At 42.3% G+C, this 60,948-nt stretch overlaps 2 protein-coding genes across 4 annotated transcripts; one reads left to right on the forward strand and one right to left on the reverse strand.

The window, feature by feature from the left end:
- Positions 1-4,286: 4,286 nt before the first annotated feature.
- On the forward strand, positions 4,287-54,334 carry KIAA1210 (KIAA1210 ortholog). Of its 3 annotated transcripts, none has more exons than XM_012475896.3 (12): positions 4,287-4,322; positions 8,463-8,533; positions 14,801-14,969; positions 24,395-24,521; positions 25,161-25,295; positions 29,358-29,513; positions 37,835-38,041; positions 40,776-40,884; positions 43,882-47,385; positions 48,395-48,558; positions 50,768-50,873; positions 52,365-54,334. In XM_012475896.3, the coding sequence occupies exons 2-12, from the start codon at positions 8,473-8,475 to the stop codon at positions 52,556-52,558; spliced, it is 4,932 nt and encodes a 1,643-aa protein (XP_012331319.1). In that variant the 5' UTR covers positions 4,287-4,322; positions 8,463-8,472; the 3' UTR covers positions 52,559-54,334. The 3 variants fall into 3 exon arrangements, with proteins under 3 accessions (XP_012331319.1, XP_012331309.1, XP_012331329.1); XM_012475886.3 differs by lacking the exon at positions 4,287-4,322 and adding an exon at positions 4,465-4,538; XM_012475906.3 differs by lacking the exon at positions 4,287-4,322 and adding an exon at positions 4,465-4,538 and having other exon boundaries at positions 40,776-40,869.
- Positions 54,335-56,772: 2,438 nt separating this feature from the next.
- On the reverse strand, positions 56,773-60,243 carry CT47C1 (cancer/testis antigen family 47 member C1). The gene is made up of 5 exons (XM_064383840.1): positions 59,977-60,243; positions 59,404-59,844; positions 58,890-58,995; positions 57,908-58,055; positions 56,773-56,801 (listed from the first exon to the last, which is right to left on the reverse strand). Exons 1-4 carry the CDS (start codon positions 60,241-60,243, stop codon positions 57,940-57,942), a joined length of 930 nt encoding a protein of 309 aa, XP_064239910.1. The 3' UTR covers positions 56,773-56,801; positions 57,908-57,939.
- Between the last annotated feature and the right edge of the window lie 705 nt (positions 60,244-60,948).

Consider the following 60,948-nt stretch of genomic DNA (forward strand, 5'->3'; position numbering starts at 1 on the left):
GCCTCTAGGACTCTATTAGTCTTCTAATGCTGTGTTACAAATGATAAAAAAAAAAAATAGTGTCTTATGACAACACAAATTTACTGTCTCTCAGTTTCTGTGACCCAAGAGCCCAGACTGGGCTTAGCTGAGTCCTCTGCTCAGGGTCTCACAAGGCTCAATAACTGTCAGGGCTGAGGTCTCCTCTGAGGTACAGGGTTATCTTTTAAACTGAACTGTTGTTGGCAGAATTCAGTTTTTTGAGGCTGTAGGGTTGAGGTTCCTGGTTTCCTTTTTTTCCCCTCTGAGGCAGGGTCTCACTCTGGGTCACACAGGCTGGAGTGGAGCAATCTCGGCTCACTGCAGCCTCAACCTCATGGGCTCAATCAATCCTCCCATCTCAGCCTCAACTGGGACTATAGGCATGCGCCACCCTGCCTGGCTACATTTTGTATTTTTAGTAGAGACGGGGTCTCCCTATGTTGCCCAGGCTGGTGTCAAACTCCTGAGCTTAAGTGATCCTTCGCCTCAGCCTCCCAAAGAGCTGGCATTATAGGTGTGAGCCACTATACCCTGCCAGAGGTTCCTGGTTTCTTTATGGCTGTTAGCTAAGGGATTCTGTCAGCTACTAGAGGCCACATGTCATGCCCTGCCATGTGGCACTCCACAACATTTAGTTACTCCAAGGCCATCAGGACAGCATCTGCTGCAGCTTTGACTCTCTCTGGCTTCTGTTATCTGACCTCTAATCCCTCTTTTTATTTACTTATTTTCAAGTGTATTTTTTTAATTTTTTCAATTTTTATTTTAGGTTTGGGGATACATGGGCAGATTTGTTACATGGGTAAATTGCATTTACTGAGGTTTGTGGTACGATTGATTACATCACCCAGGAAGTGAGCATAGTACCCTATAGGTAGCTTTTCAACTCTGCTCCCTCCCACCCTCTCCCCTCTAGTAGTCCCCAGTGCCCAGTGTCTGTCGTTCCCATCTTTATGTCCATGTGCACTCAATGTTTAGCTCCCATGTGTAAATGAGAGCATGTGGCATTTGTAAACCCTCCTTTTTAGAGGCCCACCTGATTGGGTTAGGTCCACCCACGCTGAAGGAGAGGGGATTTACACGACATGCATACCAGGGGGTGGAAATCTTGTGGGTCATCTTAGAATTCTGTTTACCACAACCTCCATGAAATACATTTCATCCTATTACATTGTTTAAAGAAAACCAACAACATGAGGCCAGCTGCTTTCCATTAGCATTCTCCATTCTGGGAGGGCAACAGAGCTGTCAGGAAAAGTCTTCTGAATCCCTGAAGCTGAATCAGGCTGTGGTTTAAAAAATTCAACAACCTTGAAAGAAGGGCCTTTTTCCCTTTTTTTCCCTCTTTTTCCCCCAGAGCCCTTGTTGAACCCTCAAATGAGCCAGTTTGAGAAGGAAAAGGTAGCTTTGGGGTCTAAGCATCTGAGGTTGGCCTAGAGAAGAAAACAAAGCCCTTTATTTTTTCTTGTTTTGGGATGGAGTCTCGCTCTGTCGTCCAGGTAGGAGTGCAGTGGCGTCATCTCAGCTCACTGCATCCTCTGCCTCCCAGATTCAAGCGACCTCCTGCCTCAGGGCAGGACTACAGGTTCCTGCCACCGCGCCCGGCTAACTTTTGTATTTTTAGCAGAGATGGGATTTCGCCATATTGGCTAGGCTTGCTGGTCTCGAAGTCCTGACCTTGTGATCCACCCGCCTCGGCCTCCCAAAGTGCTGGCGTTACAGGCGAGACTCAATACTTCTGCTCGGCCAGGTTTCCTGATAACCATTATTACATGACTATGTATGGTCCTTGGAAGCGGTTCTGAAGGCCTCTCATCATTTACTGGATAAAAGCCTATATTCCTCTTTCCTTATTCGGTTTGCCAGCTTTTCCATGGGACTTCATGCAGAAGGGTCTTTTAAGGGTCTTTTACTGAGAGTGTGTCTCAATGTGTCCCCATATGTTTAAAAAAGGCCACTTTTCCCACTGACTTCCGTTTGCCACTGCAAGACCCTCTCTACACCCTACATCCATCCATCCATAAACACATGTAGTGAGCACCTTCTGCATGCCTGGCATTCCACTAGGTGCTAGTATTAGTCAGATAATTAATACATGGTTCCTGTTCTCAAGGTGATATCAGCTACGACAGAGATGTCTGCAAAGGGCTGAGAGCAAGGGGCATGGGTGACTGGTGCCTTTCAGCTAGGTCTTAAAGCATATGTGAGATCTCAAGGATTTGGGAATTAGAGGGATGATATTCCAAGCCAAGTGCACAACCTGTGCGGAACACACAGAAAGCAAAAGAACATGGTGATTCTGGGAGGTCAGAGCGTGGGAATGTGAGTCGGGGTGGGCTGCTGGGAGACTGGGCCCCCTCCAGCGGGCAGAGAACACCAGATTGCAGAGGGCCTTGAGTATTAAGAACTTGGCTTTTATCTCGCAGGCAGCAGGAAGCTGGTGGACAAGTTTCAGCAGGGGAGGCTCATGGTTACATTTCAGAGAGAACACTGTGCCTTTTTTGAGATTGTGAGGTGACTGTAGCTTTTTCTAAATATCATAAATAAAAGTATAGCTCAGAGGAGGCAGCCCCAAGGACACTACCAATAAATCATGGTACAATTAAGGAACAAACGTCTTTTAAATTTATATTAGCCATAATGAGGCACATGAAAGAATCATACAGTGATGTCTCTAAAAGGAGATATTTGGGAAGCAAAGCTTTGTTTAATAAGATCAGCTTGGGGGAGCAAAAGGACAGAAAAGGTGGTGGCTGGAAAGCAGGAAGAGGCAGCATTTCTTTTACTGAAACCTTTTTCTCCGTAAGAGTCCAGATCTAGCCCAGCTAAATGGGGCTCCACACTAAGGTTTCACGTGGCTAGGATATCTAGGGATGGGCTCTGTGTATCAAGAGAAAGAGGGGTCCAAGAGTGCTTGGTTCTGGACAAGTGAATAACCTAGGACTGAGAGGGAAGGCAGTTCTTGCATCAACGGGGTTCTTCTTCTAGGACAAGTCTTCCTCTGCCTCCTATAGCATGCCTCAGTGTCTGAAGAAATTTCGGACCACAAAGGTGGTTCTTATCAAAGAACCACCTTTTATTTTAATAACATATTTTATTTAACCCAATATACCCACCATATTATGATTATTTCAACATATACTCACTATAAAAATAATGATATATTTTATGTTCTTTTTGTTCACACTAAGCTTCCACATCAGCTGCATCGGCCCCCTGCTCCAAACCCCTCCGTGGCTTGCCATCAAGCTCAGAGTAAAATCCACAAAGGTGGATTTTGCTGAAATTTTTCAACAAAAAATTTAAAAAAAATTTTTTCTTTTATTGAATTTATGCATTCATTCAACAAACGTTTATTGAGTGCCTGCTATTCCCCTGACACAGATGTCCCCTGACATCTAATCCAATAGTAAATCCTTTGCCTCTTTCATTCTGGGTCCTGGGAGGTTCAGTGATGAACAAAATAGATAAGACACCTGACCTTACGGAATTTAAATTATAGTTGAGGAGACAGACAAGAAACTAGTAATTAAATTAACATAACATAATTTTATGTAGCGGTGAGGGCTATGAAGATGTTAATGAATTCTGGGATGGAGAGAGTGGGAGCATGTTAACTAGGCTGATCATGGACGTGTTCTCTGGGGGAAGTAACACTGGATGCTTGAATGCTGCAAGGAAGCCAGCCATGCAACTATCTGGGGAAAGAGGCTTCTAAGCAGAGAGAGCAGCAAATGCAAAGATTCTGGGATTGAAAGGGGGCATTTCCAGGAGGGCCAGTGAGGCCAGGTGAAGGGATGAAGTAGGCGGGTAGCAGGATTAGTGGTCAGTGGAGCATGGGGGTGGGCTTGCATCATGTAAAGCCCATGGTAAGGGGCTAGGATTTTACTCTGAGCTTGATGGCAAGCCACTGGGGGGTTTGGAGCAGGGGGCCGATGCAGCTGATGTGGAAGCTTAGTGTGAACAAAAGTAATACAAAATACATCGTTAATATTATTGTATAGGGATTATATGTTGAAATAATCATAATATGGTGGTTATATTGGGTTAAATAAAGCATATTATTAAATGCAGCTTCACCTGTTTCCTTTTTTTCTTGTTAAAAATGTAGCTACTAGAAAATTGAAAATATGTGGCTTGCAATTCTGCTCATGTTAACATTTCTGTTTAATGGTGAGGGTCTAGGAAGTGATTTTGGACCAAAGAAGAGCGCCAAGGTCAGAGCCCTGCAGTGCTACATTTCAAAATCAGGGACGGGGGAGAGATCCAGCAAAGGCGACCCAGAAGGAACAGCCAATAAGGTAGGAGGAAAATTAAGGGAGGGTGGTGTTCTGTTCTGGAAGGCAAGCGATAAAATTATTCAAAAAGAAGGGCGTGACCAATCACGTCAGATGCTGCTGAAAGTTAAAATAACTGGGAATTCAGCAAGCGCAGTGTTGGTGGAGTGGCTTGGAAGCAGTTCAGCTTGGAAGCCTGTTGGAGAGCTCATGAGAATAGAAAGTGAAGACATAGAGGCAGTAAGTATAGATAACTCTTTAAAGAGTTTTACTTTAAAGAGATGCAGAGGAATGGATGGTAACAGCAAGAGGATTTGAACTCAAGGGGAAATTGTGTGTTTTGCTGTAGTTGCTGGGTTGTTTAGGAGGGGAGATAGTTCCATATGTCCAGTTGGATTGCTGATGGTGGTGTTGTCAACAGAGTGCCTGCTGAAAGCCTCAGGGCTTTTAGGATTTGGTTGAGGAAATAAGGCAAATATGCTACAAAGAATTTCAGACAGGACGGTCTAAGCTCAAGGGTTAAATGCAATGATTCTATTAGTGCTCTAAAAGTTCAGATGCAGGCAAGATGCCCGCTTTCTTTGTTCTCCCTCTTCTTTCATATTTTTCTCTTTGGTGTTCTTTTTTTCCCTTTCTATCTTCTATCCCTGACAGTGGTTGGTCAAGGGCAATGTTAGCCTACCATGGCCTGACATTTTGGTTAATGTCTAAAAAGGCTTCTATAGTGGCAGGGGTGGGGGGGTGCTGCTGTGTTTATTAATATGGCCAGGAACTTAGCAGTGACATGAATTCCTCCTGTTCTCCCTCTGAATTTCCTAAAAGCTTTCAATTTTTTTTTTTTTTGAGACAGGTTCTCACCCTGTCACCCTGGCTGGAGTGCAGTGGCACGATCATGGCTCACTGCAGCCTCAACCTCCCAGGCTCAAGCAATCCTCCCACCTCAGCTTCCTGAGTAGCTGGGACTATAGGCATGCACCACCATGTCCGGCTAATTTGTTTTGTATTTTTTGTAGATACTGAGCTTTGCCATGTTGCCCAGGCTGGTCTCGAAGCCCTGGGCTCAAGCGATCCACCCACCTTGGCCTTCCAAAGTGTTGGGGTTACAGGTGTGAGCCACTGCACCCCCTCAGATGTTGAATTTTCCTACCTCTGCTCCTGCCAGATCTCCAGATCTTGGAAAACTAGCAGAGACAGGAATGCCAGAGGGAAAGCCATTCATTCTAGGACAATGCATTGGTGTATAAATGCGTTGATGTGGGCTCTCGAAAGGCAGCATGGTTATGGAGTGGAGAGGGTGTGTGTATGCATGTGTCCCTGTGTGTGTGTAGGGGGATAATTACTGATCACTGTGAGGGCCTGGGACTCAGTCGTCTTTAGGCAGAATTGTAATATTAACTCATAACGATCAAGTGACTTAAAGTATCAATATCTTCCAGCCAGGAACATACCTGTAGTTGAACATATTGGGTTTATTACTTGTGGCAGTGAGGGAGAATACACGTTGTGGGGAACCACAGGCATCTTGATAAGTGGGTCTGAAGCAATCTTGATAGCACAGCCTTGTCAGTTCTCATGGTGATTTGGAACCTTTTCTTCTCTGAGGCCTCAGTCAATCTGGCTATGTGAATTCTCAAGTTCTCCTGAGCCTTAGAGCCTGCGGTCACCACCCGCGCCCTCCCCCAACCTCTGGAGATGCATCAGGGGTTTACAGCTGGAAAGCAGGACAGGATGGGCCTGAAGCCCACCCATGAAACAGCAATGGTATCATAGCTATGTCTGGGAACAATGCAAATCTGGAGTGGGCAAGGGGGCTCTAGAATCTACTTAACCCCACTTTACAATAGTTCATTCAGTTACAGCAAGACCTCAAGGAGAGTAATCATAGGAGCAAAGTCTCTGCTTGCCTTTCTACAGCCTTCTGGCATGGATGAATATAGCACACTTTCTCTTTCTCTGGATTACGGTACTCATCGGATATCCCCTGTGCTCCCCCCCACCCACAAACTTTCATCAAGAATGTCAGCATTGGGCCAGGCACAGTGGCTCACGCCTGTAATCCCAGCACTTTGGTAGGCCAAGGCAGGAGGATCACTTGAGTCCAAGACTAGTCTGGGCACATAGTGAGACCCCAAATAAAAAATTAAAATAAAATAAAAAAATATTAGCTGGGCATGGGGGAGCATGCCTGTAGTCCCAGCTGCTATGGAGGCTGAGGTGGGAAGAATCGCTTCAGCCCAGGAGGTTGAGGCTTCAGTGAGCTATAATTGTCCCACTGCACTCCAACCTGGGCAAGAGAGAAAGGCCCTGTCTCTAAAAATAATGTCAGCATTGATTTCTAAAAGTTTGGTTATCAATCGTCATGCTTCCTTAGAAGCATGACATAGAGTCGTGGGAGAATTATCCTTTTCATGATCACTTTGGTTGTTTCACATTTTGAACTGTTTAAAACAATGCTGATACACATTTTTGTATGTACATTGTTCTGTGCAAGTGTGATTATATATCTATAAGGTAATGTTTGAGAATGATGTTCCTGGATCAAAAGGTATGTGCATTTTAAATTTTGATAGATACTACCAAATTGCTCTTTAGAGAGTTAGAACTATTCACTCCAGAGTGTATGAGAGTCCCTATTTTTCCCACCTTCGTCAACAATGTGATATCATCCAAATTAAGGTTTTTGACAATCTGATAAATGACAATATTCATTTGATATGTTGATTTCTATGTCTTTATTTATTAGAAGGATGGAGCCTGTTCATATGTGGTTATTTGTATTTCTTTTTCTGTTAACTGCTTCGTATTCTTTGTCCCTTTTAGACCAAGTTGTTTGTCTTTTATTGATTTATATGAGCTCTTTATAAATTAAAAAATTTGGCCCCTGTATCTGTCATGTTTGTTGCTAGTATTATTTCCTAGTTTGTCATTCTTTTATTGACTAATTTTTTGGCCATAAGTTTTACTTTTGTTTTTTTTTTTGAGACAGAGTCTAGCTCTGTTACTCAGACTGGAGTGCAATGTTGTGATCATGGCTGATTACAGCCTCAATCTCCTGGGTTCAAGTGATCCTCCCACTTCAGCCTCCCTAGTAGCTGGGACTACAGACACATGCCACCATTCCCAGCTATTAATTTTTTTTTTTTGTAGAAATGAGGTCTTGCTATGTTACCCAGCCTCAACTTAAACTCCTGGGCTCAAGTGATCCTCCTGCCTTTGCTCCCCAAAGAGCTGGGATTACAGGCATGAGCCACTGTACCTGGCCTGAAATTTTTATGCAGTCAGATGTTTCAGTCTTTTCTTTATGTCTCTGCATATTTGTCAAAACAATTTTGTCTCCCTGGGCACACCCATGAATAGTAATAGACATCCAAAGCTAATGGGACCCAACGCAAAACAATAGATCAGGTTTTTTTTGGTAGCAGCTTTACTGAGATAAAATTCACATACTATATAAGTCACCTGTTTAAGGTATACAATTCAATGCTTTTTAATGTAGTCACAAATTTGTGCAATCGTCACCACAATCAATTTTAGAACATTTTCATCATCTCAAAAAGAAACCCTATCAGGGCACAGTGGCTCATGCCTGTAATCCCAGGACTTTGGGAGACCAATGTGGCAGGATTGCATGGGCCCAGGAGTTCTAGTTCAACATAGCAAGACTCCATCTCTATTAAAAGTTCAAAAATTAGTTGGATATGGTGCCATGCGCCTGTTGTTTCAACTACTTGGGAGACTGAGGTGGGAGTTTCGCCTGAGCCTGGGAGGTCGAGGCTGCCGTAAGCTGTGATCACACCACTGCACTCCAGCCTGAGTAACAGAGCAAGACCCTGTCTCAAAAAAAAGAAAGAAAGAATAAAAGAAAGAAAAAAAACTTTGTACTCTTTACTACACACTCCCCTCAAATAAAAGCCATTCTCCCAGGCCTGAGCATGACATTTTTCTGTGTCTATGTATTTGCCTATTCTGGACATTTTATGTAAATGAAATCATTGTCTTTTTTAAAGGAAGGATAATTCTCTATAATGGCAATTCCATTTGTGTATGTTTTCTAGACTATTTTTAGAATATAACTGAAGGATAAGGGGTAGGGTGATAGGATTGCATTACACCCTGAATATCAAATGATGATCTTCTGCTTTTTTGCTTTGTATTATATTTTAGTCATCCCACCATGGCTGAATCACCCAGTGAAACTTCTGACAGTCTGGATGTTCTGGAGGCTGGTGATGAGGGTAAGTAACCCAATAAAACCTTGATAATCAGAACTAGATTTGTTGACTGTGTTTATTTAGCTCTTAGGACAAAGAAGCAAGACATAAGAAAACAAGCTCAGATCATTAGACTCAGTCACGTTTACTTTTCAGTTTTCTAATTTCTTCTTTGTCACTTCCAACTCCGATAGTCAAAGATTTGTCTGAGGTCCTGCAATCTTCCTTGAAAATGGCTACCAGGTTTTACTTACCAAGGCTTTTCCTGCTTCATCGGAAAAAAATACAATCAGAACACACCATGATCTGACAAATTCAACTGAGGTTTTACTGTGGATAATAATTCAGACCTAAGCAAGAGATTAATTTGTTGAGGAGTAAAAGGAGATAGAAACAAAAGATGCCACCACAGGCTTCTGTTAAATAGGATTCAATTTACAAAAATTCTCTTTGGCAAAACTTACTCATGTATCCATTGCCTAAATTATGGCACCATTTGTGAGTGATAGGTAATTATGAATGGAAAAATTAGAAAGGGAGGCAAATGTCACTAAACAATAAGCTTTACACACACACACACACACACACACTAAATAAATGAATAAATAAATAAGAAATCATAAGACGGAATGTGAGGCATTGAGTTTGAAGACAGAATTGAATTTAACAGTTAATTGGGTTGTTCTTCCATTCTTTTGCTGAGTTTTCTTTAGTGGTGTATGGTACAGAAAACTCTGGAAAAACAGAGGGGAACCTCCTTGTGGCTTCCTAGGGGCCTGACTTTACACATGATGTGGGGCAGGGGATGCTGAACACCTGATCATGGATTCTTAATGGCAGTGCTTGGGTCTTCTTTATCTCTGTGTTATCACTGTTGTGTGTGTGTGTGTGTGTGTGTGTGTGTGTGAGAGAGAGAGAGAGAGATTGAGATTAGGCACTCCAAAATATTTAATAAATGAATGAATAAATAAATGAGTGAAAGGCCTCCTCAGCAAGGCAGACCCAACTACTGAACCAGTTGACCTATCTTTCTGGATATGAACTAAGCAGATGCCTACAAAAGAAGGTGGCAGTGCAGTACATCTTGATGAAGAATGGTGGTAAGGAAATGCCTTTTCTCTGTTCTCAAGGTTTTTTTGTAAGACCGTATATTTGAGTACGGTTTTAGAACTAGTCAGGGCTGGCCAGAGAATAAAGTGGCTGTTGGGAGGTTAAAGGGAAGAAAGTTTAGTCAGAAATGTTTTCTTTCCAGCTGGGTGTGGTGGTTCACACCTGTAATCCCAGCACTTTGGGAGGCCGAGGTGGGTGGATCACTTGAGATCAGGAATTCGAGACCAGCCTGGCCAACATGGTGAATCCCTGCCTCTACTAAAAATATTTTTAAAAATTGGTTGAGTGTGGTGGCAGGCGCCTGCAGTTCCAGCTACTCGGGAGGCTGAGGCAAAACAATCACTTGAACCCGGGAGGTGGAGGTTGCAATGAGCTGAGATTGCACCACTGCACTCCAGCCTGGGTGACAGAGCAAGAGTCCATCTCAAAAAACAAAATGTTTTCTTTCCAAGCAGCAATGCAAGAGAACAAGGTCATCATTATGTGATGCATTTTAAAAGCTCATTCGGTTCATTTCAGATGGGCTGCCTGCATGCATGGTGGATAAGTAAATATACAACCCAGAGGCAAACATTTCTTCATTAGATTTAGCTGTATTTTCTTCTCTGGGGAAAAAACTGCTTCAATGAGCTGTTTTCTGGCACGTGACACACTGCAGACCCTGACTGGATGAGGATGTTGAAAGCTACTTGCTGTTTGGAAATGCATAGTCTTTAGGATTGGACAGGGAAATCAATAGCTTTGTTAAACGAGAAGTCCAGACAGCTGTCAGCTCACTGACTGCAACTGCTGTACCCTGTGGTGCCATAAGTTACCCAATGTATAGGTGACCTATATAAACATTGCTGGATACAAATGTGAGTTTTGACCCATACCTGCTGTCTAGATCTCTCTACCCTTTGTGCTTTTTGTAGCTTTTGAAAACCAGCCTGTGGAGGGCTCAGCTGCCGGCAATTTAAAGGTGCTCCCCCACTTTAAAAAAGAAAGCTTGAAAGCCAATTTATACACTTGAATATATGGGAACCATCTCAAGTTCCATTAGCGTTTCAAAAGTAACGCCGCATGTGGACAGTACCCAGCTTTGTATCTCATTCCCAGGGCTGAGACCAGGGCTTGTGTCCATACATGGGATAGTGGGGGCGATGGGGTGGGGGTGTCGGATGCAGTTGGGTTAGGGAGATCTCCTAATGGAAAGCTGGCTGAAGACATAGATGCTTGCTACTGACATTGTATGTCTGGCAGTGGGTTGTCACAAAGGTCGTATCCAGCTGACCTAGAGCAGTAGCAGCCAACCCACCATGTTTGGCAGTTAGCATCTCTTTGTGCCTCCCCAGCTCCCTGCTAACGAAGCTAACAAAGCACCACCACACTCAGAGCCACCCTACAGGATGGAACGGAAACATTCTTTTCCTTCTAGGGCCTATGGTTAAAAGAGACACGTGTTGCTTTAGCTATTTTTGAATCTGTGGGAAAATAATTGTTGATTCTGGCCAGAAAAGATTGGAAAATTGGGGAGAATTGGACCATATGCATATATGCATACTTAACTTTTAGCACCTGTTACAGTTCCAACATCACTAGTCATTTTGTTAATTTAGGAACATAAAAATGTGTTAATGTAGAATTTTCTGCTCATACAATGATTATGTTTGTTGAATTCATTATTACAGCCTAAAGAGTTTATTAGACATGTTTGTATGCAGTTATTCAGTGTTTATAGATTGTATCACAAATGGAGCTACTAGCTGCTGACTCTCTTCTCTGTCTTTGCTGGATTATGAGAAGCAGGTTTGCAACTCCAAATTCCCTAGCTGTGCTTTCCTTCCTTCCACTAAAGGATTTTGAAGCAAGAGAGGCAACAATTGCTGTGTTTCTAAATCTTCTGAGCATAAAGTTCTTCCCCTTTCAGAAGGCCAGAATGAGATCCACCGGTCAAGAATCAATAAACCGTCTGGGCACGGTAGCTCACACCTGTAATCCTAGCACTTTGGGAGGCAGAGGTGGAAGGATGTCGCTCTATTGCCCAGGTGGGAGTATTGTCATAGCTCACTACAGCTTCAACTTCCTGGGCTCGAGCAATCCCCCTGCCTCAGCCTCCTGAGTATCTGGGAGTTCAGGCACTCACCACCATCCCCAGCTAATTATTTTTTTAATTTTCAATAGAGATGAGGTCTGGCTATATTGATCAGGCTGGCCTCGAACTCATGAGCTCAAGCAATCCTCCTGCCTTGGCTTCCCAAAGTGCTGGGATTACAGATGTGAGCCACTGTGCTCAGCCTTAATTATTTTATTATTGTAGAAATTAAATTTTTTTCTGAAAAAATTTTAAAAGGGATCTTGGGGAAAAGATATGTTTCCTATTGCTTTTTCATTTTTTATTCTTTCTCTTTTTAGGTAGAATTGCCAAGTTTTCCCAACCATGCCCCTATACAGGTGCATTCTAGTAGATAAGAAATTGCCCAAGTCATCCAAAACAGAAGTTACTTAAGCAGCAATTATCAAGCAAACAGTCCTATGATCTTCCGTTGCTCTACTCCATGCTGGCTTCTGCCTCTGATTATGCATATTGTGCAGTTCACTATTCAGTTATAGATATGGGGCTGCTTCTGATGACCACAGATAGAATTGAATCCGGCCCTAATAAGCAAGTAATTATTGAATCCCTGACACTAGTTCACATTTATCGAGCACTTACTACATGCCAGGTCACATGCTAAGCTCTTTACCTATGTCATTTATAATTTGCATCAACCCCTATAAGGGCCAGTGTTTAAATTATAGGTTGCTGAAGGATGACTCTGCTCAGTGGTCTCAAGTCAAAGGAAGTGACAAGCTGTGTTGGTATTCTTCATCCCCCAGTGGACACAGCTGTTACTGCACACCTTGCACTGTGCTAGTTGCTAAGGGGGGATGCTAACAGGGTCCTGCTTACAGCCTTAAGGTGGGGGCAGTAGCTAAGACATAGGGAACTGTGTCTTAGTTGTTTCTCACTGATACCCAGAACACGATAAGTTCTTAACCTTCATAAATATTTGTTGAGTAGATGAATGAACAAATGAATGAGTGAGCAGGCTAAGAACATTCAGACATAAAACTTATGATGCCAACAGCCAAGTTTTAGTTGTTCAGAGAACAGAGAGAAGCATAAGTTGCATTGATTGGTGGGAAACTGGACTTAAGGCAGGTCTTGAAGTTTAGGAACTTTTACCCTGGCAGGCTCAGGATTAATCAGTGCACAAATAGGTCACAGCATTTCCGAGCTAAAGGAACTCTAGTTCAGCATTTCCCAAAGTGTGTTTGGCCAGACATTCTGCTTACACACATTGGGAGATAATATTGTTGCCTGGTTTCTTGGAACTTCACCATATACATACGCATTTTGAAGTTTCAGAAAAGTTTTGTTGGAAAGCAGACTACTGAAGTTTGTCTAATCCAGAATTTTCCAGATTGACTGGACTACAAATCCCTTTTTCATGCAACAAACCTTATGAGCATCCCTCTGAACACACTTTGGGAGATGCTGATCAGGTGCAATCCTCTCATTTTCCTGCTGAGTACCAGAGAGGCTGAGTGACCTACTCAAGGTCACAGAGCTAATTTATAGTGGATTGAAGCCTAGGGTTCCAGAATTTTCTGACTCTTGGGTGGTACTTTCCATTACCCCATCAAGCCTTTCATGATAGCTGCTGCACTGCCAACTCCCTTGTCTGGGCCCTTCATTGCCAGCACAGAATTGCTGTGCTGATGAGGCCTTCTGGAGATCAGACAGTTGAGACTTGGAGTGAGATACCTTAGTTGGTACTTATTGCATGTGAAATCACTAATTGCTAATTCCTTCCCTCTGAAGAATGTATCACAAGCCTTCTCCCCCTTCTCCCCTTTAGTTTCTTAATAAGCACAATAAAGACATATGTGCTTATTAAGAAACTAAAGAGGCCTGGCGTGGTGGCTCATGCCTGTAATCATAGCACTTTGGTAGGCCAAGGCGGGTGGATCACTTAAGGCCAAGAGTTCGAGTTTGAGACCAGTCTGGGCAACATGGTGAAGCCTCATCTCTACAAAAAATTGCAAAAACTAGCCAGGTGTGGTGGTTCATGCCTATAGTCCCAGCTACTGGGGATGCTGAGGTGCAAGGATCGCTTGAGCCCAGGAGATGGAAGTTGCAGTGCGCTGTGATCACACCATTGCACACCAGCCTGGGTGATAGAGTCAGGCTCTGTCTCAAAAAAAAAAAAAAAGAAAAGAAAAAGAAACTAAATCCCAAACAGACAGCACCTTAAGAGCATTTAAAGCTCACATTCCTCACTGCTGCCCTGGTGATTATTATAGATGGAGCAACTCACATTTAGCTGCATGTGCAAAAGGCAGCAGCCCTGTAGATAATCCAAACCAATTGGCAAGAGTTGAAGAACACAGAAAATGATCATCTCACACACACTCTCTCTCTCTCTCTCTCTCTCTCTCTCTCTCTCTCTCTCTCTCCTTGAAAAATTCTTTAGTATCTGATTTTGACATGCCTTTTACACAGGCAGCTTCTTTGCCTGGGTAGCCCTTTCTTTTTGATTCCCGGCCATCTCCTTTGCTCATAAATTCCTTCCTCAAGGAAGTGTTCCTGGACTGCACCAACCAACCGCACTCACTCTTTGGGTCTGCATCCTTTGAGCATGCAGGCTGGGAAGTATCAACTCCCACTTGGACTTTGATTTCTAAGGGTTCTGAAGTATTTTTCACCTGTGGAAGCTTGGCTCTCCTATTGGATTGCAATGACTCCAGCCACCGGAGTAAAATCAGGGGAGTACCAAGTGCTTTCATGGGCTGAATCATTGCTTCACATGAATGAACTTCTTAGGACAAAGAAAGAGGTGTGTATGTTAATAGCTGAAATTGAGAGGCAAATTAATTCCTAGTGAGTTTAGCCTGAATAGAGGCTGCCCAAAGATCGCAAGCTGTGGCCTAAGCTTCTGCTTTCACCAGTAACTCAGACACTTTGTTACTGAGTTACTAAGGGGACAACTAATTAAATGAATGTTGAATGGTGCTGTGAGCATTGGGGTTGAGGCCAAGCTCTGCAGGTCACCTGGGTGGGATCATGGTCCTTGTTCCTGTCATGAAGGCCCTGTTTCCTCTCTTGTCTTCCCTTCTACCATCACACTCTGACTCATTTTCACTTTTCACTTCCAGGAAAGAAGAAATCCAAATTTAAAGTCCTTAAGAGCTGTTTTGGTAAGAAAAAGAAAAAAGAGGCTGAAGATAGCCAGGAAGAAGAAATTCAAGAACCAAGTTTGTCCAGAAGCAACATTAACATCTCTTCTCTGGAGCCCGTTCAGGAAAATCAACCAACTGGGGCCAGGTAAGCTCAGATGGGGTAGAGAGTGATGGTGACAGGGGAAGAGGCAGACAGTTGGATCTAGGTCATCTTTTGGCAGCTAAATCACTGGGATCACCGAGAGTCCCCACCTATGGGGGCCAGGCTTGCAGTCATTGCCAATGCAGTCATGTCAGGGGTGGGAGGGGGGACAGTGCTATTCTCTGTGTGCATATGCATGTTTGTTGTCTGCGCTGCACAGCTCAGTGGGTTGGAGCATGGCAAATGCATACCCCATTTCCCAAGAGCACTGAGTGAGAGAGTACAGATATTCAGGGAAGCCTTTCCTGTCACAGCTAAAATAAGTTGAGATGTGGGGCCTGCAGCCATTGAGGAGCTGGAGGCCTGTTTGATCTGGTAAGATGGGCCTGCATCGTTCAAGAGATTGGTCTGGTTTGCTTGCCTGGCTCTCAGACTACAGATCTGGCCAAGATCTCATAATGAGTGATGAAAGCCTCATATAGTAAAGCTATCTAACTGGGAGTGGGTTGGTTTGTGAGCATGAAATCACTGTGTTGCTATAAAAACACACACTCAAGCAAATAACCCAAATCCCTTTCTCCCTCCATCCCAGGATACTAGGGGAAATGCTATAGTCACAGAGGGCATAGGAAAGACTGTTTCCAGCTACCACTGCCATCACTATTCAGATATTCATCTGCAGTGCCCAAATTTCCACATCCTATTGTGCTATCTGGACACCTAGGATCCCCAGCTGTCTCTGGATCTATCAGATCCCCCTCTATGGAGTTCTACTTAGGCCTGTTCTCCTGGCCTTAAACACCAGACTTACCTGGACTCCCCACAGAACTCACCAGTCCTGCTATCCATTCCAACCATGCAGTCTTAAGGGAATGGGGCAGTTAGCTGACATGTTATACTGTCCTCAATACCTCCCCCAATACATTCTATAACATAATGGCCTGATAGTTATCATATATGGCTCCTTAAGAACAACCTTCATGAGTGCATCCAGTGTGAGGAATTTCAGATCGTCTTGCTGGGAGTAGGGGAGATGGTTTTTGGAATAGGGGCTTATGCAGTACCTCACAGGAAATACTATTATAGCCCATCGCCTTATAGTGTTCAGTAAGACTAACCTGCTAAAAGCAGGCGGGAGTTCGGGGAGGGGCATTCAGGTTTACTATCTCTGCTAAAGTTCTACATTTCCCCCTCTTATTGTTCCTTCCTTTCCAGAAGCGTGTGCGCACCTGAACCTGAAAGAGAGACAGAGACAGAGACAGAGACAGAGAGAGAGAGGGAAGGGGGGGATTTTTTTTGTATGTAAGGAACATAAATTAACTCAAAGAATGTAACTTGGCTGGGTGCAGTGGCTCATGCCTGTAATCCCATCACTTTGGGAGGCTGAGGCGGGCGGATCACCTGGGTCAGGAGTTCGAGACAAGCCTGACCAACATGGTGAAACCCCATCTCTACTAAAAACACACCAAAAAAAGTAGCCAGGCGTGGTGGTGGGCACCTAAAATCCCAGCTACTCGGGAGGCTGAGGCAGGAGAATCGCTTGAACCCGGGAGGCGGAGGTTGCAGTGAGCCGAGATTGTGCCATTGCACTCCAGTCTGGGGGATAAGGGTGAAACTCTGTCTTAAAAAAAAAAAAAGAATATAACTTAGGGGGCCTGAAGATCGCCCCTGATCTCAGTCTTTTGCTTAATGTGCTAGGGGAAGAAACCCTGGAATATGTCACCCCGGAGAAGGGAGATCAGCTTTTTTCATTCACTGAAGCAATCAATCATAATGAAACTTATAACCAGCTTTCCCCTGGCCTGTACCACAGGACCAGCATCTACTTCCAAGACTGTATTAAGCTGTATCTGATGGAATGGACAAATCCCGTTCCTTCATTTGATTTCTTAATGAGTGCTGTTGTAATAATGTACTTCACTGTCCTATTTAAGGCTGAGATTTTGTTTGAGATTTTGGATTTTTTTTCTTTTCACCTCCAGGGAACAGATCAATGAGCACTAGATATGTTAAGTGGACAAGAGTTTTGATTTCTGACAAACTGGGTCACAACTGGTGCTAATGTAATCTTTTGATCAGGGAGGGCTTGGCACTATAGAGCCAATTCAACAGCTTCACTGGTTAATGCACAGCATGGAAGTGAGAGACATTCTTCAGCCCACTCATAGCCCAAGATTTCCTGTCAGTTTTTCTGCACACAAAGCAGGGGAGGCAAGGTAGTCACAGATGCTACACTGGTTCTGAACCTGATTTGAGTCAGTAGATCACAGAGCAGCAGAGTGAAAGTATATTATGTGTGCATACTGAGCATATGTGTGTATATAGAGATGTCCGGAAACATTACTCTCTCAATGTTGGGTCAATCATATATGCCCATTAAGTGTTTATCTAGAGAGTCACAGTAATTTTCTGCTGGACTGCTGTTTTATAAAGCAGACTACATTGCCTTCAACACCAGGGCCACCTGGATAGCAGAGTTTTATAGGGAAAAGGTAAGTAGGAGTTTAGTACAGAGTAGTAGACATCTCTCTCCTCTCCTCTCTTGCTGGCCCACAAGCCATCTGAGAGCAGGTTCTGTTTTAATCCCCATAACATGAGATTGTCCTTATGGTGTGTCATTATCAAATATGTCCATGTGATGGCCCCACAGGCTCATAATGACAAGGTGGGTGCTAGCCCCACAATGCTCAAGCTGCTACTCTATTACCATTTGAAGATTTTTTAAAGTGCCAACATATATGTATTGTTTTGTAATAAAGGTAATAAGTGCAAAAAGGGTATTTAAAGATTTTTAAATTTATTTTATCTATTTTTAAACATTTCTATTACTCTCTAAAAGAAACCATGTACCAATGAACAATTTTCCCCCTAAATAACCACTAATCTACTTTCTGCCTCTATAAATTTGCTTATTCTGGATATTTGATGTAAGTAGAATCATACAAAGGTTGTTTCACTTAGCATTTTTTCACTTAGCATGCTTGTTTCACTTAGCATGTTTTCAAGAGTCATCCATGTTGTAGCATGTATCAGCTTGCTTGCTTTTTTCCTTCTTTTCTTCCTTTCTTTTTTCATGTCTAATCTCATCTTTTATATACACATACACATTTTTTCCTACCTAAAGGGAATAACTTTATCATTTAAAATTTTTATGTTTCTCTATGACAGCTTTATTGAAATATAATTCACATACTACAAAATTCTACCTTTTAGGGTGTGCAGCTATCACTATTACTCAATTTTAGGACATTTCACCACCCTAAAAAGAAACCCTGCTCCCAGTAGCACTCATTCTCCATTTCCCCTCTCCTCTTTCAAACTACTGATCTGCTTTTTGCCTCTATGGATTTGCCTATTGTGAATATTTCACATGAATGCAATTATACAATATGTGGCTATTTTTCTTTTTTTTTTTTTTTTTTTTTTTTTTTTTTTTTTTTTTTTTTTTTTAGAGAGTAGGAAGGAGGAAAAAGGAAGAGAAAGAGAGAGAGAGAATGGGGAGGAGGGAGAAGGAAAAGAGGGAGAGAGAATGGGAGTATTGCTTTCTTGCTCAGGCTAGAATGCAATTTAGTAATGGGTATTGAAAAGCTCTTTTATACTGATAATTATACTTAATGATGTAGTCAGGAAGGAATAAGGGAAGAAGATAACAAACAAACAGCCAACCAATATTTAATTTAAACCTATGAAATGCTATGCGATTACTGAGGAGTGATTTACTTCCAATTATATAGTCACCTTTGGAATAGGTGTGAGGTGGTAATGTATGTTTTGTGTATTTGAAGTGGAGAGTTCTATAAATGTTTATTAAGTTTACTTGTTCTGGGTCTGAGTTCAAGTTCTGAATATCCTTGTTAATTTTCTATCTCGTTGATCTATAGAATCGTTAGCTCTTCTTGTTGCATTGATCCTTTTGCCATTATGTAATGTCATTCCTGGCCTCTTTTGATCTTTGTTGCTTTAAAGTCTACTTTATCAGAGGCGAGAATTGCATCTCCTGCTTTTTGTTTATTAGTTTATTTTTACTCTCTGTTTGATTGGTAAATCTTCCTCCTTCTCTCTGAGTCTTTGTGTATTGTTGCATGTAAGATGGGCCCGGATGCAGCATACCGATGGGTTTTGGCTTTTTATCCAATTAAAATATATATAAGTTTAATACCGGCGTTTGATGATAGCTGGCTGTTTTGCCCATTAGTTGATGTAAATTTTTTATTGTGTTAAAGTTCTTTGCTTTTTGATGTATTTTTGGAAAGGCTGATTTTGGTTGTTCCTTTATATGTATAGTGCTTCTTTCAGAAGCTCTTGTAAAGCAGGCCTGGTGGTGGTGAACTCTCTAAGTACTTGTTTGTTCGCAAAAGATTTAATTTTTCCTTCGCTCATAAAGCTTAGTTTGGCTGGATAGGAAATTCTGGGTTGAAAGTTCTTTTCTTTAAGGATGTTAAATATTGGTCCCCACTCTTTTCTGGCTTGTAGGGTTTCTGCTGAGAGATCTGCTGTAAGTCTGATAGGTTTCCCTTTATGGGTAACCTGACCTTTCTCTCTGGCTGCCCTTAGTATTTTCTCCTTCATTTCAACCCTAATAAATCTGGCGATTATGTGCCTTGGGGTTGGTCTTCTTGAAGAATATCTTTGTGGTGTTCTCTGTATTACCTGGAGTTGAATATTACCCTGCTTTGCCAGGTTGGGAAAATTTTCCTGAATAATATCCTGAAGAGTATTTTCCAACTTGGATTCATTCTCTTCGTCACATTCAGGTACACCTATCAAACGTAAATTAGGTCTTTTCACATAGTCCCATATTTCCTGGAGACTTTGCTCATTCCTTTTCATCCTTTTTTCTGCATTCTTGTCTTCTCGTTTCATTTCACTGAGCTGGTCCTTGACTTCTGATATCCTTCCTTCTGCTTGATCAATTCGACTGTTTAAACTTGTGCATGCTTCGCGAAGTTCTCGTGTTGTGTTTTTCAGCTCCATCAATTCACTTATATTCTTCTCTAAATTGTCCATTCTCGTTAACATTTCGTCAAACCTTTTTTCAAGGTTCTTAGTTTCTTTGCATTGGGTTAGAACAAGTTCTTTTAATTCACAGAAGTTTCTTATCACCCACGTTTTGAAACCTGCTTCTGTTATTGGAACACACGTGTAATCTATTAAGCCTTGTTCCGTTACTGATGAGGAATTGCAATCCCCTGTAGAGGGAGAGGCAGTCTGATTTTGAGTATTCTCTACCTTCTTACGCTGGTTTCTTCCCTTCATTATATATTTGTCCGTCTGTCGTCTTTATAATTACCGACTTTCTAACTGGGTCTCTGACGTCCAACTTGTTGATTCCCTGCGCCGAAATCTGAGCAATCCACTGAGCCGGCCAAAACAGCGGTGTTAAGATTGATGGTGCTTTTCTGCCCGGGAATCTCCGGACTCTGCACCAAGAACTGGCGTGCTAAGGCACCAGCAAAACCGCCACGCCGGCCACAAGAGTCGCCCTGGCGACCCGTGGAGCTCCTCCACTGGGAATCTCCTGGTCCGTGAGCAACTAATATTCGTCTGAAAGTGTGGCGTCCTCTCGTTCTTTGTGCTTTCACTGGGAGGTACGTGCCCGAGCTGCTAATCATCAGCCATCTTGGATCTCTCTCTATGTGGCTATTTTTGACTGGGTCTTTTACTTAGTATGTTTTCAAGGGTCATTCATTTAAAATCATGCATCAAGAACTTGATTTTTTTTTTTGTAGGTAGCTGTTTTATTGAGATATAATTCATATATTTTACAATTAAACCACTTAAATAGTAAAATTCAAATTTTTTTTGTAAATCCTCAGAGTTGCACAATCATCATCATAATAAATTTTAGAACTTTTTCATCACCTCAAAAAGAAACTCCTGTTCCCATTGACCAGTCCTCCCTATTCAACCTCCACCCCATGCCTGCCACGCCCTAGAAATCACTAATCTGCTTTCTGTCTCTGTGGATTTATCTATTCTGGACATTTCACATGAATGGAATGTGATCTTTTCTTACTGGCTTCTTGTACTCAGTATGTTTTCAAGGTTCATTCATGTTGTAGCATGTATCAGAATTTTATCCTTTTTGCAACTGAATAGTAGTCCATTGCATGACTATACCATATTTTATCTATTTATCAGTTAATGGATATTTGGGTTTCTTCCACCTTTTGGCTATTGTGAATAATACTGCTGTGAACATTTGTGTACAAGCTTTGGCCAGATATACGTTTTTATTTCTCTGGGGTATATACCTAGGAGTGAAATTGTTCAATCAAATGGCTGTTACATATTTAACCTTTTGAGGCACTGCTAGACTGTTTTCCAAAGTGGCTGCACCATTTTAACACCAGCAATGTATGGAGGCACTACCAGCAGTGTATGGGTGTTCCAATTTCTCCACAACCTTGCCAGTGCTTGTTATTATCTGAATTGAATTTTTGATTCTAGCCATTTTAATGGGTGTGAAATGGCATCTCATTATAGTTTTGATTTGTATTTCCTTGCCAGCTAGTGATGTTGAGGATCTTTTCATGTACTTGTTGGCCATTTGTATATCTTTGGAAAAGATATTTGTATAGCTTTCTTCTTTGGAGAAATGTCTATTCACATCCTTTTTTTCATTTTCTAATTGAGTTAACATTTTATTATTGAATTCCTTAAGAATTCAATAATAAGAATTCCTATTAGTGAGAGAGTTCTTTATATATTTCAGATCCGAGACTCTTATCAGATATATAATTTGCAAATATATTCTTCCATTATGTAGGTCATCTTTTCATTTTCTTGCTAGTAACCTTTGATGCACAAACATCTTTAATTTTGATGAAATCCATTTGTATTAGTCTGTTCTAACTGCTATAAAGAACTACCTGAGACTGGTTACTTTATAAAGAAAAGTGGTTTAATTGACTCACAGTTCAATCATGGCAGAGGGTAAAAGGAAACAAGGCACGTCTTACATGGTGCAGTAGAGACAGAGTGCAAGCAGGGAACTCCCACATGCTTTTAAGCTATCAGATCTCATGAAAACTCACTATCACAAGAATAGCATGGGGGAAACTGCCCCCATGATCCAATCACCTCCCACCAGGTCCCTCCCTCAACACGTGGGGATTACAATTTGACATGAAATTTAGGTGGGGACACAGAGCCATACCATATCCCCGTTTATCTATTTTTTTTCTTTTGTTGCTTGAGCTTTTGGTGTCATATCTAAAAATCCATTGCCAAATCCAAGATCACAAAGATTTACCCCTATGGTTTCTTCTAAGCATTTTATAGTTTTAGCTCTCATATTCAGGCATTTAATGCATTTTGAGTTAATTTTTTTAATCTGGTGTGAAATAAAGGTCCAACTTAATTCTTTTGCATGTGGTTACCCAGTTGCCCCAGCACCATCTGTTGAAGAGACTATTCTGTTTTCGTTGAATAGTCTTGGCACCCTTGCTGAAAATCAACCATAGATGTATAAGTTCATTTCTGAATTCTTAACTCTATTCCATTGATCTATATGTCTATCTTTATGCTAGTGCTACACTCTCCTGATTACTGTAGTTTTATAGTAAGTTTTAAAATTGAAGTATAAGTTATCCAACTTTGTACTTCTTGTTCAAGATTATTTTGGCTATTTGTGGTCCCTTGCATTTCACTATGAATTTTAAGAGCAATTTTATGGAAAAAAAAGCCAGCTGGAATTTCAATAGGGACTGCATTGAATGTGTAGATCATTTCGTGAAGTATTGACATCTTGACAAGTTCAAGTCTTCCAATGAATGAACATGAGGCTTCCTTTCATTTATTCAGGCCTTTGGCATTTTTCTCATCAGTGTCTTATGGTGTTCAGAGTATGAGCTTTGCACATCTTTTGTTAAATTTATTTTTAAGTTTTTATTCTTTTGTTGCTATTGTAAATGGAAGGGTTTTCATAATTTCATTTTCAGATTGTTCATTGTAAGTGTATAGAAATACAATTTTTATATATTGTTCTTGTATCTTTCAACTTTGATGAATTCATTTATTAGTTCTAGTCATTTTTAGTGGATTCATTAGGAGTTTTTATATACAGAATTATGTCATCTGTGAATAGAGATAATTTCACTTCTTCCTTTCCATTCTGGATGCCATTAATTTCATTTTCTTACCTAATTTCCCTATCTGTAACCTCCCATACACTGTTGAATAGAAATGATAAGGGCAGTCATTCTTGTCTTGTTCCCGATCTTAGGGGGAATACATCCAGCCTTTCACCATGATATTAGCTGTGGTTTGTCACAGATATCTTCTATCAAGGTTGAGTGCATTTATCATGGAGGGGTGTTGAATTTTACAAATCTTTTTTCTGCATCTTTTGAAATGGTCATATAGTTTTTGTTTTTATTCTATCAATATAGTATTTGACATTCATTGATTTTCATATGTTAAGCCAATCGTTCCTTGCAAATCCTACTTTGTCATGGTATATAATTCTCTTTATATGCTGCTGAATTGAGTTCATGAGTTTTTTATTGAGGATTTTTGCATCTATATTCATAAGAGATATTGGTCTGTAGTTTGCTCTTCCTGTGATGTCTTTGGTTGAATTTTTTTTAAGGTAAAATACATTACCACACTCCAAAAAGTCGTCTTTCATGTCTTTAGCCTTTCATTTGTTTCTGTCTTTCTTCTAAATTTTCTTAACACGTAATTGTCATCAACCTGGCACCATTCCCAATCAGAATGTATTCTCATCTGGATTTAGCAAGCTTGGGGAAGGGAGGGGCAGGTGGTACATAAGATGACTTTGAAAATAGGATAGATATATTGTAGGGCTCCTGTGTGAAAGAGGAAAGGATCTGATGAATGAAAGCCTCCCATATCTGAGAAGATCTTTGATACACTTGAAAAAAACACTAGAGAGAAATTTGGGTGTGAAAGATCTTTTATAATTCTCATTGTAATAATAGCAAAACTCATGGCTTTTCCTCCCATTCCCTAGAATTGCTACTATTGAATTACATACTTTAAATGGGTGAATTGTATGGTACGTAAACCATATCTCAGTAACACTGTTACATAAAAAGGATATATGCTCATAATGTAAAAATTAAAATTATACAGAAGGACAAAAAGTAGAAAATGAAAATTTCCTTCCTGTCCCTAGTACACCATTCCTCACAGAGAACCACCTCTAAAAATTTGTGGATATCCTTCTAGATTTTTCTCTTTGAGTGTGAACTATATATGTGTGTAATATATGTGTATATATTAAATGGGATCATAGTATTATTTTTTCACCTATAATCTCATAAGCAGCTTTCTATGTCAATGCATATGCATCCCTGCTTTCCTTCTGAGGTATCTATGGCAGGCCATATTATGAATATACATTTGTCTTCAGTTCTCATGACCCTTGAGTTGATTTTACAAGACCTTTCCTTTCTGTCCAGGGCCAAGAGTGGCATGGGGAGCAAAGCCATATCCCATGATAGCATCTTCTTCTTGGTTCCTGAGCCTGAAAGATCAGCAAGTGAAATGAATCCTTCTATGGATCCCCAGAGAGGCAGACCTCGACAGGTAATAGTGGACTCGAGCATCAGTGTCTAATTGGACTACTCTTCTGTTCCCTACGCTAACCCTGACAAAATTAAAAGGAGTGGGAACTTGTTTCTGCTTCTCAGCTGATCCTACCCCCACAGGGCTGTTGTAAGCCTTGAATGAGAGGATGTATAAATATATAATGTGCCTATTACCTGGCACACAGTGTTGATTAATATTTCCATATTCACTTCTCTCTTTCTATTTATTTATTTATTTATTTATTGAGATAGGTCTCACTCTGTCACCTAGGCTAGAGTGCAGTGGCATGATCATAGCTCACTGCAGCCTCAACTTCCCAGGCTCAAGTGATCCTCACACCTCAGCTTCCCGAGTAGCTGGGACTACAGTCCTGTATCACCACGCCCAGATGATTTTTTGGTACTTTTGATGGAGACAGGGTTTCACCATGTTGCCCAGGCTGGTCTCAAACTCCTGGGCTCAAGCAACCCGCCTACCTTGGCCTCCCAAAGTGCTGCGATTACATGCATGAGCCACCATCCCTGGCCTATATTTACTTCTCTTAACATACAATAAGAATAACTATTTTGGCAGTGACATTTTACTGTTTATATGCTGGCATACCAACCCTCAAGTTTTTCTCTCTCTCTTATACAGAGATCCCATATTTCCGGAACTCTGTCTAAACCTAAGAGTAATGTGCCTGGAGCTGTGTCTGGAGCCATGTCAGGAGCTGTGCCTCAAGATGTGCCTGCAAGTGCAGTCTGGGTTACGAGCCCCAAGATCACTGAGGTAACAAAGTGGAATCATTCAGAGCATGGGCAGCTGAGTCAGAAAGACAGATCTATGCTTGAATTCTTACTGTGCTACTTACTGGCTGTGTGACCCATGGGCTAGTTGCTTAATTTCTCTGAGTCTTCTTTTTTTTTTTGAGACAGAGTCTTGCTCTGTCACCAGGCTGGAGTGCAGTGGTGCAATCTCGGCTCACTGCAACCTCTGCCTCTTGGGTTCAAGCGAGTCTCCTGCCTCAGCCTCCCGAGTAGCTGAGACTACAGGCATGCGCCACCATGCTTGGCTAATTTTTGTATTTTTAGTAGAGACAGGGTTTCACCATGTTGACCAGGATGGTCTCGATCTCCTGACCTTGTGATCCACCCATCTCAGCCTCCCAAAGTGCTGGGATTACAGTCGTGAGCCACCATGCCCGGCCTGAGCCTTCTTTTCTTTATCTACAGTGGATATAATATTAACATCTACCTCAAAAGGTTGTTTGTGAGGATTGAATGAAGACTTAGAGAAGTTAAAGACACTGCTCAAGCTTACCCAGGCAGTAAATTGTAGACTTGGAACTCTGACCCAGGTTTATTAACCTCAAAACCCTTGATCCTTCCATTATCCCAAGATGCTCAAGTTCTTTATATCTGCCTGGACAGAAAGAATGGTACACCTTAGCCCTTATGTAATGTAGCATTTATGTGACTTCTTGCCTCCAGCTAATCCTAAACTTATGGTAGGGATCCATTGCTCAGTCAGACTATAGCTCTGATTTAGAAATGCTCCAGGGGGAGCTGGAGATATTGTCAAGGAGACAACCCTTAACAGCTGCTTTCCCCCTCTCAGCCTGTGGGTGGGATTATGTCCAAAGGTCCCTGTGTAAGTGGGAAGACCACACAAGGGGGAGACCCTTCTCCTCTGGAGAGATGATTATTTCCCATTTGGGAAAAGGTAAGTGGGGCTTATTTCTGACATGTCTGCTAAGACCCCACATCTCTCACTCTGGCTTCCTTTCTTCTGGATCCATTAGCTATGAAGGGTAGAGGAGAAAACACTGAGATAGACACTAATTGTGTTTACCCTAAGGTTGTTCAGCAACCCCTAGAGTCAGAAGACTGTTGCTGTCTTGTACTACAGCAGGAAAAGTCATTTCCATGAACTATTCAATCTTCAGTTTTAAACATCAACACTAGCTTTCACTCATCTCCATAGTTACACTTCCTGCGGCCTCACAACCATGACCAAGTGTCACAGTGTTCTCACATTCAGAAAGAGGAAACTGGTTTCTTGGACTCCTCCTTCTCTCCCCTCTTCTCTTAGTCCCAGCAACAGAGAGACTCATATAGCAGAGATATTCCTTTTCTTTTTTTTTGAGATGGAGTCTTGCTCTTGTTGCCCAGGGTGGCGTGAAATGGCATGATCTTGGCTTACCACAACTTCCACCTCCTGGGTTCAAGTGATTCTCTTGCCTCAGCTTCTTGAGTAGGTGGGATTACAGGCATGCACCACCACACCTGGCTAATTTTGTATTTTTGATAGAAACAGAGTTTCTTCATGTTGGTCAGGCTGGCCTCGAACTCCCAACCTCAGGTGATCCACCTGCCTCGGCCTCCCAAAGTGCTGGGATTACAGATGTGAGCCACTGCACCCAGTCCCATTTTTTTAAAAATTAATTTTTGTGAAAACTAAAGGAAAACATTCTAGGGGCATTGCTTCTCACAAGGAAGTGGCTGGGGAAGGCCACAATCGCCTAAAGGCAAGTTTTCTTAAATGTTTGGCTTGGGCCTACACCTCATACTTTTGACCAGACCCCTTAGTTCTTACCCTGGAAAACAGGGCTGAAGACAGCAAGGTATTAATAGGACCTAAGTCATCAACAACCAGCCTGACCTTTGCATGGGAAACTTCCCTTAAGTACCAAAATGACAACCCCAAACGGAAGGGTGGTTGACAGCATTAAATCAAGAGTCCTGACACCCAGTGCTACATAGAAGCTGGTGCAAGTATGGAATTGGCCAGTGGGGTCAATTTCTTTGAAGGGGCAGGATTCTAATGGATGAAGTGACATTCAGAATAACTAGGAGATTGTGAAAGAAGAAATCCAGGTATACAGTTATGTCAGAAATACTGACAGTGAGACAATTTTATTTCCTGCCAGATTTTCACCTGATGTCCTATCTGAAGTGTTAAGAATGTAGATGTCTACATTACTCTCCAAGACATTCTCTGTTCCCTTTATTTGAGCACAAATAGTTAAGAAGATACAACAGCAGATTATTAGCATCTTGCTGTTGTTGAATCAAATTGAATTTATTCATTTAAGGAACGAGACTTCAAAACAGTTTTCTTATTGCTTACGGGCTTGACTGTCCCTCAGCCCTTCTTAAGGAATCAGGTACACCATCTCCTCTGGTTGTTGACTTTAAACTTCTTCAACTTGGCCTTTAGTATGGGCTCTCACTTTTCTGGCCCTTATAATTAGGAGACAGGAGTTCATAGTGATGAAGAACAAGGGTAATCAAGCTGGACAGACCTTTCAAATGCTTTCTCTGCCACTGGGAGAATTACGGCAGGTTACATCATCTCTCAAACTTTGTTTTTCCCATCTGTAAAACAGAGCCCACAATAGCAAATGCTTCAAAGAATTGTTGTGAGTCTTCAATGAGATGTATCTATGGAGAGCACTCCCTGCTTAGCACATTGTAAGCCCTTAGTAAAAGTTAGTTGCCATTATTGTAGTTATTATTATTAAAGCTGGGCTTGGGGCTGGTTGAACTGGCCTCTTCCCAAAAGCTCCCAATGGGGCCTAGCAGAAATAAGGAAGCCCTGGAAAACCTGGCCAGAAGCACCTCAGGAACATAACCTTAGCGAACTTCCATTGTGGCACCTTCTTTGGCTACAGTGTCTGAACGCTATCTGCTTTGAGCTGAGGAGAGTCTACAACAGAAGCAAGCATGTCAGCTTCATGACAGCAAGAATTTGTTTATTGTTGCAGGCCCAGTTCCTGGAATGGGGTATAATGCATTGTAGATGCTTAGCCAGTATTTGTTAAAGATAAAAAGCAGGGATTCTGATCCACATCAAGAGGACCATGGCAGGGACCAGTGCCTCCAAGTCAAGTGTACCATTTTCTTCAAAATGGAAACAACTAAATTGTCTGCTGAATCGCAGGGAAAGCCCAAATGATCAACTTTTTTTCCATTTAGGAAACTAGGATTAGTTCTGTAGATTTTCTTTAAAAATCCCAGAAAATCAGTCTTGACAGGTTTAAGATAAGCAACTAACACAGTCAAGGTTCAATCCAGATAATTCCTGGAATACTATGAGCAAAGAGTGTAATTTGGATGCCAATTCCAGGTCATAACTAAAAGACTCACCTCTAGAAGAACTGGACTTCCAAAGACATGACCAAAATTAAAACAAATATCAGAATTGAATAAGATTTGTATTTAACACCAGTAAGGAGATAACATCAGGATTCTGATTTTGCACGAACAAGTAATTTGAAGTTTCTCTCTTTGTTTAGGGATTGGCAAAAGTGTGCAGCACCCCAGAGGGGAAATCAAAGCTACTAGTCTTTGGTTTGAGTAGGTACCAGAAATGAAGACAGGGAGGTAGAAAATTCTTCCCTAGGTTTATTTTTTTTTTCACTTTGGATTCTTAGTCTTCCACAAACTTTTGATTCCTTTCTCTTATTTTATTTTATTTTGAGACAGAGTCTCGCTCTGTCACCAGGCTGGAGTGCAGTGGCACGATCTCGGCTCACTGCAACCTCCACCTCCCGGATTCAAGTGATTCTCCTGCCTCAGCCTCCCGAGTAGCTGGGACTACAAGCACACACTACCACACCCAGCTAATTTTTGTATTTTGAGTAGAAACAGGGTTTCATCATGTTGGCCAGGATGGTCTCCATCACTTGACATCATGATCTGCCCGCCTCAGGCTCCCAAAGTGATGGGATTACAGGCGTGCGCCACCACACCAGGCCTTCTTTCTCTTATTAAAGAATAAAAGAAAACCACTAATTTGGGAGAGAATGCACAGGTTTTAACTTGTTCCTTCTATTCTCCCTCTTGACAGAACTCACCATCGCGCCGACGCCGACTCAGCATCATCCCACCTGTTGTCCTATCTGACCCAACTTCTAAGGACTTGGTAGAAATTTCTATCTATGATGAGTCACCTAAGAATCCACAAAAGAAGGCTTTACCACATGAGATTTTGACAGCGACTCAGGTGAGTCTATTAAGGGGCAGGTTGGGGGAGCTCACAGATCTGAGGCATAATTTCTTCTTGTGTTCCTTATTCTCCTGCTTGAGCTCACCACTAGGGGGATGATTGCGGAAGGAGCTGACATTCTTGGCTTTTGATTTGCATGGTGGTTTTCCATCCAATTCTACAAACCAAATAATCATAATTTTAATGTATAAGCAATGGAAGATAGTATTTTGGAAGCAGTAATAGTTTGCAGATGTTTTGAGTATTTCATGAAGATAAAAATAGAGGTTTTTACTGAAGCATAGTCTCTACACTTTGAAATCCCAAAAATATCAGCGGTTAGGGCATATAGTACTATTTGATAGATACATATCCATGTGAAGAATCAGTTGACACATGAGAGGGCAATGTGTCTATTTCATATGTCTAAGTTTGTCAACCAGATAATATCAATCAGCAAATTAGTAGCGTGTGCCCATATAAACACTTCCATTCTTAAACTAATGTGTTTAATTGAATTGGTTGTTGGTGAACTTGAAAGGGCTCTTAGAGTGAAGTAGAGTTTAGAATGATTAACCTTTGGAACTAAAAAGTAAACAGAAACCTAATTTATAATGAAGAGAATTGGCCAGTCAGAACAAAACTCTATTTTGTTGTTAGAAGATCCTGTGAAGTTAAGCAGCCCTCAGTTAGATATGTCAACAAAGAAACAAATTAGGTTAAAACCAAAGTTAAAGCACAGACTGGTAGTAGGTGGGTGGATGCTTATTGTTTTATGAATCTGGGCTGTGACTACAAGTATTTTCTGCAGCATGCCACTAAATCAGATGAATTGGGATGTATAGTCTGAATTAGTGGAAGGATTAGATAGCATTTTTTATTGTACTAAAATACAGATCATGTAAAATTTACCATGTTAGGCATCTTAAAGTATGCAATTCACTGACAGTACATACATTCACAATGTTATGCAATCATCACCACTATCAAGGATCAGAACCTGTTTGGTTATCCCAAATGGAAGCCCAGTTCCTATTAAGCAGTCATTCACCATTTGTATCTCCCATCAGCGCCTGACAACAACTATTCTGCTTTCTATCTCTGTACTTGCCTACTCTGGATATTTCATATAAATGGAATCATAGAATATGTGGTCTTTGTGCTGGCTTCTTTCACTTAGCATAATGTGTTTGAGGGTCATCCATGTTGTGACATTTATCGATACTTCATTTCTATTTATGGCTGAATAGCACTTCATTATATGGATGTACCACATTTTGTTTAGCCATTCATCCATTGATGGACACTTGTGTCCTGTCTACCTTTTGGTTATTGTGAATGGTGCTATTATGAACATTCGCACACAAATTTTTGTTTGAACACCTGTTTTCGATTCTTTTGGGTATATTCCTAGGAGTGGAATTGCTGGGTCATATGGTAATTCTATGTTTAACTTTTTGAGGAACTACCAAACTGTTTTCCCCAACAGCTACACCACCTTACATTACATTCCCACTAGCAATTTATGAGAGTTCCAATCTCTCCACATCCTGGCCAGCACTCATTAGGTTCCTTTTTTAAAAAATTATAGTCGGCCGGGCGTGGTGGCTCAAGCCTGTAATCCCAGCATTTTGGGAGGTCAAGGTGGGCAGATCATGAGGTCAAGAGATCGAAACCATCCTGGCCAACATGGTGAAACTCTGTCTCTACTAAAAATACAAAAAAATTAGCTGGGTGTGGTAGCATGCGCCTGTAGTCCCAGCTACTCAGGAGGCTAAGGCGGAAGAATCACTTGAACCCGGGAGGCAGAGGTTGCAGTGAGCCGAGATTGTGCCACTGTGCTCCAGCCTGGGACAGAGCAAGACTCCATCTCAAAAAAAAAAAAAATTATAGTCATGTTTGTGGGTGTGAAGCAGTATCTCATTGTGGTTTTGATTTGCGTTTCTCTAGTAAATAATGATGTTAAATATCTTTTCATGTGCTTATTATCCATTTGTGTATCTTCTTTGGAGAAATATCTATTTCTCCTTTATCCATTTATTAATTGAGTTACTTTTCTTTTTGTTTTTGAGTTTGTAAACAAGAAAAGTAACTGAGACAGGTCAGAATCAATTTGGAAATTTTATTTTGCCAAGGTTAAGGATGTGCACCTGGGAGACAGGTTTGTGCCTTTCTCCAAAGATGATTTTGAGGGCTTCAATATTTAAAGGGGAAAAGGTGGATACTGGGGAAAGAGAAACACATTTTTAAAAGGTGTGGGAAGATGAGACAAATGGTTGCATTTTTTTGAGTCTTTGATCAGCCTTTCACTCAATACACAATTTACATGTGAGAGGGGATAGAGGAATAGTTACTTATTCCTTCATCTTCCTCAGTGAATCTGCATTTTTACATCAGCAGAAGCAATCAAATATGCATTTATCTCAGGTGAGCAGAGGGATGAGTTTGAGTTTTGTCCTTTGTCCCACACCTGTGAAGATAAGCTATCGATATACATTGTCAGGGTAAAAGTCTTAAAGCTTAAAGTTTGAGCTGATTAAATTCCCTGGCCTCAATCACATTGCAGGATAAATGCTGGTATTTAACATATTGGGGGTTAAGTTATTCCATTGAATTGGCTAACAAAGAGTTAATTTAGAGTGCTGCAAGTTTGCCTCTTTTTATAATATCTCATGCTTTAGCTGGGTGGCTACTCCGTAATTCCCCAGCATGGAATACAAATAAGTCTTCAAAGCCCAGAACAATTTTTTTAAAGCAATCCTCTGCTGCATAAGCCTGTAGTCCCAGCTACTTGGGAGGCTGAGGCAGGAGGATCACTTGAGGTTAGGAACTTGAGGCTGTAGTGCACTATGATCATGCCTATGTGTAGCCACCATACTTCCACCTGGGCAATGTAGTGAGACTCTATCTCTAAAATAAAATAAAATTTTAATTTTAAAATCTTTTCATACATCAAAGGAGAACATATGCTCCCTCCCCATGATTGTATACAAATGTACAACTTTCAAAGTGATTTTCCATATATAGTTACATTTGATTCTCTCAATAACTCTGTAAAGCAGCTAGGAAAGATTCCCATTACAGATGAAAAAAGTTGAGGTTCAGAGCGGTGAAGTGACTTGGCCAAAGCCACAGAGCCAATCAAAGATAGAGATGGGGCTTGATCCCAGGATTTCTGATCAAATCTATAGCACTTTCACTGAACTATGTGGCTTCTAGCAGTCCTCTAACTTTGTATAACCAATGCTCAGCAATAGCAACAGCAGCTAACATTTATCAAGACTTTCTTATGTAACGGGCACTGTGTTAAGCACTTTCCATGTATCATTTTATTTAATCTTTACAACAACGAACCAAAGTATGTATTATGATTATTCCCAGTTTACAGACATGAAAACTGAGGCTCAAAAGGGTTAAGGAACTAGCTCAAGGTCAGACAGCCAATAAATGGTATAGCTAGGATGTCATATTCAGGCCTGTTTGGTTTCAAAGTCCATGTTCTTATTCTCTATACTAGAAATGAAGAGAAAGGCTCTCATTCAAGAAATTGAAGAGATTGTCATAGAAGCGGGGGTGCAGGGAATATCAGAAATTCCACTTCCAAGAACTTTCAAGTTGGCAAAAATATTGACCACAACAGCTTTTAAGTAACACAGATTTTGACTTAAGCAGCAGCTGTGCAGGAAATCTCAGGAATGGGCACAGAAGCCACCTTGCCACACCCAGGGAATTAAAATCTTAGCCATTATTGGATCTCACTCTGTGTCAGTACCTCCTGGTGCAGAAGTCTCCCACCAAGAAACACTTTTCCCACCAAAAGTTGCTTCTTGTGGAGATATTCCAAAGACGACTTGCTTTTAGCTTTTGACTCACATAGAACCCAGCTCCCCAGCATCCCAGTGTCAGTCTCAGAGTGTATTTTTTTCCCGGAGTGACAGCTTTATGGACCAAATGCTTGACGAAACCTGGACCTAAACAGCCCCCTGGTAATCCTCTTATTTAAGACATTACAATCAGAGCTTTCCTTTGTTCCAAGAAGACAGTCAAACTGCTCTCTATACCTGCTTAAAAGGAGAAAACCCTAGCATCATACAACAGAAAAAGAAATCATTAAAAGGACTACCAAAATGTGCATTATTGACTTAACTGCTTTGCACTGGGTCTAGAAACTTGGCAGAAGGGAAAAAAGAAGTGGAAATGTGTTTTTATTTTCCAAAGAGCTGCCCTTATCCCAGCTAACAGCAAAAGAGTATTCAGCTCCCTACCAGCCAGTGCTGAAGAATCCTTTTCCCTGGCCCAAGGTCCAACCCAGGTTCCTTCTCTAAGAAGATTCTGGATTAGTAGGTACCTGGCCAGGCACATCTTCCAGATGTTGAGGCACGAGGAGCCCATTAATTCCATATTAATCTGAAGATGTCTGTGCTAAACTCCCTCTAAAACACAGGAGAAGAAATGGAAACATCTCAGCCTTACTTAATAATATGCATAATTAACCACATGTTCTCCCTTAAAAGTGGGAGCTAAATAATGTGTACACAGTGGACACAGAGTGTGGAAAATAAGCATTAGAAATTTGAAAGGGTGGGAAGGAGGGAGGAGGGTGAGGTATGTCAAATTACTTCATGAGTACAATGTATATTATTTGGGTGATGGTTACAGTAAAAGTTCAGACTTCACTTCTATGCAATATATCCGTGTAACCAACTACACTTATACCCCTTAAATTTATACAAACGAAAAAATAATATGCATATTGGGTTCAGACAGGGTATGTTGGTATGTTGGCTGTCAGAGTGCATAAAAGGAGGAATAGCGTTGGAAAGGAGTAAGGAAAGAAAAGTAAAGAACGGTGTCCCACTTTCTCCATTCATTTTTCTTTCAGAATTCTGCCAGGAAGGGATTCTATTTGCTTTTCCTGGGTAACTCATAAAATCCTGTGGTTGGCTCCTGTGGTAACTTTTCTAGGTTGCTGTTAACCAGTAGGGCTGAGGGAAAGAGGACCTAAGAAGGCCTCAGAAGGAACCACACTTCCCAAAAGATATTTCTGACTCCTGTTCTAAGGCAACTGCTGGGATTATTTCTGGACTTGCCGTAGTCATATTTGAAAATAGGAGCCTTTCTCTTCATGCTAGAGGACTAGGCAGTGGTTCTCAATTTTGGCTCCTGGAAGACTCATTTGGAAACCCTGTTAAGGCTATTCTAAAGCATTTCCTCTGATATTCTTACTCATTAGGTCTTGATATGTCCCCAAAATGCGCTTTTCCAACACTCATTCCAGGTGATTTTGGTACTGGGGGATTCCAGACCATACATTGAGAAGTACTGCATAGACTTCCAGAGAGCGTATAAATAGTTCATTTAATTCACTGGTGAGTTAAGAGAAGTCATAACATATACACATAATCTATACCCACATAACATACTCTAAACCTAACAGCAGAGATCCTCTTCGGACTGTTTTAAATCACATGTCTGAGCTTGAGCTCCATAGTCAGATGAGGAGAATGCTTGATGGCTTTGCTCTTTAATTTTTAGCCCCGGTTTGAGAATGGATGTGGGTCTGTGTTTAGACTGATGTCTACAGATACAGATTCATTAGTGAGAGTCAAGCTAACACAGGGAGATCAGTGGCTGTTACTAAGTTTGATGGACTCTCGGCTTAGGCTGTGATTGGGAACAGACAAACCGTCCTGTGCATATCCAATCTAGAAACCGCCAGATTTTTGCTGAGCCTGATTTTTCTGTTACACTATATAATTAGTTTCACTAAAGTAAACAATGCTTTATCTGTAGTGTTTATACCACAAGGTTTGGGATGCCAACTGAATTGAAAAGTTTTTATATTTATTAAATGTGTATTTACCTGCCATGTGGGCATCGTAAGTTGGCTTTCATGCAAAGCAAGTTGTAGGCTGTGTTTTTAGGGTTTCCTGATTCATAGATCTCCTTGTCTTTCTCCTTCTACCTTTGACTGGAGCTAGTGAGGCCTCAGAAAGAATAACTAAAGTGATACAGGCAACAGAGGAGCTTGCTCTGATGACATCTCAAAAAGGCAACTTCTGGTGGAAGCCTTTAACATAATCAAGTCCCCAGCTTAAAAAACATGTTTTGAGCAACTACTGTGTACTAAGCACAGTTGGAGGTACTGTGTCCCCAATACGGTAATACGTAGAACAGTTACAAACCTTCTTCATAAAGTTTGCATTGCAATGCGGGACGTGGACAATAAGCAAGCTAAATAAGGAAAACATAGTATGTCAGACACTGAGAAAAGCGACAAGGAGAAAAACAATGCAGGGAAGGGAATATGAAGTGGCTAAGACATTTTAAATAGATTGGCCATGGAAGACATAACTGAAAAGGTGGAGGTTAGCTAAGACCTCTGGAAGCTGAGCCCTCCCAGCTGCAGAGTGTCAATGTTCCAATATATTTGCCAAGACTCCAGTTTCTTGTTCTGTTGCCCAGACTGGAGTGCAGTGGGGCAGTCTCAGCTCACTGCGACCTCTGCCTCCCAGGTTCAAGTGATTCTCCTGTCTCAGCCTCCTGAGTAGCTGGGATTACAGGTGTCTGCCACCAAACCCGGCTAGTTTTTGTATTTTTTGTAGAGATAGAATTTCACCATGCTGGCCAGGCTGGTCTCAAACTCCTGATCTCAGGCTCTATGTACCTCAACCTTCCAAAGTGCTGAGATTACAGGTGTGAGCCACCACACCCGGCCATGAAAAGGTGGCTTTTGAATCAAAACCTGAAAGAAGTAGGGGAGCTAGCCACACAAACATGGGGAAAGAGCATGCCCAGCAGAGGGAACAGCAGGCACAATAGCCCTGAGGGCAGGGCATGCCTGAAGTGCTTGAAGAACAGCAGACCAGCAGTGTGTCTGTGGCAGGAAGTGGCTGGTAATTTGGTCAGACACAAAAGGAAGACAGATCATGTGAGGTTATCAGGAGCATAGATGTTATCCTCCAGCCTCAAAAGACCAGAACTCTGACACCACTCTGAAGTAGGGAAGACATTCAGAACAATAAAAGAAGAGCTTTTACTCTATACACTGATATTAAATTAATTTTTCCAGTAGATAACATGATCTAACTAGACAATATCAGGAAGAGGCAGTATATAAATTCATAGATGAAAATCGCATAAAGAGGTTAAAGAAATCTTCAGATCAATCTTAATTTTGATTGATCCCACAAAAGGCAACTGTACTATTTCTCTGTCTTCTCCCTGAATCCAAAGCAGAATGGTCTGCAGGATTTGTCATCTGCCTGACCCATTAGCTCTGTGTTAAGTCCCCATGCACTGGAATTACAGTGCCATCTTCATAACCAAGATAGTAGCTAAAGTTATCACTGCATCAACATACAACAGTGGTGGAAATGGTGAAGACATGTGAAAGCTGCAAGTACCAAGGGGATCCCTGGCAGTGTGCAAAACTAGTCTGAAGAGAACATAGTGGGTAAACACAAATGGAAATTCTGTCTACTTGCTAAATTATATAATTTGCTACTATTATCTAGCAGAGACAGTTTATCAGCTAACCTTCAAAGGGTCTTCTGCTAACAGAATCAGAATCTTCTTAGAAATGGAAAGAGCTCTGGGGAGGCTCTTCGAGGTATGGAAAATACTATGTCCAGAAGCCCAGAGGAGACCGTTTTGAAGGTCCCATGGAGGAATTCAACTAAGTGTCTCAGAACCAAATAGTATGGCGATATGGAGGGCAGCCATAATGAGGACAGAGTTACAGGCTCCATACCTATCCCACTGGAGGTTGGAGCATTCAGTTCCTGAGGGTCCTCCCATCAGTCTTGCACCCATGAACTGTCAGTATAAATAAAAGGTAGTGTGCTCTCTATGAAAATGCAGCTTGCAGACAGGCCCTCTTCCAACCTGATTTTTCTCCCTCAACCCAACCCTCCAATGTGGAAATCCCAGAGCTCTGCTGGGTTTCACTGATACCAATTGTGCCTCTCACCCCAGCCAGATGTCCTGTTGATAAGAAGGGGATCTAGGGCAAGAGAACATGCAATCCCTCTGATCTTGCAAACTCAGTTAAGTGGTTGTGTTCTTATCTCAAGGACAGTGGGGTGCCCCTGAAAGCTTTCTAAGCAGGGAAGTAACTCAAACTTCTTCCCGTTTCTTGTTTTTATCTGCGAGGAAACCAGTAAAATTATGGAGCTTACCAATAATGAATAAGCCTGTTGACCAGAAATGTAGGAAAAGGGGACAATAGTTTATGAAGAATTTCTTCTTTAGGAATTCTTCAGTCAGAAGAATTTCCAACTTTTGAGACCAGTAACAGCATATGGGTTGACTCGCCTATTTTCTCTCACCTTCTCCAGAGCTTCTCTGAGCTATTACCTGGACCTGACTGCTCACAGTCCTCGACTGCATTTGCCACACTTGCCTCTGCCAGCAGCACCCCGCTGCCCATTGGTTTTAGCACCCCAGCCACCACCGAGGGCTGTTTGGATTCTTCAGCTGCTCGCCACAAGATGACTTTAAATCCCCACAAACAAAAGAAGAAGAAGAAGAACCTTCAAGCAATTGTAAGTCCTTCAAGACACAGGGGACTAAACTCCTGTATAAGAAAAGATAAGTTCCAATCTTTGCAAACTACTACTAGGGAAATAGTATGGTGTAGGAAACCCATGCCCTAAGCAAGATTGGCAAGGTCAAGGGCACTGTCCTAAGCCTGACAACCCCAGAGCGGTGAGCAAGCTTGCATCTATTGGGTGTGGTTTCCTATCCATGTGGAACTTTATATTAGAAGGGACTAAAAGGAAGCAGAAACAGTGAATGATTTAAATCCCCATAAACTGTTTATTGACTTAGCATCTGAAAGTTCACTCAGCTCTATTTGTAGAGAATATTCAACGCTACCCCAGATCAGGATTCTTTCAGTTATTAATCAGATGAGATCCATGAGTTACAAATTGCAGCACCATTCCACTTATTTGGAGATCAAGCTTTCAGCAACTCTAAACATCCAGAACTTAGTTGTTAACCCCTCCAAAGATCTCCAAACAGATGTCACATGACTTTCTAGGAAGCAGACCTACTGTGTAAAAAACATGGCCACAGATTAGACTCAGACCTGACAGCAAAGAGAGCGACAGCTGATAGCAGAGAGAATGACAGAAACAATCTGGGGCCATTTAATATAGGGGCTCAAGAACCTTGCCCACTTCAATAGGTCCCTCAGGGCCACGCTATATCACAGTCCAGTGTAATAGATCATTGCATTATTTGTCCAAGTCATCTAGAAAAAGTAGATTATGTTTTGTGATCCCTGTTTAATTAAAAAGATAGAGAAATAATGCTTTTAGAAAAGGCTTTTAGTAAAGGTTAAGGATTAGGGCTGGGCATGATGGCTCATGCCTGCAATCCCAGCACTTTGGGAGGCCGAGGTGGGCTGATCATGTGAGGTCGGGAGTTCGAGACTGGCCTGACCAACATGGAGAAACCGTGTCTCTACTAAAAATACAAAATTAGCAGGGAGTGGTGGTGCATGCCTGTAATTCCAGCTACTTGGGAGGCTGAGGCAGGAGAATCGCTTGAACCTGGGAAGTGGAGGTTTCAGTGAGCCGAGATCGCACCATTGCACTATAGTGTGGGCAACGAGCAAAACTCCGTCTCAAAAAAGAAAAAAAAGTTAAGGATTAAAAAATGTCAGTGTTTAAAGGGATGTGTCGGTTGGCTACAAAATTCACTTTTATCAAAAACTGAATTCACCAGTGATTCTGGTCTGAAAGTAAGAGACTGTAAATCAGAGGTAGAGACTAACAGATTGTATAGTACAAACATTTTACAAGGAAGGACATTAAAGCACAAATAATTTCAGATACTTACCCAAAGTCAAACACCCAGGTGGTGGGAGAGCTAGGGCCAGAATCCAGTCTTCTGACTTCTAGCTCAGCACTTTTTTCATCCCACCATCTTGCCTCTAGCTTAGGCATCTCAATTTCACTTTAGGTAGTACACAAAATATGAGTTGCGAGAACAGGTGGAGGAGCAGCGGGGCAGAGGGAAGCCCTTTGGTGGCCTTGAGAGTATCTTCTTAGTTTGGTGTCAAATAAGGGGTGACCAATTACTAGGTGCCAAACCCCATACATGCATTATCCCCTGAATACCTCACCACAGACCTGGGAGATGGGGAAGTTTGGCTGAGGGAAACAGTATGATCCTTCTAAGTTTCTTCTTTCTGTACAGCCTAGTTGAGAAAAGGCCCGGGCATCACCCTCTGAGAAGGCCAGGACATCCGCTTCTTCCCTGTGACTCTCTCCCTGACAAGTGGATGAATATAAAAAGATCCGAGATCATTTATGACACAGGGACTACTACCACTTTCTCCCTGCTCTAGAATTTATTAGATCTGCAAGTCCCACAGGAGGTTTTTCCTAGTCTCTTATTTATTGATGTAGACACAGTGATTCAGAGAATAACTTGCCCAAGGTCACGCAGCAAGTAAATGATGAAGAGATCCTGAATCCAGGCCAATCCGACCATATTGGCTCAAAAATAAATTATTATGAGCTGTGTCTGTTTGCACAGGCACTTTGAGTGGGAGTGTAAAGAATTGTATGTTTGTCTTTACATGCATGCCATAAAGGCTTACACTAAGCAAATTCCATACACTGTTCAGTGCAGTGCTATGCTGACATTTCCAGAGCTGTATTCTAATTATCAGATAACCTTATTTATACTAAACCAACTTCACCCCATCCAATATAAGGGCTGAACCCTTCAGCTTTTTCTCCTTTTCCTCCCAACAAAACCCCAATTCTCTTTCTTCGTTTGATCTAGAAAGAGATAATTCATGCTTTCATTAAATTCCCTGAAAAGAAGCCAAACAGGATTTGAATTTGGCTCACAGGTCTGGTGAAGCAAATCTGAGAATCCCATTATGGCCAAGGGCATGATCATTGTCAGCCCCAACGATCCCATTTTCGGATTCGTGGCCTTCCAGTGTGGTTCAGTAGTTTCCAGGGTATTTTAGAGAGATCCCTGTAGTGTGTCATTCAGAGATTAGAAACTCCAAACCTGGATGAACCACTTACAATTGGTAAGATGATCCCCAGGGATCTCTTGGTGGAAACAATTCCATTAAGAAATCCCTGGAAATATGTCCATTGAAATAACTTCCATCTTTTAAGGTATTGTTACATCCCCAGCATCAATAACTTTTTTTCTGATTTTTTTTTTTTTTTTTTTTTGGCAACCATGCAGGAGTGGTTGGAAAGCACTTCAGTAGGATTCAAGTTCATTCTTTTCCTGTTTCAGGTAAAACCAAACCAGGAGGAGCCAAACCTGCCATTGGTTTCTGGAGAAGAAAAGAGTATAACCAAACCAAAAGAAACCAACCAAAAGAAGCTGGGTACGGACAGTGCAGGTTTGCATATTTTTACCCTCACCCAGAAACATGTATGACAGACTTCATCACACAGTGCCATGTTGATAGGAGCTATACCCAAGAATTACCCAAGACTGCTGTCCTTGGTCCTCAGAGAGCTTTCAATTTAAGATGCAGATAATGTGATCCAGGCTTCTCCATCTAAACTGCCAAAGTAATATAATTGCCACTTGTGTGGGGTTCAGGTAAAGGATCATACTTGGATTCTTATTTTATCTAAATGAATTTCCAACAAGAGAGGTGTTTTGTTTATAAATTTATTTCATCTTCTCTGAGGATAACGTACATGCTGAGTTCCTCAGTGAGCCCAGATGTGAGAGGACAGCCAGTGATTTCCCGTTCAGCATTCCCTCTCAGCAACAGAACCAGAAAGGAATAACAGAATTGGCCAAAAAATCAGTTTTTAAAAGTTGTCTTTCTCTTCCTGTAGAGCAAAAATGTCCGTGTTAATAATGAGACTATTGCCCACATCCATGGACAAAGAGGGTTTGGGCAGCTGCAGACAGATGTCCTTGGCAGCCAACACCTATCGAATTCCGAAACAACAAATACCACCAGAGTGAAAAGCTCTCTGTTTATGTGTGTACATATGTTGATGTTGGCTCCAACTGATGGCAAGCTAATTTCAAGCAGTATTTGATAAAAATTCCAGTTCTTCAAATTTAGTTGAACAGTTATGTCACGTTTTTGCCACAAAGGATTTCACATGTGGGTTCAAAGACAGGATATTCCTAAGCACATTTTCCCATGAAAACTAAGAAAACCACAAAACTCTCCAGTTAAAAAAAAATAGAAAAAGAAAGATTAAATTAGTACTCTTTTATCTTTTTGAGATTTATGTATTAATAGTTGTCTCTTTTACACACAGAGGATAGAACTGAGCCAGTATCCATGGGGGCAGATACTTTAGTTGATTTTCCATATCACGGAAGTGGTTTGGAGCACAATCAGTTATTCTCAGCGCTGTATGCTGGATATGAAATCACTAGATGGAGCTAGGGATGCAGCAGATAGTGAGTAAAGAAAGGCAGCAAGGGGCCACCTGAAGATCAAATTGAGTTTCTTAGAAAAGTACTACAAGAAAGGAGGGGAGCAATCTGTACAACTATGACCCTGTGCTTGACCTGAAGCTGGTGGACCAATGTAATTGCTAAGGCATTCCGAGAATTTCTTTGCATGTATATTACATACAATTGGTTTTTTTTAAATTTTTATTTCAATAGCTTTCGGGGTACAATTGGATTTTGGTTACATGAATGAATTGTATAGTGGTGAAGTCTAGGATTTTAGTGCACCTGTCACCCTAGTAATGTACGTTGTACCCAGTATGTAGTTTTTCATCCCTCACCCCTCTCACACCCTCCTCTCTGTCCGAGTCTCCAATGTCCATTATACCACTCATGTATGCCTTTGTGTACTCATAGCTTAGCTCCCATTTATAAGAGAGAACATGTGGTATTTGGTTTTCGATTCCTGGGTTACTTCACTTAGAATATTGGCCTCCAGTTTCATCCAAGTTGCTGCAAAAGACATTATTTCATTCTTTTCTATGCCTGAGTAGTATTTCATGGTGCATATATATATGTGTGTGTGTGTGTGTGTGTGTGTGTGTGTGTGTATATATATATATATATATCACATTTTCTTTACTCATAGGTTAATGGGCACTTAGGTTGATTCTATATCTTATAAACATATGTGTGCAGGTGTCTTTTTGATATAATGACTTCTTTTCCTTTGGGTAGATAGCCAGTAGTGGGATTATTGGATTGAATCATAGATCTATTTTTAGTTCTTTGGGGAATCTCCATACTGTTTTCCATAGTGGTTGTACAAATTTGCATTCCCACCAGCAGTGTATAAGTATTCCCTTTTTATCACATCCATCCCAACATCTATTGTTTTTTGACTTTTTAATAATGGCCATTCTGGCTGGGGTAAGGTGATATCACATTATGTTTCAATTTGCATTTTCCTTATGATTAGTGATATTGAGCATTTTTTCATATGTTTGTGGTCCATTTGAATATCTTTGTTTGAGAATTGTTTATTCATGTCCTTTGCCTACTTTTTAATGGATTATTATAGTTTATTGTCACCCTGTTTCAGCTCTGGGTGCTTTCAGTTTTGAACACTCTGTATGAGGTCCTTGGTCGTAGAGTATCTTTGTGTGATGGCTTTCTCAGATGCTGCTTGTAGTAGTGATATGCTGGGTCTGTGCACAGGTTCACTGTCTCCTATGGGGAGTTTTCATATGGTTCACAGTGTAGACTGTTGCCCGACACTTCTTTAAAAGGGTCTGTGGTTTCTTTCAGTCTTTCTGTTAAGTTCCTGTCTTGCTTCTTAGGAAAAGCTCACAACATGAATCTCTACATATTATTTTGTCTTTCCAAGTGAGAGAGACATGCCAACAATGCCTCCAATCTGCATCTTGGAAATAAAAACAACTAGGATCATTTTAATATGACAGAGTAGAAAAAAAGAAGAAAAGGGGGCCATAATCTTGCCTCCCAGATAATTCCCATTGACACCTTTCTAAAAAAAAAGCAATAGATGCACATGATATGAAATTTCAAGTAGTTCAGATAAATATTATGTAGAAAATAGAAATGCTAGTTAGAAAGTAAAAAATTCCTTTCCTCTTTCCCATCAGTTTCCCCAAAGGCAATCATTGTTACAGGTTCAAAATTTGCCTTCTGATGTGTCTCACACCGAATGGTGGACCAGACTATTGGTAAAAATGTGATAAGCCAACCCTGCACTCAGTTCCTAGAACTAGGATTTCCCTTTGGCTTAAAAATGTCCAACTGCAGAAACCTAATAGTGACCAAGTTGCCCCCTGTCTTCCAAATACCTGCTTCGTCATACTAGAGAATTCATTAGCACATAGGTATCATTGGGCCAGGGCACAGTGTTCTTATTTTAGGAAGTCAAAGTCACACATATTTCTCTTTTTCTTATTTCTATTTGGTGCAGGTTCCTCAAGCAAAAAAAAGAGCAACAAAACTGAGATATATGACAAGAAGACAACAGACCAGGCTCCAAACTCTGATGCTACTGGGAGCCAGGGCCCTCCACTGCCAGCAGCATCTGGAAGAAGATGGAGAAAAAAAGGAGCAAGTGCTTCAGGATTGAGTGAGTGTGAATTCAAAGGAAGAAGCCTTAAACAATCCAATGAAGGGTATGGCCTGGGCGATAGAGCTGCATCCTCACCTACCGATAAGACTGCCAGGAATGTGACTTTCGGGTACTTACCCTTGGAGAAGGACAACATGAAGCAGCCTACAACTCCACAACCAGAAACCACTACCCCTCAGTGGTTGCTTTCAGATAAAGATGACATGGGAAAGAGAAATGCTGGCATAGTAACACAGCCTATACCTGAAGACATGGAAGATCCCATGGTTGCTAATCCACAACCATACGATGAAGATGGGGCTCCTGCAGCTGAGAAGACAGAAGCCAGAGCTTCTCTTTCATTGATGGTGGAAAGCCCTTCTACAACCCAAGAGGAGGCCATTCTCTCAGTGGCAGCAGAGGCTCAAGTGTTTACAGATCCTTCTCATATCCAGTCACAAGAGAAAGATGCTTTCAGCTTTGAGTCACAAAAGGCTCCATCCAAAATGGAGTCAGCCCAGGATATTCAAGCTATCTGCAAAGAAAAGCCTTCTGGAAATGTTCACCAGGCCTTTACAGCAAGTGTTTTTGGTATGACAGGTACTCCAGCCGAAGGAGATGTTTATGCCAAGAGTCTGCCTCCCGAAAGCCTTTTTCAGTCCTCAAGGAAGGCTGATGCTGAAGAAGTCTCCTCAGATTCAGAGAATATTTCTGAGGAGGGGTATGGTTCTGAAGAACTGGCTTGTGGTCACTCTTCCCAGTCCTTGTCGAAGTTTGAAGATGAACAAAAAGTCTTCTCAGAATCAAAAAGTTTGGTTGAGGGCTGGAGCAGCTCTGAGGAGGAGCTGGACCCCAGATGCCCTTCCCAGGCTTTGGAGGAGCCTGAAGATGAAGCCTTCACAGACTCAAGCAGTTATGTTGAGAAGTATGATAGTTCTGAGGATTGCAGCAGCTCGGAGGAAGACCTGCCTCTCAGACACCCTGCTCAGGACTTGGAGAAGCCCAAAGACCAACAGGAAGTCGCCTCAGCTTCAAAGAATACTCCTGCAAAGCAGAATGCTTCCGTGCCGCAGCTGCCTCCCAGACGCCCTTCTCAGCCCATTATGAGTCCTGCTGTTCAGCAACAAGTTTGCACCAGTTCAGTGGGCACTTCTACAAAATGGAGCAGTTCTGTGGAGCCAGTCTCTCCAAGACGCCCTTTCGAGGCATGGGCACGTCCTAAATCTAAGCAAAAAGTCTCCACAGGTCCAGAGAGTGCTGCTGTTGAGTGTGGCATTTTTCTGGAACCTCTGCCTCCCAAAATTCCTTCTAAGCACCGGATGAGGCCTAAAGCAGAGCAACAAGGCTCCTCAAGTTCAGAAATTACAAGTATGGAGGGGGCTGCTTCTGTGGAAGCCCCGCCACCCAGCCAGTATTCTCAGCCCCTGACGAGCCCAGGAGTCCAGCAAGAAGTCTCTGCAGGTCCAGAGACTGCTGCTGTTGAGGGGAGCATTTCTGTGGAGCAAAGCCCTCCCAAACACCCTTTCCAGCTATGGGTGAATCCGAAAGTGAAGCGAGAAGGTTCCTCATCTCCAAAGAGCATGGCTGTTGAAGAAAGCGTTTCTAGGAAGCCTCTGCCTCCTAAACTTCTTTCCCAGCCCTTGATGAACCCTAAAGTTCAACAGAACATGTTCTCAGCTTCAGAGGACATTGCTGTTGAGAAAGTCATCTCTGCGGAGCCACTGCTCCCCAGATATTCTCCTCAGTCCTTGACAGATCCTCAAATCCAGCAAATCTCAGAAAGCACAGCTGTTGAGGAAGGCACTCATGTGGAGCCGCTGCCTCCCAGACACCTTTCCCAGCCCTCCAGGAGGCCTAAGTTCCTAAAACCAATGAGTACTTCTGCAGAATGGAGCAGTCCTGTGGCACCTTCCAAATACACTTTCCAGCCATGGGTGACCCCTAAACTTGAGCAACTGTATCAATTGTCTGCAGATCCAGAAAGCACTACTGTTGAAGGGAACATTTCTAAGGAGCCGCTGCTTCCCAGACCTCTTTCCCAGTTTACTGTGAGGGAGAGAATCCAGCAACTGTCCTCAAATTTCAAGAGCACTGCTGTTGAGGCAGGCATTTCTGGGGGGCCACTGCCTCCAAAATATCCTACCCAGACCTTAACGAGGTCTAAAGTTCAAGAAATGACCTCGCGTCTAGAGAACACAGCTGTTGAAGGCGTTTCTAAGAAATCACTGATTCCCAGGCGTCCTGCCCAGTCATTCGTGAAGTTTATGGCACAGCAGATCTTTTCAGAGAGCTCTGCTCTTAAGAGGGATGGTGATGTGGCACCTTTGCCTCCAAAACTTCCTTCCAAATCTTCGTTGAAGCCTAAAGTCAAGCACCAAGTTTTTTCAGATTGGGGGAATGCTAATCCTAAGGGAGGCATTTCTTCGAAGACGCTGCCTATGAAGCACCCTTTACAGTCCTTGGGGAGACCTGAAGACCCACAAGAAGTTCAAGAAGTTTTCTCATATTCAGAGAGTGCTCCTGGGAAGTGCAGCAGTTCTAAAGAGCAGCTGCCTCCCAGACAGCTTTCCCAGGCCTTGGGGAAACTTGAGTATAAGCAAGAAGTCTCTTCTGTTTCTGCCAGCTCTCCTGAAGAGTGGAGGAATTCCGAAAAGCAGCTGCCTCCCAAACATTCTTCCCAAGCCTCAGATAGGTCTCAAGTCCAGCCACAGATGTCATCAATGGGCCCAGTGAAAGTACCTATAAAGTGGAGCAGCAGTGAGAAGCACCTGCCTCCAAGTAGCCCTTTCCAGCGACAGGTTCGTTCAAGTTCTGTGGATGCTGGTGCTAGGCGATCTATTTTTGAAAGCAGTTCTGACAACTGGCTCCTACAAAGAGATCAAGCTTTTGCAAACAAAACCAAGAAGTTCAGCGAAGTTTCCAAAAGCCGCATAAAGAGCATCCCGGCCCCTGCTACCAAACCTGGGAAGTTCACCATTGCCCCTGCTGGGCAAACATCCACTTCTAGGGGCATTTACTCCAAGGAAGAAGTTCTTGAGAGTGGTGATGGAAATAATAACCAGCATTCAAGCCTACCCAACCAGGCTGATGTTGAAAATGTTTTTGGAGTTCGAATGAGAAGAGTCTCTTCCTTGCAGAAGTGTGAGAGTGAGAAACAAGATTACTTCACCCAGCTTGCTTCAGTGCCCTTGGGCCCAGTTTCATCCTTTGTAGGTGAGGGGCATAAAATCAGTAGAAGCACTTCCGAGGGGCTCCTGAATGCTGCAGGGAGCCTCACCAAAATATCTACCTTTGCAGAGAAGCAACAGAGCAGGCCAAAATCTGAAAGCATGGCCAAGAAGCAACCTGCTTGCAAAACCCCAGGTAAGGCTTTTATCTCTCCAGATGGCAAGTAGATATCAAGTGGAAAGAAGAACTGGAAAGCAAAGCCTTGAATGGGCATTAAAGTCTGTTATAGCCTTGCTTACTGAATTGTGGCTTTGACAGGGCTTGCTTATGGGTTTGGGAGCATAATAGTGCCCCATTCTAGATTTAATAAATTCGGAGGTAATTTTGAGTCTTCCCTTTCCCAGTACGGTTCCTCTCTGGACATTCATCTATATTCCATAATAAACACATGACCATCTCCCCATTCTCTCTTCCACACCCGCTGTACACTTTATATTTGGATGGAATTTTATGCTTTTCTTAAAATACTTTTACATGTATTAAGCCCCTCCCTAACATCATGTGGATTTTTGAAGCCAACTCATTAGTAGAGCATTATGTTCAGTCTCTCAGCCTGAAATCTTAATTTGCCATAAATGTTTCTTCACTCACCTGAAATATCTAAGAATCCAGAGCTAGGTAATCTTTGGGGCACTAATGTCTCCCAAAACCTTTGGACTTTCACACTCTGTCCTTGGGAAAGTCTTTCATATTCCTGTAACCACACTCGTGTAACCACACACTTGTGCGAGGGACTATGAAGTAATAAATACTCTTAAGATTTTTCTTGGAGTTACAGGAAAGGCATCAATGGCCTGAGCCTCTGGCCTCCTTGGAATTTTCCCTACCCACCTGGCAAACGTTGTCTTGCCCTGATTTGCAGATGGAAAGAGGGATGGACAAAGGAAGGGAAAGGTCCAATAAAGGGACAGTATGCCCACTTTTAAGTCAGCTTCTTTACTACCCAAGGAACTTCTGCCTTGCCAAGCTGTAGGGAGGGCCCAAAATGGTGGGGTGGGGGGGGCGGTTCTCTGCTTGATATCTGTTTATTTTCCTTTGGCAATTAACAAGTTCCCATTTGGAATATTATTGTGGGTAAGCTCTAGCCAGGTTCAGGACCCTGCCTGCCTTGCTTCAGTTCTAACTTCTTTCATTCCTTTCTCAGGAAAGCCTGCTGGTCAACAGTCAGATTATGCCATCTCAGAGCCAGCTTGGGTAACTATGGCAAAGCAGAAGCAGATGGGTTTCAAGGCCCATATTCCTATGAAAGAGCTGAAAACCAAGAGCAGAGCTGGAGCCAAGGCTGAAACTAAGGAGCCTAAATATGAGGTAGGAACTGGGGTAGCCTAGAAAACACTCCAAAAAGGTTGCTGGAATCACTGATTAGGCTTCATTTGGGAACTTTGCCGACATGCAGCTCGCCATCTCTTTGGGAGCATTAATCAAGGCAGGTGGACTCTTCAGGGGAAAAGACTTGCTTTGCATTTATACAAACGTGCCCTGCTTTTATGCTCTTGAAGGGTTTGTGCAGGCCCGGTGCAGTGGTTCATGCTTAATCCCAGCACTCTGGGAGGCCAAGGCAGGTGAATTACTTGAGCTCAGGAGTTCAAGATCAGCCTGGGCAACATGCTGAAACTCTGTCTTTACTAAAAATACAGAAAAATAGCCAGGTGTGATGGCATGCACTGATATTCCCAGGTACTCGGGAGGCTGAAGTGCGAGGATTGCTTGAGCCCAGGGGTGGAGGCTGTAGTGAGTCATGATCACGCCACTACACTCTAGCCTGGGTGACAGAGTGAGACTATGGACTATGTCTCAAAAGTAGGGGAGAGGTTATGCAAAGTCATGAATATAGAGAGAATCTACAAAACAAGTCCTGCCCTCAATATTCTAAAGCAAGGCTCCACAAATTGGTTGAGAAATAAGGAGTAAGTCATTTTACTTTATTTTAAATTTTTTATTTCCATAGGTTTTGGGGGAACAGGTAGTATTTGTTTACATGAGTAAGTTATTTAGTGGTGATTTGTGAGATTTTGGTGCACCCATCATCCGAGCAGTATACACTGTAACCCAATTCATAGCCTTTTATCCTTCACCCCCTTCCCACCCTTTCCCCGGGAGTTCCCAAAGTCCATTGTATCATTCTTATGCCTTTGCATCCTCATAGCTTAAAAAAATACCTAAAGGTAATCACTGGGGCAAGAGTTGACTATCTTTACAGATATTTTATGCCTATCAATATATAAATGGAATCAAACTATAAATACTATTTTTTACATTTAACATTTTATTTCTAGGCCCTTTTCCATATCAGTACACAAGTTCCCTTTCTGTGTTTGATGTTTGGATTTCTATATATTGATTTGGTTTGGTGTGGCACCTACCTGTAAGTTTAAAAATGTGATGTAGTGAACTAGGCTAACTACCACATGTGGATAAGAGATGATGGGATGCCTTTCTCCCCACTCATCAAAACTGCAGAAAACTGACTTAAGGTAACATATCAAATTCACATATCAAGAGATATGTTTAAGTTCCTCTACTTTTAAGTGCTTACTAAATTTGTTGAAGGACTCTGCGAGGACCTGTTTAACTCTTTGCTTTAAAGGTCTTTTCTTTTTCATCATTAGTATTTACATGGGGGCAGGATCATATGGGGGTAAAGCCCACCTTTATTAAAGCTCAGTGGCGCAATCACAGCCCACCGTAGCGTCAACCTCCTAGGCTCAAACAATCTTTCCCCTTCATCCCCGCCACCGTAGCTGTGACTATAGGCACTATAGGCATGTGCCACCATGTCCAGCTAATTTTTAAACTTCTTGTAGAGATGGGGCTCACTATGTTGCCCAGGCTGGTCTTGAACTCCTGGGCTCCAGTGATCCTCCCACCTGGGCCTCACAAAATGTTGGGATTATAGGCAACTGCCCTCAGCCTGGTTAAAGCTTTTGTCATGAGGGATAAGTTAGTGTTTATAAATTCATTAATTTAGACCAATTATGGAGACGTTAATTTGAAAAGAACAAACTGCAAAATTTTGGAAAGACCTACAATTATATTACTTTCTAATGTGAGGAGTCCTTCAAGTCATATGTCAGCTAGTTTTGAAAAGTAGAAATCTTACGGAACTCACTTCAATGAATTGATCAGATTTGTTTGCAACTATTATTAAACTATTAAGCTTGCAACTTAGCTTGCTGTTAAGTGCTAGTAAAGTGCTAAGGAAAAGGTTGTTCTCAAGTTAAACAATTCTCCTGTTAACCTGCTTACACTATTTGTAAAGTTTGACAGTTCTTTTTTTTCTAGTCTGAAAGGTGGTAAACTTGAGCCAGTTTAGGTTTTGTGAATGTAAATTTTAAGCAAAAAGGCTCAATGCTATTTATTTCCTTATCTATCTCTATATCTCTAATCTTTCCTTTTGGATACTGTTGAACTCATAGTACCCAGGACAGGGCTTGCACTTGATGGCCCTCTGAATAAGCAATCTGCCATTTTAATGTCAAAACTTAACAAGCTTTCTGTTTTCATTTTTGTGTTAAAGGGAGCTGGCCCTGCAAATGAAAACCAAGCTAAAAAGATTTTCACTTCCAATGTCTACAAACAGGAGAAGAGAGCACAGATGAAGCCACTTAAGCCTATAAAATCAGGTAAAAGCATATATTCCGATCTCTCAAAAAACAGCCCCGGCAGAATGTTTCGAAACTTTTGCAATTTCAAGCTCAGATAATACTTGTCTCTTATCTCCCAAGTCAGCTTAATGATTTCTCGCATGGCTCTTTAATTAGATAGAGATATTAGCTTATTTTAGGAAAATCTTATTATTTTGACTTATACAAGTGCAGTGTATAACTTTCAGAGGGTCTTCCAGTCTTTTGGCTCATCAAAGAAGCTGTCTAGGCACAAAACTGTGGTCATTCACTGAAACATTCTTCTGGCTGGGTATGCAAGAGGAAAGTACCAAGTCACTTTCCAGTTCATAGCAAAGTGGTATTTTGTCACTTTCTACATCTCCAGTGAAACTGTTGAAAATAATTCACTCTAAAGGCCCAATGGTATTAAATTGTTTTAAATTATTTAGTAGGCTTGTTTCAGCTTCTCTGTATTCTGAGTAGGGATGTGTAAGTGGTGAGGAAATGTTGACAGCTGAGAGGAATACTCTACTGGGATATAATAGAATGTGATCTCACCAGAAAGAGTTGTGTGCTAGAGAGAATTTTTTTTCAGCAGGAGCAGGGGAGGGGAGGATGGATTTATATTGAACCATCTTTAAGAAATTAGACTAGGAATTCAGGAACCCACTGTCTGGCCATGAAATAGCAGCAGTTGACTTGCTCACAGCTATTAATGGCTTCATGGGCACTATACTACTATCAAGTGTTTCACAACTGTCACTCTGCATCAGAATCACCTGGTGAGCTTTTTAAAAAATTACAAATGGTCCTGGCTCTATCCTTAGAGATTCTAGTTCATTTGCTTCTGGAAACACCATGGGCATTGGTATTTTTAAAAGAGCCCTAGGTGATTCTAATGTGTAGCCAGGATTGAGAACCACTGGTTGAGTCTAAATCACTAGGTAAATTGACCATAAGCAGGATGAGGGAGGGAGTGGAATTAGGAATAGGGAAAGTAGTCTGCTTGCATGGGGTAGTTGGGTTAGTACAATATTATCTACCATCAACTTTTACTGCGTGCATCTATTGAGTCATCAATCAATTCGCTTCACATGAAATCATGGATTGGCAAAACACAAATAACATTACCTTATGTGAAATTTTCAAAACTGAGCAGTTACGATATGTTTCCCTCTGGTCTCAGTTCAAAGATGTAAGACAATCCAGTAATAACCACCCGAAGATTGGCAGTTACAGCCATGAGTACTACCTCCCAGGCCTTCTGATGCCCAGGGCCCTGTGGCCATAGCCATGTTGGTTTTGCCCCTTTGACATACCACTCTTGGCATCACACAGGCACTAACTTTTAGAAGTCTGGCACCAAAGGGAGAAGGGTCTATAAAGCACTAGAACAGGGGGATCAGAGGAAACCTGAAAGGAAGAAACATTTTAGGACATTCCATAAACAGCATACCCCAGTATCTCTGGGGTTCTTTATTGCTTGTGTGTTATTTTCTGTGGTTCCAGTTGGATTTGAGGCTCAGAAGATACTACAAATGCCTGCCATGGAAAAAGAAACCAAACAATCTTCAACTCTCCCAGCCAAGTTCCAAGAGCCAGGTGAGCCAGGTGAGCCAGGTGAGCCAGGTGAGCCTGTCTGGTTCTCCCTGGCCAGGAAGAAAGCCAAAGCATGGAGCCATATGGTAGAGACCACAGAATAAAGAGCTCTTGTATGGAGCATCAGCATTTTAAATGATAATTGCTAATAACCGTATTAATTCTATGTAGTGATCTTTTCACCGTGTGACTACTTTTATTAAGCAAAATAAGTATTAAGCAAAGTGTGAATTTATTAAGCAAAATAAGAATTTATTAAGCAACATAGCCTTAGAAATGTGAATTAAAACATAATTATTTGAATGAAATAAATGCCATGAATGCTTCACTTTCCATATAGTCACTGCCAGCATCCAGAAACCCAGCATTTTCTCTAGTAAAACTATGGGAAACATTTCTACTGCTGTAGAATTGCAAAGTCTTTAACTTTGGACAATGTGCTTTAGAAGGGATAAAGCAAAAACATTTTGTTGGAGCAACTAAAAAATTGTCATTTCTCTCAGCCAAATAAAGTGATTTTAATGGAAACATTCAGATGATTTGATGCAAAGATTGGCCTTTAGGATTTATGAGCCTAGATGGATGCTGCAATTATTTGGTTGTTGCTCCAAGCTTTGCAAAGGCCTCTAGAAGAGGTGGTGGAAGTGAAAATTCTGGGTCTCCAAGAAAAATTCTGCATAGTCAGTTCTCCAATCAGCCTGCCACCCCTTGAAACACCTTCCCTGTGTCCCTGGGGACCCCTGATGCTTTCACCTTGAGTGATAGTAACATACAGAGCACTTACACAAAGCTCCCTCTTGGAACATGCCCCATGTCGACCTGTCACAGGCCTGGCAGCAGCACCTCCCTATGAGGCAGAATGCTTCTTGGAAATTATCTTACTCCTCTGGATGGTTAGTCCATCGGTGTTTTGCTTCTCGTCCCAATACTACTGTGACCCCCTCTGATTGCACAGAAATCACTGCCTGTCATATATATCCTGTTAAGCACTGAAGACTCTATTGAAATTAGAGTTCTACAGATGCCAAAAGCTGTTCTTTCCATCAAGCAGATGGCAAGCTTACCACCTTGATGCACATCTGGGACCACTGGAGCTCCTTCCTCTCTGGTTCCAGCCTTAAAGTGCAGAACTCCATGAAGCTTCTTGTCCTTTCTCCTCAGCTGTCTTTGCTTCACAAGGTTTTAGCCCAAAGCAAGATTGCAATCCGAAAGCCACAGAGAAATGAACTTTCTGCTAACTGGAAGCTTTGAGTGAATCAGTTTTTTCCCATTCTCATTCCTAGAGGCACACACCTCAAAAGTTACTAGGCTGGAGAGACCCTACCTTCCAGTGACCCACTCATCCCCCAGCCACGGAGAAGAGGGAAGGCCAAAAAGGAAAAGTGAGAAAGAGGATGAGAGGGATGGTCAGCTATGAGGGGAGAGGGCAAGTAGCCTAGCAAATGTTGATGCCTCCCTTTCCATCTTGCCACACAGCCTTTTTCTTTTGCAGCACTGCCTCCATTAACAGCTCCTCGACTGAGGATGAAGATGTAGGCACCTTTGCCCCTAGAGCCGGTTCCTTAATTGGCTGGCTTTCTGATATGCAGACCACCCCAGAATCTCTTCTAGGTTCACTAGAAGTTAGTTAAATCTTCCTTTTTATGTCTTTCCCTTCATTCCATCCCCCAAACCCACCAAACACTAAAGGAGAGCTCCCTTTGGATGCCTGGGCAGTAAATCTAGCTCATTTTTTCTAGGAGACCCAGAAGTAACTTCTCAGTATAGTTATGACTGTGTCTGCCTCTGTGACACTGTGTTGCTTTGCTAAACAGAAATGCAGGCCTGGGCATCTGACTGTGCCTTTATATTCTGAGTGGGGTGCTGCCCCATGCAAAAAAAAAAAAAAAAAAAATCCAGAGAGGCACTGAGGTGTCAGAGCTAAACACTTGGTGCTGGATTTTGTTGATGCTGGTATAATGTGACACGGTACAATTACATGCTAGATTTTGCATTTTCTCTATATAACATCTATTTTTCCTGATACTGTGCCTTTGCCATTTGGATAATGCTAGGTTTTTGACTGAGTGAATTTCATTTCTTTTGTATTCCTATAGTGAACAATACATTAAGGTAGATGCCCTTTATCCCATTACTCCTGGTAGATTAGCTGTTATACCTCCCTTTCCTTTTTCACAGTGAACCTGTATTCAGTTATTCTCACTCTGAGAACTCTCCAATAACAATTTCTTTTCCACAGTTAACAACAAAGCTCTGTTTTTAAATGAAGAGATTAAGTTCTTTTTAAATGCTAAAAGCACATTCTGACAAGTTTTCTACTTCTTTAGCTTTCTTGATTTATGATATATGCAAAGCAAATAAATTCAATAAAGCCTATTCTGTAGTCCATCTCTGTCTGTGACATGGGGAAGAAAATCAAATAGGATATTGACAACTCAAAGCTGAAGGCTGTCAGAGAAGTAAAATGTTCTTAAGAGGTGGTGCTGCGAATAAAGGGCCTCCACACAGGTGTGCCTGACCAAGCTGATGGCCTCTGGGTGGGCACTGATATTTGGTATGGGGGAGAAGGGCTATTAGGTTTTGTGTATGAACGCCTGGAGAACAAAGAGAGCGAATGGAGAGGGGTGCAGTTGGGGGTGAGTAGAAGGGACACAGTGGTTGGCGGTTGCATTTTAGCCTGGGTCAGGGACTAAGTCTAAGTTTTATAGCAAGATGGGCTACTAGAACAAGTGCTTTTCAGAAGCAAGGGGCCCCACCATGCTCAGGTAACAAAACGGCATGGAGGGAGGAAAGGAAATGGATTATCGGCCAGATATTGAGCCTGTCCCACCTGTAACATTTTCAGGTTTCAGAACAAGAGTTCAACTTGGGATCCATATACCATATGTCTAAATATTTGAAATGTTTAAATCAACTAATACAACATGTTTTATTTAATGGTTTATCTCCAGTTATCATTATGACAACTGTACCTTCATAATGACCTCAAAGGCCAGGTTGGGTTCTAGAATTCTGACTCCTGCCCCAGTGACGTGGGAAGAACTGCTCCCCTTCCCCCTCCTGCTTTAGAAATATTTCAGACCTACACAAAATTGTAGAAAACATTACTATAAACATCCATGTACCTACTATTCAGCTTAAGAAATGTAACAACATTACAAATACAGTTGATGCCTGCTGTGGAGCCTTCTCTACTTGAATGCCCCTCCCTTTCTTTCCCTGAGAGGTAACCACCGTCTCAAAAGTGCTTGGCTTTCAAATGCACACCTTTCTGTAGGCTTCATTTGTATCCATCTCTTACATGCACACCTTTTAGTCTCTCTATATATACCCACAATCAATTTACGGTGATCATTAGTATGTTTTCTTAGAAGTCATATACATGGTATCATGTTTGTATCCTTTTGGACTGACTTTTTCCTTTATGCATTTTTCCCCTCTAGGCCTCAGCCCCTGTGAGTTCTAGTCTCCTCCCCAGCCCAGCCCTTGCTGTCCCTTTCGGTTTACCTGAAACAGCCCCTAGCCAGTGAATTAAGGCCGGTCTGACAGGAGGTGAAGCACAGCTTCTTTCTCTGTTGCTTGAAACCAGTGGCTCTCCAACCTTAGTGTTCATCAGAAGCCCCTGGGGGACTTGTTAAAACACAGCTTGCTGACCCCGCCCCAGATTTTCAGATTCCATAGGTCTTGGGTGGAGTCTGAGAATTCCCAGGTAATGCTGATGATGCTGTTTGGGGGACCAAACTTGGAGAACCACTGCTCCAGATCAAAGTCTGGGCCCAAGCTCAGCAATACCATGTGGCCTCCAGGCAACCTGGGCCATCCATGAGGTTTTCTTCAAAAGCATGCTCTAGAGCAGCACTGTCCAATAGACATGCAATGTGATCTACATGGGTAATTCTAAATGTTCTAGTAGCCACATTAAAAAACAAAAAGAAACCAATACAAACTTTAATATTTTAATTCAAGTATTATCATTTCAATGTGTAATTAGTATAAAAACATTAGCAAGATATGCAATATTATTTTGACACTTACAGCATATATTTAAACAGACTATCCATATTACAAGTGCTCAGTAGCCAGAATGTTGGCTAGTGACTAAGGTAGTAGACAACACAGCTCTAAAGACTTGAGCCCCATCTCTCTCTTTTCAAAAATTGTTTTAAACTTGACATTTTAATTATTTTTGGCCATGTTTCAGCTTATTCATTTGAAACAAACTTTTATTTTTAACTTGAACAAATAGTGTCAAATACATTCATGAAAGATAAAACTTAGATGTCACTACATATTACTCTTGAGGTAACAAACTTTGGAATAATACGTGTTATAAATTCTCACAGGGATCTGAAAAAAATAAAATAAAAACAATGAACAACAGAGTTTTCTTTCTTCATCTTTCTATCCCTCCCAACTGCAGGATGAAATGAAAAAAAAATAAACAATGGTATAACATTAACCAGCACCGACTTTCTAAATAGAAGAAAATGGTCAGCTCTGTGTATATCTGCAACATTTGTGTGCTATGTCTTAAACAAATAGAGAGGAACACCCTTTTTTTTTTTTTGTAACTCGCAAGCTTAGATATCAGGGTGCTTGTGGAACTGGTTCCAGTCAAATGATCACACCAACCTTGTCTGCCTAGCACCAGAAAGGCTTGTTGTTGTTGTTTTTATGTGAGAAGCAATTCTGGGATTTAAATAAATCTCTCGAGCTTTAACAGCCTGTGCTAGTTCCATAAATGATACTCCTTTACCCTCCCAGACCCTTGGTTTCCATATCTACCATATGGGAAAGAAGCTGTTATGAAATATACAGCTGTGAAAATGCAAAAAGAAAAAGAAAAATTGTTAACCATTGAAATATACTCAAAGACAGATATACCTTAAGACTTAATTCAACACATTCTTTTCATTTGTCACATAAAATACAAAAAGATAGAGCTAAACAAATATTTAGGTATTAGTCATTAAATGTGGTCCTACTTGAAATTCTTAGCTTTTTGCTATTTGTAACTAGTCACTTTGTAAAGGGCATTGCGTTGTCTCCTAGTTACTATAGGAGCCCGCATTTCTGTGGCTAAGTAATGAAGGCCCAACTAATGTGTGGCCCAGCTAAGTTAGCTGCTGCATCTGGCAACTGTTTTGTACACAAATATTGGTCTTAGGTAGTAGGTCTGATACATTGGCCACTTGTTAATAGTCTTGCAGCTAGAGGAAAAAAGACCTCAACATGAACAAATGAGTAGCCATGAAGTATATTTCAGACCACACTGCAGTTCATATTACTAGGTACATGAATAGTCTAGTGGCATTTTAAGTAAGTTAAATTGAATTTTTAAACTAATTTAAAACTTTTTCTTAGTTTACTGGGAATTAAAAAAAAAATAAAACTGTCAGTAACAGGTAAATGCCAGGAATAGTAGAGTGATTCTGAAAGCTATACACACATACCTGGATTTCCTCGGCTTCCCCTCTGCTGCGCCTTAGGAGTTCTTCACCTTGTTTTTTGCATCCTTCTCTTCTTCTTGTTCTTTTTCTTCCTCGCCTGCAGCACCTTGGACCTCTTCATCCCACTTTTCATACTGATATTTAGTGACTTCTTTAGTAAAGAATAATACAGACGTTGGGACTAGACATTCACAGAAAATATAGCCCAATTTATAACTAGCATCCAGTACTCCAGCCTCATGAGCAGGAGGACAGACTTAACTAAGAAAGGAATAGCTAGGCACCTTCCTACTGGTTTTCACAACAGTTCCATGGCCCTCACATTGCTGCCACTTGATCGTTTGCACAGTGACATTATTTCCCTTTTTTCCAGTAAATCTTCCACCCCAAACTGCTAATTATTTCTAGTTCTTTGGAGAAAAAGAGATCAGAATCATCAGGTCTGATCATATTCTAAGTGTTTCGGTCAGAACTTTGTGGGAAAATATTTGTTGCCTCAAAAGACAAATTCTATGGTGAAGCTCATTGGTTCCTCAACCCCCCCGAATGTTTCATTTTTACCAAGGGCTCCTGTACCACTTCATTATTTGGGGGATCGACTTTCCAAGAAAAGCCATGAACCAAAAAGGATGTGTACCATTTGCCTGTTCTTTTCTTTTGGGCGTCCCTTCTATTTCCTGCCGAGCTCCCTCCTAAACCCCTGTCTACCTGGCCATTCGTCTGTAGGCTTGCAAATGGAATTGATGATCTCAGATCTCCTGTCAAACACCGTTTGGTAGAGGGCGGCATGTTCTCTCAAAACCATAGAGGTCGTTAGAGAATTGGGCTTTGACTCATTGGGACACATTCGGCCTTAAGTTTCAGGAGGGCCCCGACCTCCGCTTCACCACCAGCTTCACTGTGCCCGCACTGCGGCCCTGCCCAGAGCCCTCAAGCGCCGGTGGTGTTCCCTCCTCCTCACCACTGCCACTTGCCAGTTCCTCACCCTCGGGGGCCGCGGCCTCCTGTGTGGCCGGTTCCTCTGCAGACTCCTCTGCAGCGGGTTTCTCTTCCCGCTCCTCCTCTGTGGACGGTTCCTCCGCCGCCGGTTCCTCTGAGGCCGATTTCTCTGCGGCGGGTTCCTCTGCAGGCTCCTCCTCTGCAGCTGGTTTATCTTCCGGTTCCTCTATGGCAAGTTTCTTCGCCGCCAGTTCCTCTGCGGCTGCTTCTTCTGAGACCAATGATCTCAGAACTCCTATCAAACACAGGTTAATAGAGGGCAGCATGTTTTCTCAAAACTATAGAGGTCGTTAGAGAACTGGGCTTCAACTCTTTGGGACACATTCGGCCTTAACTTTCAGGAGGGCCCTGACCCCCGCTTCACCACCCACTTTACCAGCTGTGCCCGCACTGCGACCCTGCCCAGAGCCCTCGGGCGTACAGATCCCCGCCTCCCCGCCAGTGCCGCTAGCCTGTTCCTTACTATTGCGCACTGCTTTCTTTGCGGGCTCCTCCCCTGCAGGCGTCTCCTCTGCAGCCTCCTCCGCGGGCTCTTCTGCGGGTTCCCTGGCCATCTCGGCCGGGTCTGCTGGCACCTCAGGCTCTGGGACCAACTCGGCCTCCTCGATCAGGCCCAGGTCATCGCCTTCTGGGGCCCCGGCCCCTGCACCCAGCCTCGCGGACACGAGCAGCGGGGGCTCATCAGAGCTGGGCATCACAGGGTGGGGCGGCATCACAGGGTGGGGCCGCGCCACCGGGCGGCCGCCATGCATCGGCATCAGGATGTGGTCGTTGTGATAGATGCGGTGGAGAAGGTTGTGGACCAGCTCCAGGAACTCCATGTAAAAGCCTACTATGGGGTAGCGATGGGCGGCCACAACCAAGTGGAAGTTGTCCTCCTCTTCCTCCTCCTCCTCCCCCTCCTCGTTTTCCTCCTCCTCCTCTTCCTCTTCCTCGTCCTCCTCCTGGTCCTCCTCCTCCTCCACGTCTTCCTCCTCCTCCTCCACATACTCCATTTCCTCCTCCACATGCTCCATTTCCTCCTCCTCCCTATCTGACTCCAACTCCTCTTCCATCTCCACCTCCACCTCTACCAGCCCAATGTCGGATTTCTCCTTGGCGCTCCCGCTCCCGGGGGCTGCAGCCAGGTCTGCCACCTGCTCACCCTCCTCCTCCCTGAGGCCTCCCATGGGCCCTGCATCTCCGGCCACCTCAGCTGTGGGCACCACGTCGCCACTGTTGGGGCCGGAGTCGCTACCCTCCTGGTTACCAGCTCCGGCCACCTCAACTTGCACTCCCTCCTGGCTCACTGGGGCCTCCTGGTCCCCTTGGGTTGGGCCTGGATCCTCTGTGGCAGACATGACGGTCAGTACCTCAACTGGGGTGGCGACCAGGCTGAGGTGAAGACGGTGGCTGTGGCTGAGGGGAGGCGAGAGGCTGGCTGCTGAGGGAATATGAGTCTGTCTCCTTATTGAGGGAATAAAAGTCTGTCTCTGAGGACACCCTAAGGTGGGAAGGGCAGGGAGCCAATCCCAAGAAGCCTCCCGCCAAGGCTGGCCTGAGAGTACTCAGACCGGAAGGGAAAGATTCCCGTAGGCAGGCCACAGGGGGCGGAACCGGAAGTGTCTACGAGGGCCTCTCAGCTTTTTCAGTGAGCTCTAAGCTCATTTGCTGAAAACTTCAGATTGACATGCTCTGCATCCAATGAATGATCCAAGCCCTTAAGCTTTAGGACAACTCAGAATTCAGAACTCTACCTGTTCCTTGAGGCTTTAGTGTCCCGGGCTACCCTTTAGGTCCACACAAGTCCTGCCCTTTTAATTTTACGATTATTAGCAACACTATAGTGGTCCAATGTGGAGGCACTCTGGGTTGGGGAAACTTCTGTAAAGGGCAGAGAGGAAACATTTTAGGTTCTGCAAGGCCCAGAAGCAATATCGAGGCTGTTATATAATTACTATCACTAAGTAGGTTTCCTGCCTTCCATAGGAACACATAATCTTCTTTGTACCACCATTCTTTTCTATATTTGCCTGGTCAGTGCCCTCTGATCTTCTTCACCTCCT

The sequence above is a fragment of the Aotus nancymaae genome, unplaced genomic scaffold (assembly GCF_030222135.1).
Source record: "Aotus nancymaae isolate 86718 unplaced genomic scaffold, 86718_ANA_hifiasm-v0.15.2.pri h1tg000004l, whole genome shotgun sequence".
NCBI lineage: Eukaryota > Metazoa > Chordata > Mammalia > Primates > Aotidae > Aotus > Aotus nancymaae.

Excerpts from the sequence above, each read along its gene's own strand:
- CT47C1 (XM_064383840.1), bottom strand. The coding sequence starts at position 60,243 with ATGTCTGCCACAGAGGATCCAGGCCCAACCCAAGGGGACCAGGAGGCC. Across the intron at positions 59,845-59,976 it reads AGAAATCCGACATTGGGCTG|GAGGACGAGGAAGAGGAAGA; the intron begins GTAGAGGTGGAG and ends GAGGACCAGGAG. Across the intron at positions 58,996-59,403 it reads AGGCTGCAGAGGAGACGCCT|GAACCGGCGGCGGAGGAACC; the intron begins GCAGGGGAGGAG and ends TCGGCCTCAGAG.
- KIAA1210 (XM_012475896.3), top strand. The coding sequence starts at position 8,473 with ATGGCTGAATCACCCAGTGAAACTTCTGACAGTCTGGATGTTCTGGAG. Across the intron at positions 38,042-40,775 it reads AGAAGAACCTTCAAGCAATT|GTAAAACCAAACCAGGAGGA; the intron begins GTAAGTCCTTCA and ends TTCCTGTTTCAG. Across the intron at positions 47,386-48,394 it reads ACCTGCTTGCAAAACCCCAG|GAAAGCCTGCTGGTCAACAG; the intron begins GTAAGGCTTTTA and ends TTCCTTTCTCAG.